The sequence below is a fragment of the Drosophila subobscura genome, chromosome J (genome assembly GCF_008121235.1).
Source record: "Drosophila subobscura isolate 14011-0131.10 chromosome J, UCBerk_Dsub_1.0, whole genome shotgun sequence".
NCBI classification, from domain to species: domain Eukaryota; kingdom Metazoa; phylum Arthropoda; class Insecta; order Diptera; family Drosophilidae; genus Drosophila; species Drosophila subobscura.
Window position 1 is genome coordinate 19,278,588 of NC_048532.1, and position 70,651 is coordinate 19,349,238.

At 46.1% G+C, this 70,651-nt stretch overlaps 4 protein-coding genes across 5 annotated transcripts in view; 2 read left to right on the plus strand and 2 right to left on the minus strand.

Moving 5' to 3' along the window:
- Positions 1 to 1,160: 1,160 nt before the first annotated feature.
- LOC117894157 (glutamate receptor 1) lies at positions 1,161 to 25,077 on the minus strand. The gene is made up of 16 exons (XM_034801054.1): positions 24,789 to 25,077; positions 23,920 to 24,072; positions 23,634 to 23,761; positions 22,912 to 23,041; positions 12,756 to 13,009; positions 12,509 to 12,673; positions 11,086 to 11,436; positions 10,821 to 10,922; positions 10,088 to 10,328; positions 9,918 to 10,012; positions 9,636 to 9,803; positions 7,324 to 7,438; positions 5,955 to 6,445; positions 4,390 to 4,634; positions 3,772 to 4,240; positions 1,161 to 3,657 (listed from the first exon to the last, which is right to left on the minus strand). Exons 1-16 carry the CDS (start codon positions 24,973 to 24,975, stop codon positions 3,550 to 3,552), a joined length of 3,402 nt encoding a protein of 1,133 aa, XP_034656945.1. The 5' UTR covers positions 24,976 to 25,077; the 3' UTR covers positions 1,161 to 3,549.
- Positions 25,078 to 44,216: 19,139 nt separating this feature from the next.
- Positions 44,217 to 45,553, plus strand: LOC117893540 (palmitoyltransferase ZDHHC6). The gene has a single exon (XM_034800189.1). The coding sequence runs from the start codon at positions 44,276 to 44,278 to the stop codon at positions 45,536 to 45,538; it is 1,263 nt and encodes a 420-aa protein (XP_034656080.1). The 5' UTR covers positions 44,217 to 44,275; the 3' UTR covers positions 45,539 to 45,553.
- A 13,164-nt stretch (positions 45,554 to 58,717) lies between these two features.
- LOC117893735 (proton-associated sugar transporter A) overlaps positions 58,718 to 70,651 on the plus strand; it is a 19,362-nt gene continuing 7,428 nt past the window's right edge. The window contains exon 1 of the mRNA XM_034800461.1: positions 58,718 to 58,722. The gene's annotated coding sequence lies outside the window, so the exon portion shown is untranslated. The remainder of the gene's footprint in view (positions 58,723 to 70,651) is intronic.
- LOC117893734 (sodium-dependent nutrient amino acid transporter 1) lies at positions 67,349 to 70,360 on the minus strand. 2 transcript variants are annotated; one of them, XM_034800459.1, is made up of 6 exons: positions 69,913 to 70,360; positions 69,543 to 69,626; positions 69,142 to 69,475; positions 67,987 to 69,060; positions 67,756 to 67,932; positions 67,349 to 67,699 (listed from the first exon to the last, which is right to left on the minus strand). In XM_034800459.1, the coding sequence occupies exons 2-6, from the start codon at positions 69,612 to 69,614 to the stop codon at positions 67,434 to 67,436; spliced, it is 1,923 nt and encodes a 640-aa protein (XP_034656350.1). In that variant the 5' UTR covers positions 69,615 to 69,626; positions 69,913 to 70,360; the 3' UTR covers positions 67,349 to 67,433. The 2 variants fall into 2 exon arrangements, with proteins under 2 accessions (XP_034656350.1, XP_034656349.1); XM_034800458.1 differs by having other exon boundaries at positions 69,142 to 69,484.

Sequence of the window (70,651 nt, forward strand, 5' to 3'; positions counted from 1 at the left end):
CCTGGTAGTAGGTTTTGTGTGTTAATTACTGCGGCGTGTGCAGGCACTCATGAATCATGACTTCCGTCTTGGCAGGCGGCAGCAGCGTTCCCCGCTTTCTAATTATGTTGCAATGGAGTTGGTTGGTTGCTTGTGGCAGTGGTGTGGCAACAAAACAAACGGCACGGCAACAACAATTCAACCGCAAACGCATTTAGTTCATGTTGCACACGCAGCGCACCCCTTGGAGAGCGTCCCGTAAATAGTTTACCTCCCCCCTAAAATCAGCCTAGACGTGGCAGGATGGATGCGGATGTGGAGACTGCGAGTTGAAGTTGCAGAAAGCAGTGGGTGGATGGGTGGCTGGTTGGTCCATGGCCATGTCACTGCAGTGCCACACGGCAACCTCATAATAAAGGCATCTTTGCTGCTGCCCTGCTGCTCCTGCTGTGTCTGTGTGATTGTGTGCGTGTTTCTTGGCATCTCTTAGTTGCCGCATGTGGCAAATGCGGTTGACCGTCAATTTGTGCAAATGCTTTCAAGCCAAGTCAGTGTTGCCACTCGGACTATTTACTCAACCAAATTTGTCTTAATACATTCGGATTAACGAATAGAAACAGAGACATGACTGACTGAATGAATGAATGAATAAATAATGGAAATCATGGAAGTCCTACTGGCAAACCCACTTAAATGAAACAACGAGGCGTTTAAAATGTTTATTATATGCTAGTTTTATTTGCTTTTTGTGTGTTTTTGCTCTTTGTTTGCCTTCATTATGGCAGCACTCGCACTCGGAATAGTATGCCTGCCCGGCCGCCTCGTTTTTTGTGGCAGTTTAAATGCAATACGATAACAATATGTTTGCTAAATATTAATAAATATATCAAATGTCACATCAGCTGCTGCTGCTGCTGCTGCTGCTCATTTCCATGTGTTGCTGTTTGCTTTGGTTATATTTTACAAATAAAATTAAAATTTATACACACATCATAGCAGCAATCATCTCAATTAAAACGGAAAAAGTCTTCACGAATTTGTTGGTTTCTCATCTTACTTACGGCCTATGATTTTTTAATATTAATTGTTTTTTTATATTCTCATCTGTATTTTTGTGGGTGTTTTTTTTATGCAGAATGTATTCAAATTCGTGTCAATTGGTTTTTGGCTTTGATTTTTGTTTGGGGGATTGGATTTATTATCTGATTTGATTTCGTACTCAATTTCTATGACCAGCATCTATTTGTTTAGACACAGTTTTCACCATTTATATTTATAGTTATTTATTCTGTCACATATACAATACATACACATATATCTCTGGGTTGAGTGTGTGTTCTTTGGATATTAAATTTATTTATGCACTTTAGCGGCTTTGTTTGATTTGAGTTTTTGATTTTGTTGTTTGATTAAATAACTAAAATTGAGTTTAAATGCAATTTACCTGCAACGTTTCGTCTCGTCTGTTATTTTTACTTCTTCTTCTGCTTTTGGGCTCACAAAACATCTATGCTAGCCGGAAAAATATCCAGAAATACATAAGAAAACGGCATGGAGATGGGTTTTCCACCACAAATCATAGTACACATACAATAAGTAAATTTGAGCTAACAACAATATAAATTCATAAGTTCATAAATATTTTACAATAGTTTTTTGTTTAGTTATTCTTTTACTCCTTGTTTATGTTAGTTTTTTTTTCTGATAAACTTAGTACCATTTTTAATGTCTTTTGATATGACTTGATCATTTCTGTTTTTTTCTTTTTTGAATGGTAGCATCTCTGTCTTCCTCTTTCATGTTTTATTTACAGGCAAATCGTATGCTAAATGCTCTATAAAATTTAACTACATTTAGGGCTTGGTTTTTTACACTTACACTCTTGTGTGGTTCTACGGCTAAATGGCTCTATGGCTACGTTGTCTCCTGTTCGGATGCTCGACTCGGAAGTATGCGACTCTTGTTGTTTGTTTGATTTTCTTTTCTACAATTGTTAACATTATCCTCTAGCCTAAAACTAAACCTAATAGTTAGTACCTATTCCTGTTGCAAAGGGGGGTAGCTGTGCGGGCAGGGGAGTTAGTGAAATGTTTTAATCAAATTAAATCAAAAATAATGACAATTAATATACACAATTAAATTCAACAAATAGACAAAGCAGAGAATCAAATAAATTGAAACAAACTAACGCTCTCCTCTCCTTCCCTTCCTGCCAAGAAAATAATCAAACGGGAATGCTCGAATCCTTTTTGATTTGTGAAATAAAAACTGTCCACAAATCTCTGTGAAAAATAACTACTGGTCTCACTTTTCTCTGTGTGCAAATCAAATCAAAACAATTTCAATTAAAATAAAATTTAATTAAAAATTGTGCTGCCTGGCCAATTGCTGAAATATTTTTTTCCCTTTTTTTTTTTGTGTTCATTCATGGATCAGAGCTATGGGCTTAAACTATTTTCTTTATTTAGCGCTAATTAATTTATTACAATATTTATGTAGGATCCCCCGCAGCACCACGCCCCCCTTCGACACTTCTTGTTTTCATTAGTTTTTTTGTTGTGTGTGTGTGTGTGTGTGTGTGTGTGTGAGCGTCTGTGTTTTCTGTAATTTAATTATAAACAAATATGCGACAACAAATCCCCGGTATGGAACAAAAAAGAAATTGGATGGAAATCCCAACGTTATGAGCCACTTTATAACCCATTTTATAAACCAATTTTTTACCCCATTTTGAGTTGTTTTTTTTCCTGTTAGCTATGGAAAGTGTTACGTGTGTGTGTGTGTGTGTGTGTGGCGCATATTTGTTGTTATTGTTTATTAAAAATATTAATCAGTCATTTGAATGCAATGAATTGCATTGCATTATATATGTATGTATGTATGTCCTATATATCTATATGTATGTATGTGTGTTTATTTATGTGTGAGTATGTGTCACATCCCGCACACAGCTGAGAGCGTACAAATTTGTGAATATATTTATGGTTTTTGTTCTTGTTTGCACGTCTCTTGGCAGTGTTAACGGTAATGCAATAATTTATATGCCCAACATTGCCTTTTGCTGACAGGCTAAAAGAATTTGCCAAATGATTGCACACACACACACGCACAGGCACACACCGCACACACACCGCACAGCACACGCATACATAAATAAAGTGTTAGTGAAATTTATTGTGTAATGCGTTTTCGCACTTGTGCAAAGATTAATATCCGTAACGGACATTGAACCCCTGCATACCCCAACAACCCCCCCTGCATGTCACTTAATAGGTACAGGCGTAGTGGGGATCCTTACTTGCCATAGGGATGCTGCTGCTGCTGCTGCTGCTGCTGCTGTTGGTGCTGGTTAATGTCCGGTGAGTGGCGCATTAAAGTGGCGCTACCGCTGCCCGGCGATAGGCTACCTTCGTGGCTGCTATTGCAGCTGATTGCTGGAGGTGCCGCCACCACTCCCACTCCCGCTCCCCCCATCATCTTCTCCGTATCCTGGCGACTGTTGGCCATAATGCGGCGTATTGTGGGCGCGCAGGGTGTGCGTCAGAGGCGCGATTCCTGCGCGTGTTCGTGTCAGACCTGACCGTGGGCATTCATGTGCAGGGACTCAACGCCATCGGCACCAGGGTTCGATGACAGCTGAGCGGGTGGATAATACTGCAACGAGGCGCAATTGAGATACTGTGCGTGGATTAGTACATGGCTGGAACCCAGCACTGAATGTGCGTTAAAAATACATGCAGAAAGTGTCAGTTCTACATTCCCAATCCCTAGCTTTCCCCTAGTAGTACCTACCCCAACGCGTCCATTGTCATAGTCGCGGCTCGCTTGGATAGTCAATTTCGCCTTCGAATGCATTGTGTCCGTCAGGGAGCTCCTTTGATGTGTGGACGGTGGCATGACGCCCGGCACTCCCCCACTATTCTGTCCATGCAGCATCATTGAGCCATTGGCCTTGCCCAGGCTGCCGCCGCCCATGGCACCGCCCATGGCACCCATAGGACCATGCCCATTGGAGCCACCGCCCGCGCTCCGTCCATCCTTGCGACGGAAACAGAACTCGAGTATGGCCACCAGCACGGAGACGAGCAGGCCGCCAATCAATATGTAGAATATTCCGGCCACATTGCTCAGCGAGAGTTCATTGTGCGATGCCTCCTGGCCGTCCGTCTTGCATTCCGTTTTGTCGTACCACCATTTGTTGCGCAACTTGATCAGTTCGCCGTTCTCCTTGAGCGTGAGGACAGCCAGATTGATGGGATCCCTGTTGAATAGAGAGAGAATTTTCCATTCCTTTTGTTAGATATGTGCAGGGAAGCGAGAGTGTCTGTGTGCGTGGCCCCTTTTAGATGTGGCATCAATTTCTGAAGCAAAGCCAAAGCCATTTCCCCTAGCCCCCCACACAATACTCACTTGAGGGCCGAGCCGAGCGGCGTGGCAATGCCAAATCCTTTTGTATCCAGATTGCGGCCCACTTTCATTGTGTCGCATGGCTCCCTGGCGTTCACATATTCGTTTTTCGGTGACTCCACCAGCAGAGCGTACTTGCCCTTGGAGGTGCGCACGCGTCTAATGCCCTCATCGTACGTATGCACAAAGACATTCGGCCGGGAGTTCATATATTCCCACATTTTGTTGTGCAGTGCGATTTGGGAGCGCTGCAAAACCGAAAAAAACAGAGAACGAAACATGCAAAAATGTTAAGAAAAAGTGTGGGAAATCCAAGCAAAAATTGAAGCCAATTGGTCGCTATTCATTTGCCCATGACTGTAAAAATGTGTGTCTACTTTTTGTCTATCTGTGTTCATATGTGTGTTGTGGCGTCAGAGCGTAAGTGTGCTTAAAAGCATTCTCCAAATAAATGTTGCCATAAAAGACAGAACAAAAGTAGAAGAAAACGAGTAGGGACGTGTGAGACGCTTCTTACGAGTCACAACTTTTATACCCGGCACTCAGTACTACATCTGCACCTAAGCGGTGTTTTGTCAAATTTTAAATTTTTCCTTCGTCTGTCATCTACATCTACAACGCTTCTCACACCAACACGCTCGCTTAGCTCGCCCCCCTTCCCTAGACCCACACACTGCAGACTCGCGGCAGAGGCAGAGGCCGCATATTGCAGAAGCAGAGTGTGAATGAGAGAATGTGTAAGAAACAACAAAAGCTGCGTGACGTGGTGGGTTTAGCCACTGCAAATAAATGTCTTCATTGTGGCTATAATAATGGTCCAATCGGATCCAAATTTGGTGATCTGATAGATATGGTCATTCCCTACGGAATGGCGTTTTTAGTTTTCTTTTAACTTCAAAATTGTAGGGAGGTTTTCACACTTGTAACAGTGTGAGCATACAGAAGTATGGATGCAACATTTGGTGGTTCTAGCTTTTATAGTCTCTGAGATCCAGGCGCTCAACAAGACGGACGGACAGACGGACAGAAGGACAGACGGACAGACAGACATGGCTCAATCGACTCGGCTATTGATGCTGATCAAGAATATAAGTATATACTTTATTGGGTCGGAAAAGTTTCCTTCTGTGCGTTACATACAACCGTAATTCCCCACAAATAAAATATACCCTATTTACTCTTGGAGTGCCGGGTATAAAAAATAACAACATAAATGGAATTGCGATTTCTGAATTCATTTCGGAATTCATTTCTGACAGAGAGCGGTGGAGAGGGGCGAGTAAAGGTCGCAGACAAATTGCTTTTTATTTTCTTAGATTTTGTTTGTCTCTTGCTAAATTAATCCTTAACTCAAAAGGCAGCCCCAGAGAGCTCCAGCCAGCCACCAGCCGTCACAGATCACAAAATTTAATGGCTTTTATTGTCTTTTGATTCGTGCGTGTGTGTGTGTGTGTGTGTGTGTGTGTCTGCGAAATTAATTTCGACTTCTCTGCTGACTGCCACTCAATGAGGCATTCATTTGAAGTGGCAGCCTCAGGGCAATAGGGTCAAATGTCTGCTTCACTCACCCTAAAGAAATCCCAGGTGGAGCCATGCAACAGAGTGCCATATTGCACCTCGGTTTGCATGGCCAGGTCCTCGGCCGAATTGATCGGCGTCACCATGCGCTCGACGGTGAGGAATGCAGCCAGATTGGCCGTGTACGAGGAGATGAGTATCAGAGTGAAGAAGAACCAGGAGGCGGCCGCAATGCGACCCGAAACGGAACGGGGCGACAGATCACAGCCCTGCTGCATGAAGGCGGCCAATGAGAACCAGAAGCTGTTCCAAATGCTGAACTCATTCACTGCCGACGAGGAGGATGAGCCACTGGTTGCCGAAACGGATGCTGCTGCGGATGCGGAGAGTGCTGCCTGCAGGGCAGCGGCACCGGCTGCCGACTGGGCACCGGGTGTGGGCGGTCCGGGTGGCATTGCTGGCACTGGCATCGGTCCGGTTGCACCTCCAATGATGCCGGGCGGCTGCTGATTGGCAAGTTGTTCGTGATGTGCATGCGGATCTGTGTGTGGAGAGGAGTGAAGTGAAGAGAGAGCAGAGGTGAGGTGTGGTATGTACAAAATGAAACCGCAGCAGCAGGAAGGGGGCAAACCGGGTGCTTATCGGAGGCGGCGGTACGTGCCCATGTCGACTGTCCCAACTTTCAATCATTTCGTTTGGATTCTTGGCTTTTTGCGCCTCTGCTCTAATTGATATGCAATCAAACCCATAGCCAAGTCCCCAAGTACACCCTTAATGCCCCCTCCCGCCCAGTTCCTGTCTCTGTTCCTTCCACCATTTGCTTCAATTGCAAAGCCATTGAGTGCCACAGAAAGCAATGATGACATTCCTGCCTCGTCCTGTCTGGTTGCTGGCTGGATGCTGATTCTGCTGCTGCTGGCATGGCCATTCATGTAGTTCCATCCTGCCATGACAGGTTTTATTTTTCACTTGGTCCCTTCCCTCCGCTTGTCAATTCTCTCGCTTTTTACACTCTCTTTCTGTCTCTCTCTGTCTGTGTGTGTGTGTGTGAGTGAAACGCTGACTGCATACCAAATTTTGTTTACTTTTTCCCGCTAAAATTACATTAAGGATGTGTTTTGCCGGATATGTGTGGAGTAGATTGTTATGAGAGCACTCAACTGGGCTCTCCATCTGTCTGTCTGTCTCCCCCGTCCATTTGTGACTCCCGTTTGCTGTCCTTTGATTGCCAGCATGAAAATTCCATGGAAATAATTGAATTTCTAATGAAAATCAAATGAAAATTGAATGCAAAACAAGTGGCAAGTCGCAAGTCCAAAAGTTACACAAAATTCAAACATGAAGCATGAAATGTATACGAATTTATTCCTGTCGCCCAACATCCTTAGGCTACCCAGCAGGTGTCCTGAGCACACTCACCTGGCGACTGTGATTGTTGCGGCTGCTGTTGCACGAGACGCCATTCATGTGGCGAGAAGCGTGACACAAAGAACAGCACGATGCTCACTCCAATGTAGCTGAAGATGACGCTCACCTGTTGAAAAGAATTAAGCCGAGAACATGAGAGCCTTGTGGAAAGGAGGCAACATGCAAAGAGAGAGACTGCCTGCCTGCCTGCTGATGATTTTTTTCATTAAGTTTTCTTAACTAATTGAAGCGGAAGCGGAACGGGGCACGGGCTTGTTGCCTAGCAAATTAACGAAACATTAACCTAATGGTGCGACGACAATGCCCGTGCCCAAGGACATTGACGGCAGCAGACCAGGAGCCACCCAGCCACTGTCTGAAGCAACTGTTGCCACTGTGGGTTAAGGTGGTGGTGGTCTGGGGGTGGAGTGTCTGCCTGCTGTCAGCACCTGAATGGCTGCCATGGAGCCAGCGCGCCTTTCTTTTGTGCGCGCTTGAAGGCGAAAGGTGTGTCCTTGTCGCTGCTGCTGCTGCTTTCATATGCCTCAATGGCACACACACATCCTTGCGCCTACTCCTACTCCTAATGATTGTGCCTGCCTGCTTTTCAGCCTTGTTCGAGGATATGTAAAATGTACGGCGCTGCTTCTTTTCAGCTGCTTCATGTAGTATGTGGCAGCAGCTAAAATGCTTCATTTAATTTATGATACATTTTTGTAAAAGACTTTTTTATTAGCTTGTTAACTTTTGCGCCTTTTTTGCCCTTACCCTTACCCTTGCCCTCATCCCACCCTGGGTGTCTGCCTACTCTGATTTGCCCTTCTTGAAACTAATTTGCATTTGTAATTTTTTTTTTGAGCTCATGTCAAATTACGCATTAGCTTTCACTTTCACCCACACTCTCGCCCGCTCTCTCTCTCTCTCGCTCTGTGACTTTTATTAGCATTTAATTTTGCATTTGTCGCGCTGTCAACACTGTTTGAATCTTTTGAGATTTGTGACCCAACAAAAAATGTAAAAAAAACCCACCAACGCGGAAACCCAAAAGGAGAGTATTTTGGGGCATAACTAATTTATGTCGAATTGCAGAGCACTAAATAAACAGGGTATCTTAGTGTCCAGACATGTTTCAGCTGCCTTTTTTTTATGCATTTTTTTGTTGGTTTATTGTTGTGTAAATTTAACAACCAGCATCGTCATAACTGTGCATTAGGGAGCGCCGAACCCAAACCCAAACCCCATCCCCAACTCCTAATTTGTTTAATTGTCTATCCGCTTGTGCCCTCCAGCAGTTCCTGGGTATCGTGGCCTGCCACTATACTGTACTATCCTTGGAGCCTTGCTGCAACATAAACATCAACTAAATGCTCATACAAATTTGATGGGTTTGCCATTTGTTTAAACAGCTCCTTGGAGCCAAACAGCCAAAACTTTGGACACGGTGAGACTAGCGTAAAATTTAAAACTTGACGGCCACGTAATTTTCGTGCCCCCTCGCCACCACGGTGTAGGTCCTGCTTAGGTCCTGCCACTTTCCACTGTTTATACGAGTAATGTAAGAGCAAAAAAAAAATAAAAATAGAGAAAAAATGGCAGTGGTAGTGGCAGTGGCAAAAGCACAAAAACTTTGTCGTTTACTCTATTAAACTTTCGGGAGGCGCAGAGCAGTGGCAGAGCAGCTTACGTGGCGGCTGCTGAAGCCCAAGTTGAAGCCAGAAACCAGAAGAAATAAATATACAAGTCGCAAACTTTGCCGGCCGCAAACTTCGTCCGAGGAGCACGAGGAGAAAATCGAGGCAGAAAAAGAATTGGCGGCGGCGGTGCCAGGCGCAACGCAGAAATGAAAGAAGAAATTGTTTAAAAAACTTTACTCATTTGTATGCAGCGCAATTTTAGCAACATTTTGACTCGTTACGCGAGTAAAAATAAACACATTCCACGGCCTGGCGCTGTTTGGCACGTTTGCAGTTGCCACTGAACAGAACAGGACAGGAAATAATTAGAAATCCAAAGGCACAAACAAGATGCGAGTGGCGAGAGGCGCGACGATGTTTTACTTTCAAATATCAATAGTTGCAACTAAATCTTCATTAAATCGGATGGGTACTATGCTGCAGGGACACACGAAGTCCGTAAGGGACTGCCAGCACTATCTGTGGAGACCATCCTTTGGAGATGCCTTTGCCTGTGTGCAATGCTCCGCTGAGCGCCAATGAAGCAGAGTGCAACAGGGGGGAACGGCGGGACACAGACTAAAGGAAGTTGTAGGAGCAGCCTCTCTCTCGCTCTCTCTCTCTCTCTCTTGGTCTCTGCCATATACGCACCCAAATTTCCTGTGATAAAGGATTCATGAAGCTGAACACTCCGGGCGTTTGCTTCACTGGCTTCTTAATCATGATGGAAATGCCCAGCGACATGAACGGCTTGCTAAAGTCGATGACACGTTCGCGTTCGGCGGTAATCGTCATGGCGGCAATCGCAATATCCGCTTCCTGCAACAGAACAGAGCAGAAGGGAAGAGATGGTTGGAGTATGGAGGTTGGAGAGTCTGCAGCTATCCAGGGAGATAGCGTGCCGCAGTGGCATCGTGTGGAGGAGGCACTTACCTTTCGCACCAACTCCCCCACCATGCCATCCCATCCGCCGTGGGTCTTTGACTTCTCGGAACCGTAATTGCCATCCTTGACCAAACGGAGTTCATCTGAGGAGTGGAAACAGAGAGGGCGTGGGTGATTAAGCAGCTAAAGAGCCTCCCTTGTCTCGTGAATTCACTTACAATTAATGCCCAATTCCTTGGAGAGCAACTCCGCGAGATCCTTGCAATAGCCCTCGAAGCGCTCATTGCCGTGCAACTTCTCGCCAAAGGCCGCCTGCTTCAGCATTATGTACGGCTCCTCCAGCACAGTGGTCACTATGTATGTGCGATTCTTCTCAAACTCCACATGCGGACGCAAGCGCACATACTTGGCATTCAGCGGCTGCAGGCCGGCGTCGTCATTCCACTCGGCGACTTTTACCTGTGGAAGAAAAAAAAACTGTAGCTGAAGCTGGAGGGGCCATAAATATAGCGGAGTTGAGCCTCTCTCGGTTTTTGCAGTGTTTGTTTTCTGTCTACACTCTAGGTACGCGTTGCGTGCAGTCGCAATTGTCTTATCTCTTGAACTGCTAGCTTTGCTTTGCTTCTCGCAGGCCACGAGCGCACTCACTCTCTCGCAGTTGTTAAAAGCTCCCTCCGCAAAAACAACAAAAACGCAAGCAACACTCGGCTGACTTCGATTCCAAGCTGCTGCGTTGTTGTTGCATTTGCTTGTTTCTCGATCGTTTGCGACTGAACCTTTTTTAGCGCCTACCTGCAGTCAACACAAAATCTCTTGCAATTCTTGCTATTCTTCTTTTGCTCATTCGGCAAGAACAACGCCGAATATTGCGGGACACTGTCAGCACATATGAATGCGCTTTCTTGTGTCGTGCAAATACAAAGTGAGAGAGAGATAGATATATGTACATACCATGGCACTGTTTACAGTCATCTCAACAACATGCAGCGTGTAATTGATGCGTCTGCCGTCATCATTGAATTTGATGTCACCCGTAAGGCCCTCGATTTCCACCTGCGGATAAAACAAGCAAAATATACCGAGAGATTACAACAGGTTACATAAACTCTCCCACAGTGTGGGTGCGTGGCGTGTCTTTAATTGCTTTCGGTATCGATGTCACATCATCATCCACCTCATCATCATCAGGCTCTCCCTCTCTCTCTCTAACACTCACCTTTCTCAAATAACGCGATATTTTATCGCCATGTTCCCAGGCATTCACCCAGCCCTTGGCCGTATTACAGTCCAATGCTCGCGACGACGAGGAGGCGCCATTGGATCCAGAATCGATGCCACCACCAGCACCGCCACCGCTGTGGGCACTGGCATTGGCATTATTGTTGTTGTTGCTGTTGTAGTTGCCGTGACCATCGCTGGATGTCGAAGCAGCCGCCTGGGCCACCATTAGATTCTGGCTGCGACGTTGCTGCACATTGTTCCTGAATTGATCCGGTTTCTTGCGCAGGATTTTATTGAACGCCTCGACCAGAACGAACACAGCATCGTACATGAGAGCTGCCTGGGCCTAGAGTGGAATAGGAATGGGCGGTAGGGATAAGGGTGGGTTTTGTGGGGTTTAATGAGTGCATTACACGGTGTTATTCACAATTTTCCCAACCATTGCCCTCTGGGGAGCAGCCAGCCCCAGCCCCAACCCAAACCCATCATCCACCTTGTTTATTCCATGAGAAAAAAAGGAGCAGGGTGGGGGACACCTAGATACTGGGTCTCCCAGCGGGTGTTAGGGTTTAGCGTTGATCTAAGAAACGTGTCGCATATTAAACCCCGACTTTGATTTAATATTTAATCGCTGGCAGAGTTCTTAAAGCGAATGCTCGGTAAACAGAAAATGAGACTACGAAAAATGGCGGAGAATGGCAAAATGAGAGAAAGGGAATGCGGCAACACACAAAGGCTTTAATGTGAATTTCCCCCCCCCTAAGCACACAGTCAAGTCAAATAAACATGGTCAAAAGAGAGCAGCAGCAGTTGGAGCTGGCGCAGTGGCTCTGAAGCGTGAGACAGCGTTGGTGATGGAGAGACTGTGTCGTCCGGTGGCTGACTGCTCTGCCCCATGCGGCTGTCCGTGTAGCGTAGCAGACGACCAACATTTAAGCGCCACAAAGTGAAATCTTTGTCAACAAGGATAATGCCAAGGAAATACAAATATAAACAGCCAGCGCAAACGCAAACTAAACCAAAACGCAGCCTCTTCTCTGCTGCTCTCTAACTGTGTGCGGCTGTCCGTGCGTGTATCTGTGTGAGTGTGCCAACAATGACAAGGACAACGGAACAGCAAGGACACATGTGCCTTTGACTGCAAGTCCTGCCCCTCCACTAAAAGTGAAATCTGCTGCTATTTGACTACAGCACAGAGAGAGCAAGCGGGAGAGGGAGAGCAGAGAAGAAAACACAAACAGACAGCTCGCAGAGCAAGCGACAAAGCGCCGCAAACTAGATGCTACATGGCTGTGCCCCTTCCGGATGCAAACATTAAATCCCCCAGCAAATATTTAACAAACCCAACTGTTCTGTAGTACTCCCCACCATGGTCATATGGGTGTGGCTGTGTGTGGCGGTGTGTGTGTTTCCCTTACCGAAATCGATTCACGGCCAGCCCCAACACTCATCTGTGGGTCCAGTCGCTTCCAACTGTCGTAGAATTCGCGCACCAACCGCCGATTGGTGTCCACAATGCGAAAGCCTGTAATGTTAATGGCCCCAAATTCGATTATCTCGCTCTCCCAGCGATCGTCCATGACCTGCAAAATGCAAAGACAATAGAAATAAGTTTCGGCTTTTTGGGGGCGCGATGCGATGTGGTGGCGGTGGCCTGCAACTTACCAAACCACTCAGCAAATAGTGATAGGTGCGACGTCCCAGTCGCAAATCGCGCACATGCTGGATGAGTATTTGTTTGGCCATTTCCGTGGGACAGTCGAGGACGATGTGCTTGCTGGTGAAGCGTCCGATTTGCTCCAGCGTGTGCAGGAACTCGATGGCCATGCTGACATTGGAGATGCGCTTGACCAGCTCGACTTGAAAGGACTCGTTGCCGGGTTTCAGCCCCTGATAGATTTGCTGCAGGCGCAATAGACCTACATAACAAAAGGGGTACACAGAGGGGTAGCGGGTGTGTGTGAGTGCAAGTGTGATCCTGTTAATTAACTGAGTTTTCGGGGAGCGGTCGTGTCGGGCACAGAGAGGCACACAGATCCGATTCGATGCATATATACATTAGGAAGGGCACACAAATTACAACCATCAACAGTTTTGCGAGTCGTTAGCCACTGCTGAAAAGGAATAAGCCCCATGGCCCCTTGGGTCAGGCCCGGCCCCGCCCGGCCCGGCCTCTCGTTCGTCCGGAGAGTATCCCTTATCAACAAGACGAACATTTGCAACTCTCACAGACAGGAAACCCTCAGGGGGGGATGGATGGATGGTCAGACAAGGGGTTATATGTAAACCCGAATCCACACGACAAACAATCAAATTCGCAACGAAATTAAATCTTCTTATTCATAGAAAATTCAAGCGTTTCAATGAATTGAGTTATTCTCAGGCTAAACCATAAGCAGCTTAAAAATCGATTTTTAACGAACAAAAAGACGATAACAAGGATCTTGATTTTTTTACAGAGTAGCTTAGCAGGCACTGAGAGAAAAATTGAAAAAATTGTAACAAAAATTCTGGGATAATTTCTTTGTTAACAAAATATTTAATTTAAAATATAAAATATATTTATTTGTATTGTGAAATATTTATATTTCAATAAAATATATAAAGCAACTTTTTGAGCATTTTTCTCCCCTTCTCTGCAAGAAAATACCTCAGAGAACGTTCTAGTTTTTCTTGTCGCCTGGGCCTTGACATTTGCTTTTGTCGAAAAATAGGCCATAGACAGACACACACAAAACAGACATATGCACAAGGGCTCAACCCATGCCAGCCCTCACCCCACGTACACCCTTTTGTAGTACAACAAAAGCCAAAGGAGCAAAATCAGTTTCAATTTGAAATTTACCGAAAACGGATACAAAGATACGGACGTACTCGTACATGCCCCTGCCTGCACATGGTCCAGCAGATACTCAGGGACGTGGCTTAGTTTCTGGGCTTCGGGCAGGGCCAAGTATCAGGCCCCAGCTCTCCCTTCAGCATCCCTTTTGGGCCATGGAATTATCAGCGCTGTTGTGCTGGCAGCCATCGTTTGTGCCACATCGTTGTGTGTGATATGCGCATGAGATTCCTCTGCGAGCGCAATTTGCATTTGTGTTTATTGAGTTATGGCTGCAACTAACTGCCGCTTCGCCCAAGCTCCAAGCTCCGAGTTCCAAGCTTCATGCTCCATGCCCTGTGCCACCCATGCAGCTTTCATTCGCACTTAAAACGAGATGGCAAAGACGCCCTAGGCCCTGCACGAGTCAAAACTCAACGATTCAATGCGCCTGGGACTGTGATGGAGATGGAAAGATGGAGACGCACACAAGCCCAACGGAGAGGACAGACAGATGATTTGTATTACGGCAGCTACGCAGCAAACAAAAGCAAAAGAAAAAGTGTAGTAAGAGAAAGGAAAAAGGAGAGCAAGAGGAGGAGCAGAAGCAGGAGCAGGGAAAACTGAGGAGCAGAAGACAGTAAAAATCTCTGACTTGCTCTCTCTCTGTCCTCAACTGAATGTCGCAGGAGACATGGCGCTGGCTGCAGCTTCGAATGCGCCTTCAATTTATGTTTGCGGATAAAATGGGATTTGCTTTTTGCTTCTGGGCTTCTGGCTGGATTTTTGATTTAGACATTGTCGGTGGCATGCCCCATGCTCGCTACGCACGCCACCAAAGTGACATAGAGAGAGAGAGGGAGGGAGAGAGATGTGTAGAGTACTCAATACATTTCCAATTTGTTGTTGCTTTGATTTGCACTATGTACGAAGGAGGGTTTTGTTCAAGTTTTATTCGTCTTGTTTTGGTGGAGAGTACATAGCGGTATATAGCCGAGGGTACGCCAAGGGTATTCCAGGCTATTTATACGAATTGTAAGAGGAAGAATATAGAAGAACAACAGCAGATCAACTGCGTAGTGAGCGCAGGTGGCGTAGCGACAGCAGGTAGCGAAACAGAAAGTGCAAAAAAGCTCACCCTCGTGAGAGGAACGGCCTGGCGGCCAGAACGAGATGGCTAGAGATCCACTGCACAGATCCAACCAGCTGGAATTCGCTCTCATCTGTTTTAGCCTATGCACGCGTGAGCTTACACACAAATTGGAGTGTTGAATGCGAGTATTTAGCACTTTACAACTCCAGAACCTAAGGAATTTCCACTCGCGCAGTGGGCCTTTGGGGTATCAAAAATGTCTTGAATAAAACATGGACCTTTGTTTCCGTATGTCTCTCTCCCCCTCTCTCTGTGTGTGTTTGTGTGAATGAGTGTGTGGCCATTTTTTGCTGTGTTGTGTGTTCTCGTTGTGCAATAAATTTTCTGCCTTGCCTTTTATACAATTTCATTTGCTGGCACTTCCTATTCCTCTACGCCGCTGCCACGCCCGCACTCCCCCACGCTCTTTTCCCATTCTGACATTCGCTTCCATTCGCTTGGCTTGTGTTTGGATTTGATTTTCGGGTGTTTTTTTCGATTTCGAGATTTGCCGCTTGGATTTGGAGTGGTATCCAATGTGCGTACGTGGGTTAGTCTCTGTGTGTGTGTGTGTGTGTGTTTGCATTAGTGTTGTGTATCTATGTGCATGAATCGGAAAATCGAAAGTGTAATTGAAGAGCATGCGGTGCTGCGGCGGCCGAGGATTTTGTTTTATTTCATTTTTGATATGAAAACATTTTTGTGGCTCACCCCGTGGCATATAATTCGAGTGCCACCGCAATTTCCCTCTCCCTTTTCTGCGAATCCACATCCGCTGTCTGTGTGTGTGTGTGTGTGTTTATTTCCGGTGATTTTTTTATTGTTTTATTTCCAAGCTGTGGCCGGGTAGGCTGCTGCGGGGACTTCTCTTTCATTTTCGTTTATGTAACGAATTTAATTTACAATTATATTTATTTTTTTTGTTGAGCGTTTTTCGTTTTTCGTTTTCTGTTTTTTGGCAGCCCAAATTCAATTTATTTTGAGCACAGAAAGGGAATTGAAAATTGAATTTAATCACAAATTGTCAAGAGACAGAGATGCAGCAGTGGGCCGAGTGCCACTATTCCAGCTATTATTTCTCCAGTGGCTATGCAAATCTGTCAACAGCCACGCCCACTGCCCACACACGTACACTCACTCGTCTGGATCGCCCTGGCTGATTGAGGCTCAACTTTCACTCGGCAACACACACAAATGCGTAAGGCAAACAAGACAATTTGTTATGTTAAACAAAAGTTAGTTTTGCGGAAATGAAGTTTTCCTGCCTTCGGTAGCGACACCATCAACCAGCAGATGCAAAAGATACAACAAAGAGGGAGAGAGCGAGCAAGAGATGTGGATTGTGGACATAGAGCCCATCACACATCAGATATGTACATACACTTATGTACATATACATACATACATATGTATGTACATATGTTGGTTAACAAGTAAGACATTTGCCAAGCATATTTTATGCAGAGAGTTGAGGGCGGTGGAAAAGAGAAGATAAACAAATGTAATTATTATAAGGAAGTTCCTTCTCTCCACAGTCTCTCCACCCCCACTCTCCCCCATTGATATTTCTGGACAAAGTATTAGAAGAAAATTATTTCCTGGCCAGGAAATTGATGTCCCTTCCTGGCTCCTCTCGCTCTACGAATAATTTTCCAAAATAAACCACCCATTAATTTATGCATTAAATCGCATCAACTTGATCTACTGCGCTGCCCACCGTAATTATGATACCAAGAAAATAGTCAAAAAAATATACAAAAAAAAACTTCTGGGCTTTAAGTGCCACGCCCTAATTTAGCAGCTTGTTAGGGCTCGAGTTTTTTATACTTGCTGCTGTCCTGGCTGCCTCAGCCTAGCTGCCTGCTGCTTGTTGTGCTATCAAAAACTTTGCCGCTTTAATTACTTACAAAACTGCGTCCTGTACGTCCTGCGTCCTCGCCGGCCTCATTCGGTTACTGGCAAAATTATGCTGACAAGCTCAAAGGCTTTGCGCATATGTTTTCAATGGCCTCGAAACAGGAACAGGAGACTGCGAGTGGGGGGCCACAGGCAGCATTAAAAGTATCAAATAACATGAAAGTGAAAGCGCAGTAAACCCCATAATGGTTAAATTAATGGCAGTCCTACCGGAATGGCAGCAGCAGCGGAAGTAGGGGGCATGGAGCAGTAGCAGGACTCCGCCAGGAGAAGCCTCGCAGCAGCCACATTCTGGCATCCTTTTCGGCTGTTGTCTTTAAGCAATTTGCGCTGCCATTTGACGCAGTTTATGCAAATTTTTCAGCCTGTGATTTAAATTATGTAGCAAAGCACATTCCCATTCCCATCTGCTGCTGCTCCCCCGCTCTCTACGTGGCCAAAGTGCCATGAACCATCAACGTTTGCTTATTATTCATGATGTTCCGCCCCCGGTCTCTATTTACAGATTCCTTTCAGATTTTTATATGCACCCACAAACGGCTCAAATCGAAAATACATATTTGATTGTCTTTTTGGGATGGGTTTTTGGTAGAAGACAATCAAATCTTTCATCTATAAACGAAACCATTTACATAATTCTGCAGTTAAGGATTTTTTGGGGGTCGCTCGCCTTTGGGTCATTGATTAGTAGCAGGAGGGTACCTGTTGGCGGTCGGGGGTGTCTCTTTAATAAACCATATTGAGTCTGGGCCACCGAACTGCTGACGTATTCATTGCAACATGAGCAAGCAGATTTTCACACGTCCTTAACATCCCAGCGACAGCGGCAAACAGCAATCTCACGCACAATTCTGTAGCTGAATCTGTAGTTGTATCTGTAACTGTAACTGTATCTGTAACTGTGTGTGGAATGTTTATTTTTTGTTCTTTCTTGCCCAGCCCCCCAGTAATAAATTTCATTTCACAGGCAAGTCAATGTGCTGTTAACACGGCAATGGGGAAGGCACACGCCTACATACACATTCCGATTTTTTCTTCCCATTTTCTTCCCTTTTATTTCCTCTTCATTTTCGCCATCTGCCAGAACGCACACACACACACGTGCCGTGCGTGTGAGTGAAAGTATGTGTAAGTAAGACATTTACTTTCATTGCAGACTGTTGATTGTATGGTTTTTCCATATTGAAAGGACCAGAGGAGCCGCGTGGGCTGGCTGGAAATTGTGCGTTTCCCCAGCGGAAATAATATGCGCATGCATAAATAGAAATAAAAGGCCACAAAAAGTAATCATTTAATGCTCAACAAACCACAAAATAAAGCAACAAAAATAAAGAGTGTAAATCTAGCTGGAAACTGGCCAACTGAGCATCGCTAGCTGTCACTTTACCCAAACTCCCACCTCGCCCCCGATATACGTACAGTGGCTCCATCGCATAATCGGACAGCGATATCCTCTTTACGAATGTGCTCAAAAAGTATATAGAAATGCGTTAGACCAACCGTTTTTTCACTTTTTATACAACTTAATAGTATTACCTATCCAAATCATAAACAAAAAGTCATACTTTTTAGTGAGAACAGTTAGTTTTAATCGAAAAACCAAAAAAAGTCATGTTTTGAGACTCAACGCATAATCGGACAGGGCAAAAATGCCAAAGGAAAATCCCGTTTTTTTTCCAAAATTCTTTTCATAGTCCCGGTTTTTCTTATCGAATGTTTGCCATGGATGCCTGGATATATACCAGACAAAACAAAAACATTTTGTATGCCCCCCCCCCAGGAGAGCAATCCTTTTTCGAAATTTCGCTTGCTATAGACATAGAACACGGAAGGAAAACTGCTCGGAAAACCGCCAAATGGATTGGAAAAGGCTAAACTATGGTTCACTAAATAAATATAAGGATCCATAATAAGTTTAGGCTGGTCAAAATTGTTCGGGAAGGCCACGGCTAACTTTTATATGAGCCAAAAGAGCATTCGATATTAAAAAAAATTAGTAAAAATAACTTTAAAAATTCATAAAAATTAGAACCTACTTCAAAATCGATCGGGAAAAGTAGTTTTCCCAAAAAGGGGGGTCTTATACATTGAAAAAGTACCATTTGTATGAGAGATTTCCCCGACCTAGTACATTTGTGGGCTCTAACATTGAAATAATTGAGTCGAGAACTTGTACTGAGAAAATTAATTTATCGAATAAGGCATTTTGATGCTATATCCTCTAAAATTCCAATTTTTTTGGTAGCATTCATTCAATAATATCTTTTAATAATAAACACTATCAAAAAAATTGGAATTTTAGAGGATATAGCATCAAAATGCCTTATTCGATAAATTAATTTTCTCAGTACAAGTTCTCGACTCAATTATTTCAATGTTAGAGCCCACAAATGTACTAGGTCGGGGAAATCTCTCATACAAATGGTACTTTTTCAATGTATAAGACCCCCCTTTTTGGGAAAACTACTTTTCCCGATCGATTTTGAAGTAGGTTCTAATTTTTATGAATTTTTAAAGTTATTTTTACTAATTTTTTTTAATATCGAATGCTCTTTTGGCTCATATAAAAGTTAGCCGTGGCCTTCCCGAACAATTTTGACCAGCCTAAACTTATTATGGATCCTTATATTTATTTAGTGAACCATAGTTTAGCCTTTTCCAATCCATTTGGCGGTTTTCCGAGCAGTTTTCCTTCCGTGTTCTATGTCTATAGCAAGCGAAATTTCGAAAAAGGATTGCTCTCCTGGGGGGGGGGCATACAAAATGTTTTTGTTTTGTCTGGTATATATCCAGGCATCCATGGCAAACATTCGATAAGAAAAACCGGGACTATGAAAAGAATTTTGGAAAAAAAACGGGATTTTCCTTTGGCATTTTTGCCCTGTCCGATTATGCGTTGAGTCTCAAAACATGACTTTTTTTGGTTTTTCGATTAAAACTAACTGTTCTCACTAAAAAGTATGACTTTTTGTTTATGATTTGGATAGGTAATACTATTAAGTTGTATAAAAAGTGAAAAAACGGTTGGTCTAACGCATTTCTATATACTTTTTGAGCACATTCGTAAAGAGGAAACCGCTGTCCGATTATGCGATGGAGCCACTGTACGTCATTTGTTCTTGTGCTGCTGGAACGTGCAAATACTTTGCAATTCATGTGGCACTGCTTTCGCAACGATACGCCGTCAATGTCTATGTACGAGTGTGTCTATGGGAAAATTTGCTTATACTTTGGGCTCATTTGACATTTGATTGGAGGCGAGACAGCTGCTGCTACGAACAGTTAAACATGCCAAGCGCTTCATTTCCATACGCCACGAAAATATATCATGCAGAAAATGTTATGGATCTAATAAATTATATACATATGAATGTATTCATTCATATGTATGTACATATATAGATATGTATGTATGTATGTACGAACATCCCATTGCTTCCTACAGTTTTTACATATTTTGTTTTTATATTTTTCTGTAGGCGCAGTGCAGTTGCTTTTGTCTTCTCTCTCAATCTTCATTTGATTTACGAGCTTTGCTTCTCTCAAGCTATGCACACGCTCTCTCAGCAAGTGCTTATCGCTCTCTCAGCGATTTGTGCATGCTCGATCGTGTCCGGTACTGCAAAGCTTTCTACCTGCGCCACCTACTTGCACGCAATCCAAAGTCCCGCAATTTTGGCTCTCTCAGCAACAACAAACGCAGGCCCTCGCTCTCAGCAGAAATTTGCTGCGTTGCTTTTGTATTTATTTTGATATTCTTATTGCATTTAAACGGCAGCTTAAAAGAGGGAGAAGTGAAAGAGGGACACTCGACTCTGGTCTCTGTCTTTATTTTGATGTTATAATTGCAGCATAAATTTAACGACTGCGCAAATACCGTAAACTTATTGTGGCTGTCTATGTTTACAAATCATTGCAGAATCATTTCAGAATGGTCATAAATACATTCCCAATAAAATCCATTAAAGTTTACCATACAAAGATTACTTCCTAATCCTCGCACTTTTAAAGCCATCGCTCCTCATAGATTTCTTTGATGATCTGTGTATAGGGAAAGGAATCGGAAGCAGGAGTGGGCTTCACCCGTATGGAGGGAAAAATCCAATAACCGCAGGCGGCACAAGTGTTTTTTAGTGAACACACACACATAAGACATACCACACTCATACATATGTATAGATATATGTAGATACATACATATGTACATATGTACAATATATTATAATGTACCCATAGCTGGAGGCTGGCACATGTTGGAATTCATTTTTTGGGTGTCGGGCATCGAGCATCCGGGGCAAATACAATAATTTCACAGCTAAAAGGAAAATGTGTGTGTAAGCAGCAGCCAATTTCTTGGCCAAGTCGTAAATACAAGTCCGGGAATAAACTTATAAGCTGCTACCCCCACTGCCATAGAGCAAAGCTGGCCCCAAAAACCCATAACAAAATATTGTTTGTGTTTTTGCATCGATTTGTTGTTTCTGTTGTGATTGCCTCTGCCACCGACCGACCGAGCCGACAGACCGACCGCTGCCACAGTTGTACAAACCACTCGAAAAATTGTATCTAAAGCTTTGGCTCGGCCATTTGGCCATAAATAGTTCTTTTAGCCTATTTCTTTGTAATAAACTCGTTGCCGCTTCGAATAAACAAAAGTAGAAGCCATGGCGAGCCAAGCGCCCACATGCGTTGCTTTGTTTTTTTTTTTTGGATGGCCGACAAAACAAAAGGCCGTTAACTGGCAAAGGCGTTGGTCGTAGGGCGGCGTTACGTGCCAGACTTTGCGCCCAGAAGTTGCCTTCTGCCAATCCATTCCATTCGATTCTGTTTAGGCCATGCCCTCCCTGACCCTAGCCGCCACCCTCCCTTGGGGGCGGACGTGTAAACATGGCCATAAACTAAGTAGAAAAATGAAAAACGGCCCCACATAGCCATGGGCTTGCGGGCCTGGGAAATTCGCTTGAATTGTCAAATATTAATTGAGAAATCGGGCGAGAGTAGGGGCTGAGCCGAATCAAAATTGATTTGCCATCAAGAAGTCGGAGAATTATTAGAATTATGCGACTGCGGAATGTCGAATTGATTGAGTGGCAGTAGACACAAACACTTGGCCAGAGACACGGCCACACACAGACTCGAGGGTGGATGAGAGATTAACACAAACAGAGAGACACAGATACACACACCTACAACTACAGATACAGTCAGAAATGGAGATGCGGTTGGGTGAGACGACTCTGCTGTGGCCTGTCTGTCGCTTCAATTGATTGAGTGCTGGCCTGTTGGCGCGACCGCAAAAAAGATTTTCACGTGGCATTCATTAATAATAATAATGCAAGCAGCCCAGACACTAACAGTTTGTCCGGACGGATGGCGTGTGCCCTAGCTGTCTGTCCCTCGCAGCATTTTCTGTCTGTCTCTACCAGTTCTTTCTCTCTGTCTCTCTCTGTTCCTATTCATCCTTTGGCTGCCTCCAGTTGCCACATAAACCAATTGTCTGACTGCCAATGGCGCATCATGTCAGCAGAGTCGACAGCACGGGGGGCCGCAGTTCAGGGGTCGGGTCGGGTGTCTGCTGTGTCATTAAACTTTATTTATGCAGCGACCAAATGAAAAATGCTTGCAGAAACTTATAACAAAAGTAAATTTACAAAACAGGGGGAAAAATCCAGAGGTAGAGGGCGAGAGAGAGAGGAAGGACACAATCTGTATGGAGAGCGAGAGAGTTGCTGCCATAAGTAGTTTGCATAGAATGAGGGTAAAATTATTATTATTGACTCCGTTGGGGGTACGTTTCCGCTCTCGTTTCCCTTCTAAACACATTTATTTATACCCAGCAGCAGGCAAAGGGTATTCAGGGGTATACTTGATCCCCTGGCATACGTTTTAACAGCCAAAAGGAGTCGCATAGGGTATCTTATGGTCGCTACAATTGTGCCGCTTCTTCTACTTACCATCGTGTGAATCGTATAGATAAATTATCTTGCGCCAGCCATAAAATTGTATGGTATCAATGATTGCCTGATGATAATCCGGTCGCATGCTGAGGGCAAAGTCGAGAAATCCAGACGATGGCGTAAGCACCTAAAAACGCGAAAATTATGGAAAGCAGCACACAGGCGGGAAGAAAGCAAAGAATAGAGGAGAGAAAAGAGAGGAGAAAAGAGAGGAAGAGAGGAGAGAAAGAGAGTTAGTAAACATGAATCATTATTGAGTGCTCATTGTGTTCGTTCGTTCGTTCGTTCGTTTCTCGGCTGCTTTAGGGGCATTTGCCTGCCTGATTTATAGGCACTGGGCCTCCCGTCCTGTTGGCCCTTAACATGGGGCCAAAAGCTGTACGTGTGTGTCTGTGGTGTGTGTATTTCATAAATTTTTTAAAGCGCACACGGCCGCTAGGACATCATTAGAAACAAGTGGGACGGACTATGGCTATGAACGGCGGCGCTGCAGTGGCTCCCACAATGATTTGTACCGGTGAGGCTCATAAATTTAAGACCAGGCAGCCGTGTGACCCAGCTGTGTGCCGCCCCTCCCTGTCGTGTGTGTTTTCAAGGTTAGCTAAATTTATTTTGCAAGACTCAACCGTGCGTATGATTAATATTTCATATTTAAATAGGCAAACGACCTTCGAACTCTCTCCCATTCGCTTTCTCTTTAATATTTATGAATGTCTCACCTTCTCGGGAAACCAGGGCGTCACGAAGGGCATCTGAAAGGTATTCGAATAGGAGTGCAGGGTATCAAAGGAGTCGGGGGAAACGGCGCCCAGCATGGAGTAGACTCCCCTCGAGAATTGATTGCAAACTGCAAAGAGAGACAAAGAAAATGAAAGAAAATTGCTATAAAAATGCGCATAATTCAACCAAAATGTGAACGCGTAACGAGATCTTTCTCTGGATTCGTTTTACATTCTTTTACAATCATTAATATTCATGGGTGAATGATTCATTTGAAATACTCACTTAAGCGGGATAGCTTGAAGGCATCCGCTGTATTAATCACATCCACATAGGCCTGCAGCTCAAACCTTCGGGAGGAGACATTCAGATTGTGATTGAGCATCGCATACTTGAAGGCCGACTGCACCTCATCCGTGCCCTGCTCAAAGATGGCACCTGTGCAAAGAGAGAGAGAGAGAGAAACATGCAAAAAGATGGTTGTTAAAATTTTTGTGTATTTTTCGGCGGATGGCAAAGTTTTTTTGGGTGGCAAAGCATCGAAATTGTCAATTAAGTTCAAAGCAAAAAGGCACTTTAAACTTTTGTAATTGCTTTTGCGAGAGATGCGATGCGAAGTTTGTTGCTGCCGTTGCCTGCTGCCGCCTGCTGTTGCTGCCTGCCACAATCTCCAGTGACTGTTGCTGCTGCCTGCCGCCTGCCTCAATCTCCACTAACTGCCGCTGTCGTGAAGCCAATTGTTAAGTGGCAGGCAAGCGGCTTTCTGCGTTCTGCAGCTAAACGCTAATAAGCGTAGCCGTTTCAGTTTACAAAAGAAATGCCAAAAGATTTGCCTCAAATGAAACTGAATCTGGAGGCACAAAGAGAGCGAGGGGCAGGGATCGTTGAAACTTAAATTTGATGCCACATAAGGGGCGAGCCTTGAGGATTTTTTTGCAGCCGTACCTACAGCTGGCACTGGCGCTGTTGAGGGTTTTCAAAATAAACGAGATCCAGGACTAGCACTAGGACTAGAAGCAGGAGGACTAAACACAGAGGCACAGCGCAGTGCAGGGCTGTGGCTGGGGCAGCTTCGTGGAGTCTCCTGTCAAATGCATCGCATCGTAGTTGGTGTAGGGCTTAGGGGGGGGAGGGCATATGGTTTACACTCTCACCTAATGGGATTTTCTCGGTTAATGATGGCTGTGCGCTGGCTCCTCCAATTCCACCTCCACCGCCCATTCCTCCTCCTCCTCTGCTGTTGCTGCTGCTGCTGTGGCTGCTGCTGCTGCTGCTTTGGCTCCATGTTAGCCATAATAAAAAGCTTGGCCAAAGGCAGCTCAACTCTAAGCCGTGGCGCATTTTGCAGCCGCCTGTTCAATGTTGCTTGCCACCCTCCCGCTGTTGTTGTTGTTGTTGCTTGCTGTTGCCTCTTGTTGTTGCCTGGCCAGAGAGAGAGAGTCTTCTGCTGCTGCTGCTGCTGCTGCTGCTTCTACGGTTTCTACTTGCTGTTTGCCTAATTTCTGTTGTTGTTGCACTTAGTTGCCGTTGCCGTTGCCGTTGCCGTTGCTGGCATTTGTGCGCCTGCCGCTGCACTTAGTGCCGCTGCCGCTGCTGCTGCTGCTGTGGCATCTGTAGAGGTTCAGTTTTCTAGAGTGCAGAAAATAGAGAGAGAAATGTTTATTTTGGAATTGTTTGCAAGGGGTTAATCATGGAAGTTATGTGTCCAAAAGTAGGTGCTCTTTCAGGCTTGCGAGTGTCCCTGTTTATTGGTTCAAATTAGGGGCACGACAGACAGCACACGCGTTGACTTGCACGTGTCTTTGCCACCTGCCACAATGGCACAAAACTTGGGTAGACAGTGTCACACGACACCCGACACCACCCACCACCCCCACTCGCATACACTTTCTGCTGATGCGAGCATCATTTATGTTGCTGCTGCCACACTGCCACACTGACACCCACCGTGTGACTGTTTCAGTGTGTGTGTTCGGTGAACTGTATGCAAATATGTCTCCCTGCCCCTGCCCCTGCCCCTGCCCCAGCCTATTTGCAGGTGTGTTTGTCTGTGTGCGGCATTCAACTCGCGGCATCTTTCTCTGTCTCTTTCTTTGTCTCTGTTTCTGTTTCTGTTTTTGTGTGTGCGTCGCGTGTGTGGAGTGTGTCACTGTGCCACCAGCCGAGGCAGCAGCAGCAGCAGCAGCAGCAGCAGCAGCAGCAGCAGCAGCAGCAGCTTGTGTCCCTTATTGTTGCCCCGTGTGCAACGTGTGTGTTCCCCCCTCTGCGTCGTTATCCTTTCGCTTCGCTGAATGTTTTTTTTTCTGCTGATTTTGCGCTTATTTTAAATGTCTTTTATGCTTTTGTTTTTTTGTCTTTGTCTTTGCTTTTGTTTTTCCTTTTGCTTTTGTTGCTGCTGCTGCTGTTTGTTTGCTTTACTTTTGTGTTTTGTTTTATGCCTTTTATTGTTAATTATTTAAAATTGCAAAAGCTCAGAGGTCCCGCGATTGACTGAATGGCTGGCTGACTGGTTGGCTGCCAGCACCCCTGACCCCCGCCCCGTGTACCAGTTGTCTCTCAAAAATGTCCGTTTCCCTTGTATATTCATCCGGTTACCCGGTCTCCCCTTTCTCCTTTGTCCCTCCCACGCCCATCGTTTATTGGAATTTTATTTTTGGTATTTCTGGTTTGCTTTTTCCTCCCTTTTGGGCTTTACATTCGCTTGGGCATGGGTCTTTGGAGAGTGGTTTAATTTTTGAAATTGTTTTTAAAATCGGCTTATTTGGGGCATGCCACACACACACACACACACACACATACACAAGACAGTGCGCAGAGGGCAAATTTGTAAGGGAGTTTGGCATGTTAAACAGGAAAAAGCGATTGGATTTTTCAATGCAAATTAAAAGTTTCGCATTTAATTGTGGCAAATGCAAATTGTGGGGCAAAAAATCAAACGATTTTTGTTCAAAAAGGTGGACTTTTGGGACTGTAAAAGCAGCTAGAAAATTTCAAAATTCAGTTGAAGTTTAGATTCATTTAAAATCAAATCAATAAGCTAGGCAGAAATAAACCAAATATATTAATACAAAACTTAAGAATTTTAAAACGCAACATGAATTTTTCCTTGTCCCTAATCATTGTTGAATCATATTTTTATTACTGGGAACTAAATCCATGACAAAAGCTGCCCAAGAGCACCCCTTTCTTTGGCGAGTATCCCCCCCGTTTCGTGCATTCATTTGTTCGTTTATTCGTTGGCTCATTCATTAACCACACATAAAACCACTTGAGTGAAAAGTTGCAGCGTCTGTTGGGTGTCTATTTTAGCAGAGAGCCCGTCGCGGGGGATTCAAGTGGAAGGTGGAACAGTAGCTTAGCCATTGGGGACTGCCACTGGGAGCGGGCAGGCAAACAGGCGACATTGCCATAAAATGAGCTTACTCATCATCGGTGACGGCATCGGACAGGAACAGGAGCGGGAGCGGGAACGGGAACGGATGGGGGTGTGGATTATTTAACAGGCACTGGGGGAAAATAGGTTAACAGGCGCTTAATATTCATTGTAGACCAGGAGCAGGCAGCAGGCCTCGCTCCTTTCTGCACTCTTTTTGGGCCGCCGCCACTTGAAAGTTTATTCGTTATAATGACGATGGCAAAAAACTAATGCAAAGTGCGGTAGCCAGAAAAGGGAACGAGTAGAGTAGAGTAGAGTGGAGTGGAGAGCCTGGAGCAGGCCATTTTCCACATTAAACGAATGATCCCCACTTAATTAAATTTAAATTAGAAGCCTAAAACTTGAACGTCACGAACGTTTAAGTGGCAGCCGAGAGAGAGTCCTCTTTCAGCTGGGTTCCTGCTTGGATTGGATTATTTAGAAGCCTAAACAAAAAACGAATGAATGGGCATTTAGACCGGAAAAGGAAGAAGACTTCGGACTAGTCTGCCGCTGCTTTTGTTGCTGCTTCTGCTGGAGGTAGGCTGGCTGCACTTTCGTTAATTAAATAATTATTTTGTTGCCACTTGCTGATTACATTTTACCCTCGGACTCTCCGCTATTCATTCGCAACTTAACACGATGCCTCTGCAGATACAAATTCCGAGAAGGAAAATAAGTCCGAGCCTCCTCCTGACCTTTCTGACTGCTACTGCGGCAGATAGGCATCGGGTATGCGGATTGCCCCGTACACAAAAATTTCCCTTTTGAAGCAAACAAAAAAGTACTGAGGGCGAAAAATTATATTCTTCGTTGACTTTTGTGGCACGTGCCCCCGGCAAGGACACAAACAAAAAACAAAAAGCTATGACGGCCAGGTATTTAGCGAGTCCCGACGAGAGATAAAAATGTAACAGGAAAATTATTAGGCCGCAGATAAAATCCATAATATATAGGGGCTCTGTGCCTTTCTGCTGCCTCATTTGCATTTCAATGAGGTGATTAGTATGCCAATGTCATGCCGCAAAGAATAGCGAACGGACGGACGGGCTGAGCGGATATCGGGGCCAATAATTGAAAGTGGCTTCCAGGTGGCAGATTGGTATATTAAATTTTGTGGTTTTTTTAAAGGTTTCAAACAAAAACTTTAAAGAAAAACGACCAGATCGCAGGGTAAGACTCATTTGGGGTAATTAAAGCTGATGGATTGCAAAATCTGATTGAAAATGCTACACAATTGTAAACAAAATAAGTTTTGAATGAAAAAAAAATGTTACTCCCACTACAATGAGCCGTGCAACAATAATAATAATAACAAACGTTCCGGCTGCTCTAAGCAAACAAAAAATATCCATTGTTTCATGTTCCTCAAATGTTTTCGACTGTTCATTGTTAGTCTTCCAAACGATTTCATTTGAAAAGTACATTCAATGAGAACAAATCTTTGTTGCCTTTTTAATTGCCATAATTTGGAAATATTCCGTCTAAGAACTTGCTGCAATCAGTGGGCCCGGGACAGCGCTGTCTCGATAATTGATAATTTGTAGTGCGGCATGTGGCATGTGGAGGATCCAACTTGCTCCTGGACTGGAGTGCCCATGCCAACAAATGCCAAAGTCACAAATAATGAGCACAAATTCCGCTGTTTATAGAATTAATGCTCATCAATACACGAGTACAAGGAACAGCGACAGGCACCCCAGGACCCCCTGCTACTAAGTCATTTCTGTCTGTCTTTTTGGGGGCAGGCTTTGATGGGTCTGGTGGCCGGGGGGCACCTCAACAAATTGCGACAACTTACAAAAAAGCAGGCCATGTTGCCGCTGTTGCTGCTGCTGCCATTCGCTGTTGTCGCTGTTCATTTGCGGAAGATTTGCTCCTTAAGATGATTCTTTTTTTTGGCTTGGCTTTTCCTTGGGTTTTTTCGTTAGTTTTCTTTGGGTTTACTGCCCTTGTTTGTTGGTCACACACAACGTTACACTTAAGTGGCGGCTTTGGCGGCCCAACTTTTCTTCTTTTTTTTTCTGTGGTTTTGGGGCCAGAGAGAATTATTTGAGAATTGGCTCTTAGGAGACTTTTTTGTTGTTGTAAATTTGCATAAGCCGGTGGCACACAATTTTCAAACTGATTGCCGCTACTTTATTATCACGTAATGCCAGAGAAAGCGGAAGGAGCAAGGGGCAAGCGGTTGCCAGTACCCGGGTTTTTCTGCCTTTTCTTTTATCACTCGCCTCTCGGCTTCAGATTCGGACGAGAACGCGGACGCGGACTTGGACCCGTCGTCGTCGGCGTCGTCTTTTCTTCCGTGTCTCCGTTTCGGGGTATCGCTATCTTCGGTATCTTCGGTGTCTCGGTGTCAGTGTCGGTAACGGTGTCGCTTTGCGTTTTCCATTTTCCGTTTATCTTCCCCCCCGGGTGACGAGAGCAAACAAACTCACACAGAAGGCGCAGTATCCGCCGTATTCGTCCAGTTTGACGCGCGCACGACTGAGTACTGAGGCAAGGAGCAGCAGCAGCAGCATCAGCAGCAGCATCCAAGCTACAGCCGTAAGCCACGCGGGCGACAAAGCTACAAAATAGACGACGCTCTCGCTGTGCTTCGTGGCATCGCATCTCTCGTATGTGTACTAAAAAAGGGCGGCCACTGAGAGAGAGCACGAAACGTCTGCAAAACGACCCGAAGCATGGAGCAGAGCAGAGCAGCGCAAAGTGTTACTGACCTAGTAACCGTTTTATGTTCAAGTTTACTCTTTGGACAAGAGAGCAGCAGCCAGCAGCAGCAGAAGGAGGAACTGCAGAAATAGCAACAACAACAGCAACAAGAGAAGGTGGAACAGCAGCAACAACAGGAACAACAGAGGGAGAAACAACAGCAAGAACAGAGCGAGGAACAGCAGCAACAACAGGAACAACAGAGGAAGAAACAGCCGCAACAACAAGAGGAACAGCAGAAAGAGGAACAACAGCAACGGCAGACAACAGTGGTGGGAGCAGCAGCACCCAAAGAGTGGTAACCGCTTGTCTGGTTTGGCCTGTGCCTGCCTTTGCTGCTGCTGCTTACAAAGAAAAGCTTAGACGGAAGCTCCAAGCATATGAGACGAGAGAGAGTGGACTCTTATTTAAGCGATGCGTTAATCGCCTAACAATTATTGTATTGCAAATATAGGTCTGGGTGGTCAGAGATAGTTTACAGTGAGACCTGCACTGTAACTGCCATGTACGAGTCTCCACGTAAAACTAGACAGCGGTTGGCTGCTGCAATTTTTGGGCACAAATTGATTTTTGGAGAGCGGATTCATCCGATAACGCACCAAACGCAACACAGAGCGCGCCACTCACCTGCATTAAGAGTGGCTTTTATTGGACACCGTCCCCTCCCCTCCCCTTCAACCGAAGGCTGTCAAACGTTATTGTCTGTGAGATTTGGGAGGCTAACCGAATTCGAATCCGTTTTCGCAGCTATTCGTTTATCCCGCTGATTGTTTTTCATAGCTGGCAGCGCTCTCTGGCAGTGCAACAATTGTTATTAGAATTTTTCTGCTTTTTTTGGTGGCACTTATGTTTTTCCAGTGAAATGGCAGACGACGACCTCTGGCATACATCTGACTGCCTGCCTGGAGCACCCACGCATCCTGATGCCCGTGCTGCTGCTTGCTCCTTGCTTATCCTTGCCTGAAATTCCGCATCATGCAGTGCAAACACTTGTTAATTACTTTTATTATATCCACAGATCCGCAGCTTCAGTTGCACAGTCACGCAATTCATCCGGCTGATGGTGGTGGTGCCAGCCCAACCCGATCCGACCCCAAGCGCCCCACCCCTGATGGCAGGTGGCAGTTGGCAGTTGGCTGGTGGCTGGTGGCTGATGGCAGCAGCGCGAATGGCATTATTGCCTGTTGCTTTTGCTTTTAACGGAGTGCCAGTGCCAGTGCCCCCTGCCCCCTGCCCCCTGCCCACAGCTCCATGTGCTTGCCACAGCTGATGTGGTCGGCCGTAAACATGCGGCAGACAGAGGCAGCGTCTCCCCCACACTCGCACTCTCTCTTTGGTTGGGGCACACGGAAGTAATTGCAATCAGCACCTTGGCAACCGGCAGGCCAAAAAAAAGAAGAGAGAGAGAGGAAAGAGGAAAGTCGGCAACCGTATCCATTCCTCTGCTACAGATGTATTTATTTATAAAAGGCGGAGGCAACGCCACTCTGCCACACGTTGCTGCTGCTGCTGTGTAACACGCGGTGCGTGCTTCCGTATATCTTAACACCCCGACTGCCGCATGCAGGGTGCTACCTGTCCGCGGGGCAGGCACCCCAGCCCACAGATCAGGCGAATGGATTTTATTTGATTGCGGCATAATGAGAGATCAGCCTGCCACAAGTGGCACAGGATAAAAATGCTATACAAAGTGGAGGCTTTCTAGTGCTAAACGCTTTGGTGTGGCATGTGGCAGGTGGCATGTGGCAAGTGCCTGACCAGCCTGCAATTTATATGCTAATTAAGAATTCTTAATTATAATTTCTTTTTTGCCAAAAGAGGAGGCGGCATGGAGGCCTGCCTACTACTTCGTTAAGCCGCAGAAACTGTCGCCTTTGCTGCGTGTACTGGTACGTGTGTGTGTGCCCCTGCCACACAATTACAGCTACACTCCTGTGCCCCTGCCACACACCTCAATTCAATCCGAATCAAACACCTCTTGGCCGCGTCTAAAGCCAATTTTCAGGCATTACGTTTTGCGGCACAAATTATGCGGCAGTGTGGCGGCGTTGGGTGTGTGTGGCATGGGGCATGTGGCTTATTCCATGTGGAAATTAACGCGAATTGTGGCACTAACCAAATGATTGGCATTGTTTTCGTCGCGTGTCACGAACTGAGAGTCCAATTGAAATAAAATATGCAACAATTCACAGCGAGTGACAGGCAGAGAGAGGGGGTAGATGGGGTGTCACACAGGTCACATCGATTGGCTGTCACTTGAGATGCGTTTCGTGTCAGAGTCCATGTCCATCCAGCCGCAGAGTGCGCCAGAGAGCGGCAGCGAGGAGAGTGTGGTAATAATTTAGCAACTAATTAAGCGACGGAAATGAAACAGGAATCAACACAGATACAACACAGATACAGTTACAGTTGCAGATTCTTTACAGAGAGAGAGAGAGAGAGTGAGATGGATGGAGCGACGCTTTTCCAATTAAATTTATAACTTATTTATGCCTCAGTGTGTGTGCTTGTGTGTGGCAGCCGCAAGTAATCTTCTTAGGCGCTGTAATAAAAATGATTGAAATATAATTGAGAATTGACATAAAAGTCAACACAAACACACACAGGGAGAAGTCTCTGCCACACACATTCGTTTCGTTTCGTTCTATTTCGTTGCTTCTAAAATCCGAGGCAATCCTGGGCTTTTGGGGGCAGCAGCAAGCAGCAAGCGGCAGCCAGTGGCAGCGTCTGTGGCACTTACAATCAACGATTACCTTTCACACCTGCCATTGTGAAAATAAGCCATAAGCGGAAATTACATCAAAAGGATATTGTTATATCGATGAGGCAAGCAGCAGCAGCAGCAGCAGCCAAGAAGGATAAAGCTGGTGAAGCAGCAGCGGCAGGGGGGGAAGCAGCAGCAGCAGCAGCAGCTGTGGCCCAAAGAGGGGCCGAGAGAGAGGGAAGTAAAGTATGTAGCAAAAGGTGCCATAAAATAAATAACACGAAAAAAGAAACCAAATAAACATTTTTGGCAAAAGGCAAAAGTCGATCCACAAAAGGGTGGGGCGGAGGGAGGCTATCTTTCAGGGGGGGAAGCTATCTTTGTGGAGGGTCTGGGCTTGGTTGGCTGGCATAAAATAGACTTATCCTAATGAAAAAAGTCTCGCAGGCACATGTTAAGTAAGATATGTGCCAAGCCGGAGGGGCAGGCAGAGGCAGGCAGCTGCCAAGGCTGAAAACTGGCACAAATGTTTGCCCCGCAGGCAAACGTCTGAAGTGTCTTGGGGGGAGGCAGCGGGGCTAAGTAGCAACTGGAAGGCATTGAAACGCGTTAAAAGTTAAAGCCAATGGCAAATAGTGAGCGTAAGCAGCTTATGGGCCGGAATGGCAATGGCATGCCGCAGACATCAAGCACGGAGCAGCAGCCCTACGCCCGAGGGTGCAGATTTCTAGGATACGCCTTGCAAGCCCTGCCCTGCCATCCCCTGATATGATAAGAATTTAAATTGAAATAGTTTTTACCTCTCTTGTTGATGACTAATTTTGTAATTTATGCAGAAGGAGCCTCGTGGGCTCCAGCCTCCTGGTTTTCACAATTTACATAAGCAAACGAATGCCTTGCCCCAAAACGGAGAGAGAGATACGTGCAACAGACCCACACACAAAAACTTGAAGCAGGTAAGCGGGCGGGGGGTTGGGGCATAAAGAATTCACAACCGTGTGCCGTTCCTTGCATTCCTTTTATTTTTTTGGGTCAATTGTTGGTGGGGAGCCAACCTATGGCCATTTCGGGCTTGAGCAAAACCCACTCGAGAAACCTCTCGAAGTGCTCGCGGGCAGTCCTTTTGGTGCTTTTGTCTTAGCCTGTGGTTGGGCTGAAATGTTTGCACTGAGCCTTGGCCATTGTGTCGCTGACAGTCCGAGCGACAGGCAAAAGCCAAAAGGGAGTCAAGTGTTCATTATGCTTGAAGATGCAGCGCGCTGCCTCAGCCACTTGAGCTGTGTGAAAAAGTGTAGCAGCAGCCACCAGCAAGGGAAAAGCGAGGCAGTCTGTGGTGTTGCTAGTGGCAGCTGCTGCTGCTCCTTGTGGCAGTTGCAGCTTGCCATTCCATTGTTATTATTGTGGCCTCTGGCTTGGCCTCTTGCGGTGCTCCGCCTGTCGCCTGTCCCTTAGCACTGGCGCCCCCTCTGGCGTCTGCTGATCTGTCGGTTTTGATTATTTTCGAGCACAATTTAATTAGCAATTGAAGGCAGTTACAGTTACAGTTACAGTTACAGTTACAGTTACTCACAGACAATTACAATTACCAAATTTAATGCATAAATCAAATGACAGTGGGACAGTTTTGTCGTTGCTTTTTTTGGGCAAAGGAAGTGCCCGCAGGCAGGGCAGGAGCTCCTGCAAACGACCTAATTGCCAAATGACCTGCATTTTTGTTGCTCAAGATACGACGATGAAGCCCAGCGAGCGGGGGAGGAGCCAGGCGGAAGCAACGGCTGGGAAACAGAAAAACAAAAAGCAAACAAAACGCCATCGCGAAAACTGTTATGTCGCGTACCCATTGTTAATCAGTGTGGCATAACTGGGGGTATGATGAGCTGTAGGGTGGCAGAGGTGGCTGCATGGGAGTGCTCGGAGGATTCCAGATTCGAGTGCAGCTGCTCCAACTATCGATCCTCCAAGTGGCACCACTTCGAGCTGCTCTCTTTGTTCCTTAAATATTCCATTTTGCCCACCTATGCAGCTGCCTTTTGGCTGCATTTTTCTTCACCATTTCTTTGCTCTTTCCATGGAGCATTCCGCCAGTCGTTTACTTTCCTTTTCTGGCCATTTCCCGCACCTTTTTCATTTCTTGTTTCAGTGGCGGCTCGCGGCATGTTTTTCATTTTCCTTTTCAATTACAGCACCGCGAAACGGACGAGCCATTCGCTCCGTTGGCGCATTTCTCATGCTACATATAGATGTATCCCGGATTGTTTGCCTAAGGGCGGGGTGCGGGAGGGGGCAGTGCGTGGAGTTCCAGGTCGTGGAGCCTGCCGCGGCTTCTTGCACGGCTCCCTGCATTTAAGTCTAATTGCGAAGGGCTGGGCAGCGGCTCCTCCTGCATTGTGTGTGCGATATGATATTTCGCTTCGTTTTGGACTTCAGCTGCAGCTTAGGGCAAAGCGCCTCAGTGCCTCAGCTTAAGCCTTTTTTTGTTCCACTGCCAGCTGGAGGGATTGCAGCCGGCTAAGAGGATAACGAGAAGGAGCAGAAACGGGAGAGGAGAGTAATAAGGAAATCAAAAGTGGCACGCAAATATTGAGGCTAGGAAATGTCCAACAAATGGCAACGCCGATCGGCCAACGGATGTCGTCCAAAGTGCTCCACTTCCGTTGGGTCGTTAAGGCTAAGAAAGAGAGAGAGAGAGAGAGAGAGAGAGAGAGAGAGAGAGAGAAAGAGTGGCAGAGAGAGAGAAATGGCCCTGTCTGCGACACCATCTGCACTTCATCTCCATCTGTATCGGCCCCATTCTGCCGCGTGGCTCCATCTAATAAACCAAATTTTCGTTAGCTCATTAAAATTGCAGTCGTGCCAAAAGTCCTTGCTGCTGCTGTTGCTCCTTCTTGTGTGCGTGAACATTTTCGTATTGCGGATGCAATAAAGTGCAGGATTTATGTGCACACAGCCCCTGCCCGGCTGCCTCCTGCCCGTCCTGCCGCCTGGCAATTGAATTAAATTTCCACATTGCAGCCGCAATCGCGTGGCGTCTTGAGGTGGTGCATGCTGGGGGGTGTGGGTGTGTGTGTGGCTGGACGACGTCTGTCTGCAGTAATAACTGTAATTTTTGGCAAAATGTTCCATCAGCCGGAGGATCCTTTTGTGTGTGTCTGTGCAGTCACATTACGATATGTTCGTCCAGAGTTCTGTGCTTGATATTTATGTCTTAATATATGCACACACGTCTCTCCCCCAAAAATCTGTGCCTGTACTTTCTGCTCCTGCTGCTAACATTTCAAAGGTCCTTGCCTTTCCTTTCGTTGCTGTGTCTGGTCTTGTCATGAATTACTTAGCAGCAGGACTGTGACAATTTATTGTTGCATGCATTGGCATTAGTTATTACGATTAAATGTAATTATTTCGCTGCCAAGGCAGCAGACACTGAGACTGGAAATTATAGTGCCAGCCCAATGATTCCTTTATGTGCGAAGAATATTTACCTGCTTTAAGGTACATTTAAGCTCTGCAATTTTAGAAATGTACACACAAAAAATTCACTAATTAAATATGCCAAATAAGTGACAATGTTGCTGCTAGTTATTAAAATCCAAATTGTTGCGCGCAAATTAATTTACAATTTTCACTCGAGGGATTTTTGCCAGGCAGGCAGATCAAAACAGAGAAGACAAAAAAATAGAAAAGAATTAAATAAATAAACAGGCGAATACTCAGTAATAGACATGACTAAGGGTATGAGCTTTAATAGTGTTCAAAATTATTCAAAAAATATTAAAAAAAGATCCATTTTGTTTATTTTGGCTGTAAAAATGTTCCGATTGACATCAAATTCTGGCAACTGCCACTTATGATTATTCCCCTAAATATACCCCTCTCTACCACACCTTTTATTACAGGGTATCTGCCATATAGCCTGCCTGCAAATCAGCTTATGTCCGTGCGCAATATTTTAATTTTAGTAATTTTTATTTCTATAATTTTTTGAGCATAGACCTTCAATAATTCATGGGGTAAAATATTCATCATTCCTCTGTGGCTCTAAATTTCTACGGCAATTCTTTAAATTTTGGAACACTTTTTGGCGGGTTGGGGGGCATTACTGTTGGTGCGTTGGCTGCTGCCGGCGGCGGAAGCTTCAGCTGATTTTTGGCAAGCAAATTCCATTGAATTTTGCTTTCGAAATTTATGGGTTAGAAAAATGTTGCCAAAAACTAGCACGGAATGGGCACGGGGGCACGGGGAATGGCAAAGATAATAGCTTTTGATTACAGTTTATGGATGTCGCCTTTAGCCTTTTTGGGTGGAGCCACCCAAAAACTTCCACACACACACACACACCCTCTGGTGTCGGGTGGGTGGGCGACACAATGGCGACAACAAAACAGGACTTGCCACTAGAAGCAGGACTACGCCTAGGACTAAGAGACTGGCTCTGTGTGTTTGGCTCTGGCTTTGGCCGCTGCTGCTGCTGCTGCTGCTGCTGCTGGGGCTTAGGTTTTTGTGTGTAGGGGAAAATGTATGGCAGGCGTTTGCAATTATTGAAATTGTCCCATGGCCCAGACCCGGACTAGACCAGGACACAGCCCCGAATCCAATTGACTTTTATGCAAATGAAATTACGCGATTGCCTCTCGTTTGGCTCTGCCATTCCCTAACGGAGTTCGCTTTCGCTTCTGCATTGATTTTTATTTACCGCTCGCTGGAAAATTAAGTGCAACAACAGCGGGGAGCGGGGGGAGGGTGAGGGAAAAAACACGGCGGGGCCACATTTTCATAACGTAAGTGAATAGAAAATTGAATCAAATCTAATAATAAATGCTTTTATGCAGCCCTTAAGCACTCTGAAAAGATGACGACAATGCAGACGAGGACGACTACAAGGAGCAGGATGCGAAGGATGTTGGCGGATGGCGAGGGGAATGCTGATGCTGATGCTGCTGCGGATGGTTGCTGCTGCTCTATTTTTCCCTTTAGCCCAGAGATTGGTGTCGCTTCGACATGCTCCAATGGCCAAAGCAATGTGCAATGTCGTTGGCTTGGGCTTTGGCTTCGTTCGTTCGCTTTTGCCCGCTGGCAGAGCAGCATGCATGAGCAGAGTGTATTAGTGTAAGTGTGTGTGTGGCATGCCCCATTTGGCTGTTTGCTGTTGTGTCTGTGTCTCTCAGCAGTTACTTAAGCATGTGGAGCGCGCTGCAAAAGGTTTCTTTCTTTTTTGTTTGCATGTCCTTTGGCCCCGACAGTCTTGCAATTTGATTTGGTCCCAGGTTCAGTGCTTAAACAGTCCTTAAATGAGTTTGCATTTTGCTGTCTTTGTTGTCTGCCCGTCTGGCTGTCTGTCTGCCCTGTCTATCTGCCCTGTCTGCCTGCTGTCTCTGTCCATCTTTTAACTACTACTTTGACTTGCAATTCATTTAGCTTTTGCATTGCAAATGAAACACACCAACACACCTGATGCAGGCTGTCCCTTGTCCCTGACCAAGATAAAGTGCCCTCGCAGTGAATTGTTGCCTGCTGGCATAGTTCTCCATTTCATATGGCATGCGCCAGGCTCCTGCCTCCTGCTTCAATTTTAATATTGCAGACACAGAGGCAAACAAAAGCCATTTGCTTGGGCCATAAAATGAGCTACGTATTGATGCCTTTTGCTTGGGCTCTGTGAACACCTGGCTTTTGCGAGCACAATTTCCACAAATTTAAGAGCTTTCAAAGCAAGAACTCTCCGCCACGCATCGTAAATGCTGCCGCTGCCGCTGCCATAAACAACTGATGAGTGTCTAGGCGAAATTTAAAGAGCTTTGCGTTTCCTAATGAAACGTTGGAATATACAACTCCATGAAACATCCATCAATTCTCATTTCATTTCATATTTTGCCACTTTATTGATATGAACTGAACTTTAGCAGCACATAAATTGGCCGAGCAGAGCCAGTCAGCAGACAGCCAGCCAGCAGTCATCGTTTATCAGTCGCGAGAGGAAAAAAAAGGAACTTACAGCTGCTGCTCCGGCAACTTCTTTATGGCCAGCCACTTGGCAGTGGCATCCCAGGGTCTTTATTTATTAGTTGGACTTTTGAAAATATCGCATATTTATATTGTATTTATTGTGGCTACAGCTACAGCCACAGCCACAGAGCTTCTGCTTCAGCGTCGCAGCTTTAATATTTATTTCCGCCATCGCTGTCTCCCTCTTCCTCTCTGCCAGTGGCTGTAGTTTTGTTTGTGCAACTCAAGCTCTCTCCTCTCTCACTGCAGCTGTGTACTCATTACTTCACTTGCGGCGTACGTAATTCAAGTTGGGGGATACGGAAGCGAAAGCACACACACCGAGAGAGACAAGCACAAACAGGGCGACAATTGAGAATGACACAGTTTGGTCGCGCTCGCTCGCTCTCGCACTCTCTCACTCTCTCTGTGTTTGTGTTTTTGCATGGCTTTTGCATGTTATTTTGTGCATACCCTGTAGTCAAGGAGTTGCTCAAGACTGTTGAAAACGTGGGGATAGGTAGGAATTCTTATAATTGGAATTGGAAACTGATTATAGCTGAAATATCTATAAATGGCCTTTGGATCGTTGAACACCTGAACTTTTGATCGCTATTTAATGCGCCTCTGCAGTGCCTATTTTAAGGCATACAAAATTAATTATTACTGGGTATTACAGTGGTTATTCACACACTTACTACTTATTTCGTATTCTTTTTCTTTTTTTTTCTCGCATTATATTATATTATTTTCTCACTGGCACTGGTCCTCGTCGTCTGCAGCAGTGTTGTGTCCCGCTACTAAAGATTTATGTGCAAGTTGCTGCCGCTGCCGCTGCTGCTGCTGCCTTCGCTGGCACTGCCTCCGCCGCTGCTTCAAATGTAATTTACAGACAGAGGCTGTGTGAATTTATGCCGGCCCCAAAACCCGAACCGTATCTCCAGACGCTGTCTGAGCGTTTTTTAAAAACTCTCTCTCTGGCGATAACAAAAATCAAATAAACTTGCATATGATATTCGCATAAATAATGTTTTCCAGCGGAAAATGCTTTCAAATTGATGCAATTACGGGTGGGTGCAGGGGGTGAGGGTCGCAAACTGATTACTAAAACATGTTGGCGGCGCCGAAAATTGTCTAGTATTCAGTGTCTGGTGTGTCTTTCTGTCAAATGTCATGAACCGAGTCGCAGTGCGTTGAGCCTCTCAGACTTCACTCAGGCTTCACTTGATGCCCCAGACATGCCAGACATGCGCTCGCACTTCAAAACTGACATTTGGACTTTTTTCCCAGGGCCCCACGCCACACCACACACAGGCCATGGCCGTGCCCACCCACCCCACTCAAGCAACCTCTGGCATGCCGCTGCCGCTGGGTCGCTCTACGTTTTCGTTCTCTTTTTTTTCGGTGCGCCTTGACTCCATTTTCGTTATCCTTTTTAGATATTCATATTTTGCCATTGATGATATTTTCACTACTTTCGTATGCATTACACGTACGGCATCCGCACACACACACACACACACACACACAGCCATGCCCTATGTCTGTATCTGCCGTGCAGATGTGTGTGTGTGTGTTGGGTCCTAAGGGGTGTGCTGGCGCGTATTAACTCTACCCGGCCGTGTGCGTTCGTCCTGTGTCTGTGTCTCTCTGACTATGTGTGTGCGTGAAATTTGCATATTTTTTGACTTAACACATCCTTCAAAAATTGCGAAACGCGTTTTGCGATAGCTTTGGCATTTCCTTGACGTCTTTCCGCTTCTCTTCCAGCATTTCTGCCTTTATTTTTGTGTCGGTGTGGGTTTTTTTTTCTTTCTCTCTTTTCTGTGCTATCTTTTCCATTCGCTCTGGGGTAACTCTGCAAATAGTTCAAAAGTTAAATACATTAAAGGGAAAGTGAAAGAGATGCTTTAAAATGTATTCAAGCCTCCCTCTCTGTCTCTTTTTTCGCTCTGTCTCTATCTCTCTTTTGATGGGACTCTGGTGTATGAGGGGCAAGAAATTGAATTGGAATGCTTATCCCCAATGGCCTGCACTGACTGGACATCTGTGTGTGTGTGCGTCTCTCATGTGAATTGATTTTTCAGTCACTTTAAATATGGTTTCGCTCGCGCGGTATTTAAATTTCATTTCGAGTCGAGAATGCAGCCGCAGCATGTGAAGCCTTGTCGGTGGCTGCTAGATGCTCTCAAGACAAGTGGCGCTAATCCTTGACTTTGCTGCTAATGCACGTCGTATGTCAAACACCAAAAACGTTTACTCCTCACACCCACCCCCCCCAACTGCTCATCCCAATCCACACCACCCCACCACGCTGCCAACCCGCACAAGTAACGCAATTTATATGCCTTTTTCAGTGGCTGATGCTGCTGCTACTGCTGCTGGCTCAGCCTCTGTTTGTCTTGGCAGAGCGTCTTGTTCGTCGTCGTCTCCCCTTCGCTGCCATCCTCTCTGCCGCTTTGTATGCCATGCATTTTTCTGCACTTTTGACTTTTAAGCGTGCACTTGGCCAAGGCTCTGCCTGCTTGCCTGCCTGCTCCTGCCTGCCTGCTGCTGCTGCATCTCCATGGCAGAGCTCGTTTTCTGTACGCGTTGTTTGTCTTAAGGGATATGTATGCTTCCCTGCATCCCAGACTCACTCTCTCTCTCTCTCTCTCTCACACTCTCTTCTCGCTGCTGCTGCACTCTGCCGCAGGCATTTTGATAAGAAAAACAAACAGGAAAAACACACACATACTCGCACTCGCACTCGTACTCTCCGCATAGTAGAGCTCAGGCTCTCTCAAGTGTCATTTATGCGTTTTAATGCTGGGGGAATTTAATTTTCAAATTAAGTAAATAAGTTTGTGTAAAAACTTGTGTGTGGATCTTCTTCGTATGATGCACAAAAGCCCCTTTCCGCACCATCCCCTTGGCTGCTCATTTAGGTTGCAGCAGTAATAAACTTTTAGCATTGACGACAGTTTTCGCTGGGAAATAAGGCACATAGAGAGTGGGATAAGCTGTAGCATACTTAACGGCATAAGAGACACTTGGTACATATATAAGAAAAAACGGTTTGCATATAAATATGTGCTCGAAGCAAGGTTACCCTTTTGTACGGAATATTCTTTACATTTGCATTGCCCACCCCCGTGTCTCTCCTATTTTTATTTGATTTAAAATTGATTCTCTGAGCAGAGCTCCTTCACAGTTTCTTTTCAGTTACACAGAGAGAGACAAAGAGAGAGATTCTTGATTCCAGCTTTGGCTCTCAGATGCTCATCTAGCTGCACATAATGGCCGAAATACGATGGCGACGCGTCCTTGCTTTGAAGTAATTTCGATACGTTTATAGATTGCTTTTTCGTTCTCCACACCCCCGTAGGAGCAGCATCAACAGCAGCGGAGGAGCCATTCGGCTTTTGGCATTTCCGGGCAATTTTCTTGAGCTCCCATTGGCTATTGTATCCAATTTGCAATTATGTTTCAATCAATTTTATTGCCATCTAATCTGCGGAACAAAATAGATTGCTTTTTTTCCCGGGGATCATAGCAAAACCATCACCTGCTCCCGGAGCAACCCAAGACAACGAGACTACAAATCCACGTACAAGTGTAAGAGGATACGATTTTAAATTCCAATTGCCAGAGCATTGGACCAGCGACTATTTATGCTACTTGGCTTGTCTCCTCTCTGCACTCTGAACTCCGCACTCTGCACTCTGGGCCCCGGTCAATTGTCACTTTGTCTTGTTAGGCTCAAGTGCGGAATAAATTGGAATATATACCACCCGTAAATGGCGTTGCTTGTTAGCCGTTTCCGTTTGCCACGTATGCCGTGTGCTGCGTGCCGTGTGCAGTGCTAACAAGACTTAAAAGTCACACAAATCCCCGCTTGGAGACTCATTACGGAGGCATTCGTGCGCCATGTGTTTGTGTGTGTTTGTGCATCCAACCGGGAGGAATGCCAGTCGGGAGGCGTAGAGCCGTCGCCTGCATTGCATGCGGGTAATTGGCTCTGGACCCGGGGACACTCTCGGTCCAGCTGCCACCGCAACTATTTTCGCAACAAAATGAAAGCACCCAGCTGGTGAAATGGTCCAAAAAATAATTTCCAGACTAAATTTGGCTCTCGCATTGGCTTTGCTTTATTGCTCTCCCAGCAACAACTACAAAAAAAAGTCACTACTCCCTGTTTCCGATTTTAAGCAGCACTTACCAGGGGAGTAGTTCCATCTTCGTTATCTCTCTCCCTGTCGATCATGTCCGATCATGTTCATTTGCTTTGCGAGCTGCGCTGCAAAATTGCTCTCTCAGCAACAACAATCCGCCACAATAAACTGCGATGAGTACGCTCTCTCTCTGCCCGCGCTCTCAGCAAATGCAAAAGACTTGCATTGAGCTTGAGCAACAATCCGACTAACCAACGGGACTTTACCATTCCGCTACCTGCGTACCTTCGCTGCGAATTTATTGCACCCTCAACAGCAACAACAATGACGCTAGCTTTACGGCTGCGCTGCCCGCACTTATCGCTCCATCTCTCTCTGCCTGTCTGCTTCTAGCTTGTGCTGCTGATCCGATTTACTTGGCAAAAGATCGCATTGAACGGCAGTCTGAAAACAAGAGAGTGAGAGAGTAAGTAAGAAATTAACTTTCTGCAAATCATACCCAAATATTTATTCACCGTGTAAAGTCTTCCTTTGGTTTATTGATTGTGGTACCATAAATAATTGCAATAATGCCCAACAATTGCTAACAAGCACTAGCTACAATATACAATAAATAGATAGTTAAATATTTTCGCTCCCACTTAAACCGAAGCTCGAAACTGCGTGCCCATTGTGAGGCCAGGCATCGATTACATACCGCGTCTGGTCGGCGGCAGGGACCCAAATTGCATTTGGCAAAACATTTATCATCAATTAATGGCATTAGTAAATGTTTGCCCTGAAATTTCACGCTACCGAAAAATATTATTGTTTATAAATGCAATGCCATAAATAATACCTAAAAATACTACCGTTCATTGTGTGCACACACAAGCACAAAAACACACACACACACACACACCATTGCAATGGTGCGCGTGCGAATGCGAATGGAGAGAAGAGCATTGAATGGTGTGGAATTTATGGCGCATTTTAAATTCAATTGGAAATTGTGCGTCCTGGTGCTTGTGCGGGATATTTATTTTTTAAGCCATGGCCAGAGCGTCAGCAAATATTGCTATTAATTCTTAATAATAATAGTAATAAAAGCGAAATTCCCAGTGCCCCAGTGTCTGTCGGATGATGACTGCAGCGCTCCACTAAGGGCTGCATTTTATTTATGGCATTGCATTTTGCACTATTATTGTTTTTAAATTTATTTATTAAAATATTTTTCATTTTGCGGCTTAAGAGAAAATTTATACATGCATATGTAAAGCCTTGCCGTCCATTCCGTTTCCGCCAATGCCTTGGAATACGTTTTATAAATAATTGTAGAGAGTGCCACACAGTGGGTGGGTGGGCCGGCTTGGGTGGTGTTGTGGCAGCATTTAAATAGTTGCGTGCTTTATTTAATTACACACAAACGCCGCAGGCAACAGCAGCAGCAAGCAGCATGTGGCGTCCAGGGTATTTTAATTAATTTGCAATCATGAAAATGAGGCAGGAATGGCAGCTGATTAACTGCAGGGTATCCCAGCTATCAAGTGAGCCTTGACAAAAAGTTCTGAAGTGTCTAAGGAGCACCCCCCAAATACCATTTCATTAGTCAACTAGAACCACACCCGACTTGAATCAGCTTTAAATCGAAATTTTAACAAAAATATTTTGTTTTATTTTTTTCCAAAAACTTCAATCATGTTCTGCGATTGGTTGTTTGAACTGCGGCGATTCCTGCACTGGGGACCCGTGATTGTGTTCAGTTTGATGGCCGGTGTGACGGGGACAACCGTCTATTTGAACGAAATGTGGTGGCCCCCCCAGGAGTCGTTCTACGCGGCCATCAACTTTGTTTCGATTGTGTTCTTGAATCTGATCACCCTGTATCACTTTGGCATGTCGATTGTGGTGGGACCCGGCCTGCTGCCAAAACACTGGCGCCCCAATTACCCCGAGGAGGAGCAGTTTCTGCAGTACTGCAAGGTGTGCGAGGGATACAAGGCGCCGCGGGCTCATCACTGCCGCCGCTGCAATCGATGTGTGCTGCGGATGGACCATCACTGTCCGTGGATCAACAACTGCATCGGATGGGCCAATCAGGCGAATTTCTTCTACTTCCTGTTCTTCTTCATGCTCGGCAGCATTCAGTCGGCCGTGATCATTGGCAGCTCCTTCTACGATGGCATCTATCGCCGGGCATATCTGCAGCAGGGGGACATTCGAGTCATCTTTACCCTCCGCAGTGCCGTGGCATGTGTCTACAGCCTGGGCGTTATTGTGGGCGTATTCCTGGCCACGTTGAAGCTCATGCAAATGCAGATCAAGACGATAATGTGGAACTGCAACGAGATCGAGTGCTGGATTGTGAAGAAGGCCGAGTTTCGTCGCTACATGAATGGCTCGAATGGCAGGCCCATTCCCACATTCGACTACCCATACGATCTGGGTGTGTGGCGGAACATTTTGGAGTTTTTCAATCCCAGCAGCGATGGCATCAACTGGCCCGTTCGCCCTGGCTCCGATCAGTACACCATGACACGCGAGCAGCTGGCCCAAAAGCTGGAGAAGCGGGCACGCACCCGCACCTACAAGTGCGTCGCACCGGCCACTGGGTACTGGCTGCCCATTCTCTCCCAAGGCCTGATGGTCACCGTGTGCCTGCCGTGTGCCGACGATCCACGCATTGTCCTGAAGATTGGAGATCTCGTGCACGTGACACGCATTCAGGACTACTGGCTGTACGGCGAACGTGTGCTGTCCAAGAAGGAGCAGAAGCTGCAGAAGAAGCACCAGCTCAAAGGGCACATACGCGGCTGGTTTCCGCGCTGCTGTGCCGTCGAGTCGCTTGATGATGAGGAGGTTGACCTGACTGTCGGAGACACTGGGCAAGTCCATGAGCAGAAGAAGACCCAGGTAGGATCCAAGGCCAAGAAGCGCTGTCGCAAGTGCTGCCACAACTAAAGTGTATTTGGAGGTGCGACCAGCGGCCAAGACATTAATCTCTTAATACTTAATAATATTTATTGAATGAATTCGATGAATAAATACTTGCCACAGGGATGTGGCATGCCAACAAGCCAAAAATGCATAAGCCATCGATTGGTTTGGAATCGATTTCCATTCGTATTCCAGTCCACGTATTCTATGCCAAAAGCAGACTCGATTTCATGCCACATTTGCTTAAATATGACAGCGAGCAGCTGCTTTGCAAACGGCAGCCCTGGCTGTGGCGGCTTTCGCTCGTGCCAAGTGTGTAATTTGCAATGCTAAAGGGAGGCATACCCTAGCTTCTGTGTAGCAAACTCCAACCCATAGCACCGGCTTTCAGGGTATTTTTAGCTCCTGCCAATGTTGCATTTTGTCTTCTTTTTTAGTTAGGCAAAAGGCATGGCATATCCGTGACAGGAAACAGGAAAACACACACACAGCCATGCGAAATGAAAAGCAAAGTTGCAGCAAGGACGAACACACACACACAGAGTGCCGTTTGCCTGACTACGAGAATCAATTGAAATGCACGACAAACGACCCTGCAAAAGTTGAGCCGGAGTGGCGCGCTCGCGGATTTACCATAAACATGGAGCATCCAGTGCAAATCAATACAGACTTCCACCCTGTATCTGTGCATCTGTGCATCTATGGGTGTGTGTGTGTGTAATTCAGGTGTACGCTTAAATACACGTTTTTGTGTTGAATGTTATTCATGGTGTAAGGCCAAAGGCAAACAGAGGATGAATGCACTCCTCGGCAGCTGCCAAAGCGAAATGAATCATTAGTGCGCGCGGATGGGGCTTTCCCCATTTAATTGAAAGCCTGTCCCAGTCCGAATCCCAAATGATCAATGGGTGTGTAAAGAGTGTAATGAACACTTGGCTAATGGATAGAGAGAGACATTCCATTCATTTATTCATTTAATCAATTGACAGACATTTCTGAGCTCGTTGTCTTTGAGTAATAAGATCAACAAACAATGAATGTTGGTCATCGCTTGGGGAAATTACACTTGCAGACACTCCAAGCAGAGAGAGAGAGAGAGAGAGAGAGAGAGAGAGCGAAACTTGAGGCCCATGTCCTGCTTGTCCTCTGCGTCTGCGTGTTTAGCTCAAAATTAGATAAATGCAATTTGGCCAGCTGTGTGTGTTGTAGGAAATATGCCGCTGGGAAATCAGTTGTCGTTGTGTCATGAGTTAATAGGCGCTGGGAATTGTCGAGTGAGTGGGCGGCGGGGCCGACACCCCTCCTTATGACAGTCAGGAGCTGCCATGATGATGATAATTCAATGCAAAAGAGCGCACGAGTCAATAAATATTTGCACAAAGTGGCGTTGAGGCGCATGGGAGCGTGAAACAGGGACAGTGACAGACACAGAGCTTTAAAGCCGTCCCATGTCCTGGCTGGGATTTGTGTGTGTTTCTAGCCACTCTGCTCCGTTACTTTACAGCTCTCTGGGTCGCCTGCCCCTTCTCGTTCTGTATTTGGGAGTCATTTGGGTGACGGCGTGGAAAATGCAAAACAAATAATCGCTGCCGGCCAAAAAAGGGCCAAATCAATAGAACAAAAAAGGGATTTTTTAGCCGGACACTGTCTCTCTCTCTCTCTAGTCTACTCTGTCTCTCTCTGGGGGAATTGAGGTTACTGCAAACGAAAAGTATGCAGCATAAAAATAGCCATAAATAAATCTGCGTAAAAATAAAACATGTGCCAACAGCAGCACAGAGCCATAAACATAAACAATGCAACTTTCTTTCTTTCTTGCTTACTGTGTCCTGTGCTGTGCTGTCCTGTCTGCTGCTTCCACAGCTAGAAGATACCCACTAAATAGATGGATAGCTAAGGGTATGCTTGGAACAATAGAAAGAATATTTTCTCTCTTAAATTACAGATTTTCTTTGCCTTTACAGGGCATTTTTCTTGTCTTTATCCTTCACCTCTCCTGCACTCGAAACTTGTTTTCTTCTGTTGGCGTTTTATAAGGCGGAAACCGAAATAAATTTTACATAAACATTTGCCACATAACAAAAGGCACAAACTTTAATGACTTTTGTCGTTGCAAAATAATTGTGCGTGAATTTTTTTTTCGCTGTTGTTGTCCCGCGGGGGAGCCAACAAATCCGCTGTAGGAGAGAGAAACGGAACGGAATGGAAGGGAACGGAACGGAACGGCATGGCATGGCATAGATGGTTTGGTTGGGACAGTTGCCAGGAGTGCTCGCTTTCAGGGTCCTGCTGGCATTTAATTTCACGGACTGTCGTCCATTTTATGCTTTGGCAACACTTTCTGATAATCCGCTGCCACCCCCACAACGTCCTTCGGTTGGTCCTTTTGGTTTTTTCGTGATTGGAAGTTGATACTCTCGTCTCTCGTTTAATCAGAAGGCTGGCAGAAATCGCTTTAAGGATGCTGCTGCTGCTCCTCCTTTGTCCCTACTGGCAATTATGTGCACTATATACAGCATTTATCTGCTCCAACAATGAGACAAGCACTGAGAGGTAATCTCTCTCCCCCAGCTCTCTCTTTCGTACTCGTACGAGTATCGCTTACAGTCTGGCAAGCAGAACAAAGGCAATTATGGCATCATTAGAACGAGCCGAGAGGTATGTAGGCTGTGGCAGAGCACAGCAATTGCATTGGCAGGAAGCACTTATCCCATATCGGTAGCAGAGTGTTCCTCAAGTGCATAAAAGCTGCAGCAGCAGCACCACAGGATAGTACTCTTTAGATTCCTGCTGGTAAGCTGTGAGGCTTTCTGCCTGGCTTTAAAGTGCCGAAGATCCAATCAGAAACTTGTGCAAATGATCGCTGAAGCGTGGCTGGGATTTTGACAATTTACTGGCCCCCGCCCACGTTTCGTTTTGGCATGCTATAAATTCTTGGAAAATTCATATTGAATGCTGGCTCTTGCTCTCGTTCCTCCATTGATGTTGCGCTTCATGCTCATCGCTCACTCGTCCAGCGTCCATCGTCCATCGTTCATCGTTCATCGTCCAACGCGCGCATTCAATCAATGCAAATGCCAAAACGTGCAACAAATTGTACGATTTTCGCTGACTTGCCGCTAGGCCTGGACTTTTATTAATTTGTGCCCTGCACTCTCGATCATTGAATGCCTCGGCCCCCAACTAAATTTCAAGTTGATGAAAGTGCAGCTGCCACTTCACGCTCTTCCCGCTCTTGTGTACAAGTTTCTTTGGACGTTCTTTGAGGCTTCTGTTTATTTATGACTCTCTTTTGCTGGCCAAAGCGAAAGCAAAGTCATTTTTTATTATTTAAAATGAAGTGAATTGCAGTCGGTCGCCGTCCGTTAGTTTCTATTTCTGTTGCCTTGGTGGCCTTGCCGTGCATTGCCTTGCCTTTGCCCAGTCATTCTTCATAAATAATTTATTAATTATAAAAGTTTTTGGCACTCTCTCTGGGCGCATGCAAATGCTCTCTCTCTCCGGCTCTCCATCTTGCAGTGTGGCAACAGTTGCAAGTGAAAGTTGCAGCCCAAATATAGCCCCCAAAAATATTACTTGCAATGTCCCAAATTTTACGACTTGTGCCAGCAAAACTTTTTATTAGTTTGGACGCTGCTGCTGCTGCTGCTCGGACTGGACTGTTTGTCCATCTCCAACTTCATTTTCAACTCCATCTCTGTCTGACTATCGCTCCTCTGTCTCTCTCTCTCTCTCTCTCTCTCTGTGTGGGATATTTCTCATATTTTAATTGACAAAACTTTTGGCCAACTGCACAGCGAACTGATGGGTTTTTGGCTTAGTTTTCTGTTATTCTACACTAATCAAACATTGGCTGCTGGCAGGCAGGAAAGATGCATTCATTTCAGGTTTTCCCATTTCAAGTTTTAACATTTAATTGAGAGAATGAAAAACGGAGCAAAATACACATAAATATATGTAAGGACATACTTTAAGTGGCAAGCCAATTTGATGGCGTGGCAGGGAGGAGCGGCAGGCAGAGTGCACTTCGTGGAGTCATGTTTGATGCATGTGGCAAGAAGCGAACCAAAAACATTGCCATCAACACAGCAACACAGAATCGGAGCGCCAGAGACAGAGACTGCCTTGTGGCAGTCGCGCACTCAAATTGTCGCAGGAAATTTGTAGACGGCTGGCTGGCTGCCTTCGCACTCTGCACTCGTGTGTATCCGTGTCTCTATAGTTGTGTGTGTGCCACCCAGGGTTTATGTCTAAATATGCAAATAACTGTAACAGCAAACGGGGCGCTGTGTGGGGCAAGTGCCGCACCCGGCTGATGTCTCTGAATGTCTCATAAATTCGTGATTAATGTCGCCCCATTCCCATTCCCATTCCCATGCCTTTGCCACTGCTTTGATGCCGCATGCGAAATCAGGGTTTTAATGCAGCTGCCACTTAAGCGTTGCATTTAGTTGTCTAGATCCCATGCAGCATTAATGACTCGAAGATGGAAGATGTCTGCCATTATTGGCTTAGACACGGGTACACCCCAAAACCCATGCCCACAGCCACTCCCTCATATTTCGTCTTTCGTTAATGTGTCAGACTAACGAAATTAACATTAAATTTAAGCAGTGTCTAACTCAATTTGCTGCAAGGCAGAGCCTGCTGCTCCGATGCGTGTGTGTGATGCCAGAGAACAAAAGACACTGATTGCCGTCGACAGACACCTAATGATGCTCACACAAAAGCTATTTACTGTGACACAATGTCCGCCCCCTTGCCGCCTACCCCTGCTGCCTGCACCTCATTCAGATCTTGGTTGTGTTCCATTCGCCTATCATTTACCTCATTAAGCGGCAAGTAATTAAAGTGCTTTTGCATGTGGACTGCCTGCTGCCTGCTGCCTGCTGGCCCATCGATAATTAGTTGCTCTGTGCGCCAAAAAAAAAAGAAACAAACACCAACATAAAATGAATAATAATAGTAGTAATAACAATAATGATAAATATTAATGCAGCCGCAGTGGAGCTTTGGTCTCGCATTGAATTCCATTTCCATTTGATTGAAAACAACACTGAAATCGATTAAATTAACTGCTCTATCAAATTACGTATACGCAGTGGACCGACCCACCGTATGGGGCCGGCCTCGGCTTCGCGTTCATTAAATTGCATTTAATAGCCCCAACTGAGTGGCGAGTCAATATTTATTAACAACATAATCAATAATTTTTTCCCATATTTTTTGTGTGCCATTTTTCCCACTTTAATGAGATTAAAGTACAGACCAAAAAAAAAGTCAAAGAAAAAAATGTTAATGCATTTAGTCATGTCAAGCCCTGAACTCTTTTTTTGTTGTGTTTTTTTTTAACACACATTTTTATTAATTACGGAAAGTGCACGGGGGGTCGTAGTGCTTCGAGCTTACAAACAGAAAACATTTTAAAGCGAAGAATAAGCCACAAATTAAGATGCCCAAAGAATAATTTTAATCAAAATTTATGAAAAATAAAGTAAAGTTTGGTTCCTTGAACACCTGGCCGGAGCAATTTTTAAGACCAGATCCCTGCACACTTTTGGGGCTGTATAAGCCGATCAAGAGCCGGGGTATCCCTGTGTCGCGACACGTGTGCCTCGGTTTTTTGCTTCTGCCGATTTCTCTTACTTTTTCTGCGCTTTGCCACTCAGAAGTTTTCTGCACGATTGCGCCAACTTTCATTTCCTGCAGAACTTTTGAATTTTCAAGTAAACCATAAACTGTGGCTAAGAAAAAATATAAAAAATAGGAAAGAAAATTGTATGTGTGTGTGTGTGTGTGTGCGTGTTCAGGGTGTGTGCGTTTGTGTGTGTGACACTGCATAATTAAGCCGCAGAGCAGCAGCGTCTTGTCTGGTGACATTAAGCGACATTGAAGCGACAAACGCCGCTGGCAAAGAGGCTTTCGGAAAGCATTTTCTTTTTCTGCCAACTTTTCGCCAATTGTTTTTGTAGTTTTGTTTGTTTGTTGGCTCAAAACTTAAGCTCTTTGCTGGCTGTGTGTGTGTGTGTGTGTGTGTGTGAGTGTGTGTTTGTGGAGGGTAAACTTTTGCGCGACTTAATAAATTAATAAGCCCAGCCAAGAAAAATATGCTCTGAGCCACAGCCCCCTAGTCTCTGGTGTGTCGTGACTCTCCCTCAGGCAAAAGGGTGAAGTTCATCATCGTCGTGGCATCAGCATCAGCATCTGGCTCTGGCTAATTTGTCGGTTTGCCTTCGGATAACCATCAGAAGCTGAAGCTTTCACTGCGGCAGCTGTTTGTGTTTGCTTCTGTGTTTGTATATAATTAACGCGAATGGCATGCGTGTGTGAGATGCCTGGTGCTAAGCGACAAATGATATGCCTGCAAAAGTATTTATAATTTCTCCCTCCCCTTGGCCATGTTTTGCTGCCGCCGCAGACGTTTTTATGGCTTTCTTTCCAAATCATTTAAGTCTTAAAGACGGGTACGCCCCATGCCAATTTGCGGCTTTGGCCATTGAAAACTAACTGACAGGAGGTGGGGAGGGGGCAAACGAAAACGCCGATGAGTTGACTGACAGACAGACCAAAGCATGAGACGGAGAGCCATGGCATTCAAGCTCTGATTTGACTGCGGCTGTTGTGGCAAGGAGACGGAGCAGCAGCAGCAGCTGAAGCCGGAGCGTGCCTCCGTCTGTTGGCCGCAGCTGCGGTTCCTGAGGTCAATCACTGCAATTACTTTTCGAGAATTTCGGTTGAGTCGATAATGCGAGAGAAGTTAATTTCTAAACGGGCTTCAAGCCCATCCAGAATGGCAACTAAATTAATAATATTTGTTCAAAGATTTACGAGAGATTCCGTCACCTGGGGGATGGGCGGGTAGCCACAACTTTTACACTCAAGTTGCTGTCAGGCGACTTTGTTTGCGCATTAAAAACTTTGTTTATTTTAAATGTACAACAATATTCAATGAATTCCAGCACAAATGTGTCAAAAAGTTTTTTGGCAATGTGCACAATTTATGGGCCAGCAGCAGCTTCCAAAACTATCGCACAACAATGTGTGAAATGTATGACAAACCAAATGAGCACAAGTTCTAGTCCTCCCCCGCACTCCATACGGCATATACAATAAATAAATAATCCCCAACATGGGTAACACATTTGCCTGGCAGTCGGGCAGTCTGGCAAGCCGTTGGCTAGCCCACCCACCGAAAGGACAGACAATCGAAGCGACTCCTGAAAGCCTCAAACATTCTGTCTTTTGGTGTCCCTCTGGCACTCGTACATGGCCGCAATTGTTTGCACGTTACGTGGTCATGTAGCCCGGGTCAATAATTGGTTTTTTTTTCCGTTTCGATTGCAAACAAGTTGATTGTGATTGCCAAATGATTACACGAATCACACGGACCAGGCTAAGGGCTGCTGCTGGTACTACTCCTGCTGCTGCTGGCTGCTGGCCAAAACCACAGCCTGAAAATTGGCTTTGGCTCACAGCTGTGCTGGCCGGCCCCCAAAGAGAAATCTTAATCTTTACAGAGTGCCTGCAAATTTGCTGGTTGCTGTAATTATGTTTGTTGCCATTTACCTTTGTTCAATATTGCGACTTTTTGATAAATGTTAGACTGTAGGATTGGTCGAGGGAAAAGTTACTCATCCATATGAGTAACTAATGAACTTCTTTTTTGGGTCCAAGGTCTGTGTGTGGAGCCGAGAATTGCATTCAGTGCATTGCTCTTTCGTTGTGTTTATATTTTGTGTCTTTTCTCTTGTTATTCATTTGATTTACTCGAGCTTGGCTTTCTCTCAAGCAATGCACAAACTCTCTCTCGAAATCGCTCTCTCAGCAGCAATGAGACCAAAGCGACCCACTCGACTGTTTTCGATTCCGAGCTGCTGCGCTTTGTTGTTCTTTTTATGTGCATGTTCGATCATGTCTGCACCCCTTTTTCGTTGCGTCTACCTGCACGCAAAACAAAGTCCCGCAATTTCGACGCATTGCTAGCCCGCTCAGCAACAACAACAGCCACTTCTCCCTCTCGAGCTTTGCTACTCTCTCTCGCAATCGCTAGCGCTCTCTCGGCTGCTTGCGGTTCCGCGCTGCTGCGTTTGTTGTTGCTGCGCTTTGCATGCTCGTGTCTGCGACTGCAATTCTTTCTACCTGCGCCACCAGCTCTCTCACGCAATACGAACTCCCGCGACTCAGCAACAACAAAACCTAGCGCTTGTTCTCGTGCATGTTCGATCGTGTTCAGATTCTAAACCAACAACAATCATGCTGTGAGCTTGCACGTTCGCTTCTTCTCTGCACTAGATCGTCTCTGGCATGGATGGTGCGTTCGCTTTGGCGCAATGAAAATAATGGCAAAAAAATCACTAAAATTTCAATGGCAATCGGATTGGAATGCTTTATGGCAACTACATTTCAATCATTGGCAAACAATTCTGCAGCACTAAACGGAAACGAAGCGGCATAAAAGAAATGTTTCGGCAGATACGCTGATGATGATGGGGTTAACTATGCTCGGAAAAGAGTTTCACTTTTCGACTTGACGGTGGAATGCCCCTGCCTCCCTCCCACCCCAACCCCTATCAAAATGAAATCGTTTCGGCTGCACACACACATTTTGACTATGTAATTCGGTTGACGTTCTTTTATGGGCATCGCAACTTGAGCGACTTTAAACGACATCAATAAAACCTGCAAGGCATTCAATAAAAATTTCTAGGCCGTAGCACATTTTGCTGCTACTACCCGTTTCCTAACCCACCTCCTGCTGGCATTCAAAAAGCTGAGAAGAAAAAAGTAGAAGCGGAGAATAAGAAAACGGGTACAAGAAAACGGGGCTGGGCTGAGAGCCTGCTCTGGCTTTTCCTTTTTTTTTTTGCGTCGACTAACGTGAAAATGCTTTTTAGCCCGAGAGCAAACAAACTGAAAGTTTTTCTTCGATATGTGTGATGTGATGTGTGTGTCGCACACCACCGGAGACTCGAGCCAGAACTTAAAGTGTCGATGGCTTTTGGCTTGCTTTCTTTTATTATCCGACTCCGGCGGCAGAAAGGTGTCAAAGTGCGTCGTGTTGGGTGACATTTTCATTTGGAGCGCGTGTCTTTGAGATTTTATTGCTGCTGCTGCTGAAATCGGAGCAGAGTCATAAATAGAACTCCAGCGACACTGTGGCCACACACACACCCACACACACAGATCTTTGTCAAAGGCTCATTATGCAAATTGTAGCACGAACCCATGCGCCGCAGCTAATTTGTCACTGTCTTCAGTTGTCAAGCGGCAAAACACTTTCCCCACTGCTACTCCTACACCTACTCTGCCTGATTCGGAACCAAAGTGTGGCATCCATTGGCCAGAGCGGCACCAGCTCGCTCGACCGGTGGCTGCCTGCTGCTGCCTGCTTTCAGCTCTATCACTTTCATTTCCTTGGCCATAAATTAGCAACACGATGAGACCAGTGGCACGCCCACGCTCCCCCCGGCCACAAAAAGGTAGAATCTTCCACTCACAACTCTCTCTGGCTCTCTGGCTCTCTCACTGACTAACTGACTGACTGACACACTGTGCAAAATGTTATTCCGTTTTGTCCGTGCGCCCCTTCCGTATGTTGGATGCGTGCGGAATTTATGATTACTTCCGGGTATAATGAAGCCAGCCACGTGCGAGTAGGGCCCACATCTCTCATCTTTCTGCAGTCTCTGGACTGTGTGCTGTCCCGTCCAGACAACGCGTCTAAACAACTAATACGAGTAGTCCTCATGGCTGCTGCTGCTGCTCCAGCCACTGGTAGTTCTCTCAAGAACTCTCCACTTCGTTTGTGTTCTGCGTTGAAAAAGTGCAGCTGCAGCTGCAGTCGTAGCAGCAGCATCTCCAGTCCCATGCACTGCACTTGAGATGCCTTCAGTCTGCTTCAGGCCCAGGCCCAGGCCCTTCTGCTTTTCTTTGGCCCTTTCTCTGGTTGGTTCCTACTCGGCTGCGCCTCCTCCCGTTGGTCCTGCTGCTGCTGCTGCTGCTGCTGCTGACAGCGGAGACAATTTTCAATTAAATAAATGGCTCGTTTTTTATATGCCAGACGCACAATGGGACCAACTGCAGCAGATTGCGGATAAAAAGGAGTGGGTTTCAGTGGATTTTTAGATGGATATCCAAAGCAAAAAGGAGACGCTCTCCCCCCTGCACCCTTGGGAGGGCCCATTGCCGGGCGAATTATGATTATTAAATATTTCTTGCAGCTGGAATGTTTTTGTATGGAATTCCTTTGGCGCTCCCAATGCGCTCCACTTTTGTTGAAGACTCAATTAAAATTTGGGGTTTAATTGGGTCCCTGGGTGCTGGGTGCTGGCTGCTGGCTGCTGTTGGCTGCTGGAACTGAAGCTGCTGCTTGGGTTAAGGTCATGCTTGAGCGAATACAAAATAATTAAAGTGCAGCAGAAGCTTCTCCTTAACTCAAAGTTATGGCACACACACACTAGTGCCACTTCCACTCCCACTCCCACCCATGGATGGCCAACAGGAACTTACATGAGTTGGCCATTTACCGGGTACCGTTCATAAGCCGCATAATCTATGAAATCGTGTCTGAAGAGAGAAGGAGAAGCAGCAGCAGCAGCAGCAGGGCAGGCAGCAGGCAGCGAGGGGCATCCGCATCCGGCTTAAACCTAAGCGAACGCTCCTGGGCCCCGTTGCTAAGTTAAAATTATTGTACATTGGCTTAAGCCCTTCGCCGGGCAGTTGGCTTCTCAATTTAATTGGGAGTACAGTAAGGCAAACCTATAGATAAAGGCTGAGAGAGGGAGATGGAGGCAGAGGCATTATTCTGATGAAGAGCTAAAGAGCAAGGCATTCTCCACATGTAGACGGGGGAGCGTGCTGTGGGTGGGGTAAACCTCTCGTCAGCTGGAACTGAAATGCTTTTAGCGCGCTCCATTAAAGCCTCCACTGCATATGCCGTGATTTGCTGGAAGTCCAAAGACAGAGACTGAAATGAGAATGAGATAATGATATATGGGATAGCAGCAGCAGCAGCAGCAGCACCGGCAGCATGCTACACGACTAATGAGCCAAAATGAATTGTTGCCACATCAAAAATCAACGCAATTCCGTAGTGGGGGAGAGCCTCTGGCAATATGTAAAGGCCACAACGAGAATCCAAGTCGAAGATGGAGCACGAAAGCGAAGACGCAGAACGCACAAGTCGGGCGGCAGGACGCAGAGGGACCCAAAGACGAAGAACGACGAAAGTTAATTTCATTAAGGAAATGAAAAAGTCATATATCATTTTTGGCCATCGTCTAACATGTCCATTACAAAAGGCAAACGCCCGACAACCCACACCACCCGACATCGACTCTCCACTGGATTTTTGCTGGGCATCTTCTGGGGCAGAAGGAAGTGCACTGCCCCACACAAAAACTTCTATTAAAGTGTTGAAAATAGCCAAAAAAAAGAGAGCAGAAAGCTGTGTAATAAATGTTCCATGCCGTTGGCTTTGACGTCCAGGGCGTCCCAAAATTAAAATGCATAATTCAATGCGATGCCCCCCGAACCCCAGGCTGGAGGCGCCTAAAGAATGGCAGAACCCATCGGCTTAGCCCCGCATTAGCAGCCATTTACATGTGAGTTTTTCAAAAGAGGCAGCCAAAAGAACTGCTGCTCGAAGACCGTGGGACCAACCCTGACTACCGGCAGATAGAAGCTAAAAGTGTTTCACGTTTCACGTTTCACGGACCATTAAACGCCCCAACTCGGGAGTTCGTCGAGTCATTTTGAGCGACTTATCGCCTCTCGGTGGCCCTGCCGCCGCCGCCCGCCTGCATTGTGCCGCCTGATTGATTTCTTTATGCGTGCCATATCGAAAAGTGAGGGTGCCCCTGCCCCTGCCCCATGGCTGGGTGGGGTGTGCTGCCACTGACAGGGCCAAAGAATTTTTTAATAAGGCACAAAAGGAATTTTTATATGGGTCTACTATGAGTGTGTGGATTATTTAAAGGAGGGCCACGAAAACATAAGCAGAATAATAATAACCAGAGGAAGACACAAACACGTGTTGCGACATTCAGATACCCGTTAAAGCGAGGTTAAAGACATTTGTTTTAATGTCTGAATAGTCTTAAAGTCAGTTGTTCAAAGAACCAAATGGAGACTTTTATTTGTTGGCTAAAATAATGATCCGATTGAAAGGCTTTGCTGCCATTAACTAACTACAGAGTATACTAAGAAATCCTCTTTCATAATTATACCCAACTCAAATGGCACAACTCCAGATTGCCTCTCGATAATTCTTGAATTTTTGAGTTATGAAACGAATGCGAATGCCTTTCCCGACTCGCCCACAATGCTGTGTGAGGAGGGGACTTGCTCTCTATGTCTCTCTCTCTGCGGGCATTCGACTATTCGGCATTTTCTGCATTTATTCAGCGTAATTAACAAAATTCCCAGGTGTATATCCTGCTGCTGCTGGTGCTGCTGTGTGCCATTTCGGATACGGCTAGATTCCTGCCAGTTGGAGTTCAAGTTTTTGGGGCATTTAAAATTCAGGCTGCGTAAATCTTTTATTGGCACGAAATACGCCGGGCAAAAGGTTCGCCAAAACACAGAGTTGCATAATAAATTATCGATGCGCCGTTCGGAATTTTAAGTGGCGGTCGCTAATCAGCGCCAGCACCAGATAGAGATGAGTGCTTGATAGAGTGAGTGAGAGAGAGAGAGAGAGAGACATCTAGGCTGAGTGCTGACATCCTTTGACTGCTCATCCCCCAACCGAAGAGAGCGAGAGAGTGAGCGGCGAGACCCCACTTGTCGCTTGTCAATAATACCCGCAGACAAATAAATTCTCTGCTTATCGCTCCAGAAAGAAAGAGAGCGAAATGAAACGAAACGAAACCCTTTCTGCACTTTCTTTTATGCTCTTTCTACTCCAGCCTCTCACACAAAGTGCACTTGGCGGGCACCTTTTGTGTGTGTGTGCGTGCGCCCACCCCCACAGCCCCTGCCCTACTCGGTCTCATCGCATGCTTATCCCCTCTTCAGGTTCAGCTTTAGCGCCGGCTTCAGCTGCTGCTCCTTTTGATGTTTTCTTCCTGCTGCTGGTCACAGTTTACTGTTGGAAGCAGACAAAAAAAAAAGGTTAAAGGAAAGGCAAAAAGAAGCCAACGAGAGGAGATAAAACTTTGGCACACCTTGGCAGGAGCAGCCGTAGCAGCAGCCAAAGCATAAGCATCGTCCTGGAGCGGGGCATTTACTTTGAGTTTTCATTACGAGTATTTTTTCCCCTGCTTTCTTCTCTTTTTTTATTCTCTTTTATGGTGTCATGGCAGTTTATTGTTTTTATTGTTTGATAATTATCGCAGAGAATGCGAAATGCTTTTTACCTTTCTCGGCAAATAAAAGTGGAATGGCATGGAATTCGCTCCATAAAGGCCGGCACAAAGGACCATTGTCTGCGCGGGAGAGAGAGAGAGAGAGAGAGAGGGAGAGTTTCAACAGCAGCCATCAGCATCAGCATCAGCATCAGCATCCAACACCTAAGTAAAATGTTGTTTAATCTCTCTGCTGAAATCTCAGTAGTCTCAGGGCAAAGTGAAACAAATATCAAGACCCATTGCTAGGGCTGCTCCAATTTGTGGCATGTGTGTGTTGTCTCCTCCAGTTGACAGTTAATGAATGTGTCGCCATGCCAATGGAGGCACACACGTGCCTGCCGCAGCGAACTTTTCGCTTTTGATCTGCACACAATTCCCGTGGGAACGGGACATGCAAATCCATTTGCCTAAACATGTGTCTCATTCCGTATTTAAAGCCCCTCGATTGGCGTTCGGGTTTTTCGCTTGTGCCTGATTGATGGCTGGAACTTATGATGAATATTTGATTGTGTGGCAGCCCAAAACATAGTTGACATTTGCTGCCAGAGCAGAGCTGGGAAATAGCTCTCCAACAAATGACATAATTAGCCACAAAAGGCGCCAGGACATGGGATAAATCTTGAGTTATTTTGGCAGTCACAAACCTACGAGAATCCTGCCTGCCTGTCTGTCTGTCGGTCTGTCTGGCTGGCAGGTACGTAGGTTGGCAGACAGCTTTCAATTTGCGCAAAATGCACTCAAGTTGCTTGTCTGAAGACAAGAAATTGGAACAGACTGGAGACACAGCAGCTAGCACAGACGACAGCCAAGTGTATTGTCGTCTTAGCCATATTGACTAGCTGTCTCTGCTTCGACTGTTGCCACTGTGTGAAGCTGTTTGAATCAGTTTTCTTATTAGACAGCAGCAGCCCCACCACCGCTCTCCCTTGGCTCTGCTCTGCTCTTTATGTATTCAGGATGGATGGTTGGGTGGGGCTGGGGCTGGGGCTGCTGCAATCCTTTTGCTAATCATTATATCATGGATTTCAATTTGATTAAGTGCTCGGGCAGACAGGCTGGATATCAATGCCTGGCATTATGCATGCATTTTGTAGCTAATTTATTGATAATGATTATAACCAAAGCTGCTGCTACTCTCTCGCTCTCTGTCGTAATGAGTTCTGGCAATTGTCAAGCACGTGCTGGAGGTGCCATAACATTTTTTTCTCTGCGCTCTCCAATTAGCCGCAGATGCAGAGAGCCTGAGCCGCAGAGCTGCAATCCTTGCGGCGTTTCTTGTTCTTCGTTTCGTCCTACTTACAGACGTGACACTGGGATTTGGCAGTCGCTTGTACGCTGATTGCCATATGAGCACTGGGGACACAGAGAGAGCAGAGCATGGGAATGGGCATGAGATCAGAATGTGCTTATGCTGGCTCATTTTCACGGAGCGAGAGAAGATGGCAGCGATAAGCATATCCGCTTCTTGCATCAACTTTTGGCAACTAAAACTGGAAATTAGTTGGGGAAACTCTACAGCTCGCTCGCTGTAAACCAAATTTTAAATTGCACTCGATGCTGTGCACTAATCCAATCTATTCATTTATTTTAACGACAGCGCTTTATGGGTCTCATAATGGAACACACACGTGACGCGGCGCGAAGATACCCTGCAGCAAGAAAGTGGCCCGCCAGCCAGGTGTTACAAGAGCCCAAAGGGAGTTTCCTTTTAAGTTTATTATGACTTGCATAGTGAACCGATTGGATTGAGCTTTTGGAATCTGGTAGATATTATTATTAGCTATGTTTCTGCTAAAAATTGTGAGTGCCGAACTACTTCCTTCTGCCTGTTGATGGGTAATTAAAACTACAACAATTGGCAGCCGTGGGAATACATTTATGCATAATTCCGCCACAATTCTGGCACACTGATATCGCTGTGGACATTTTGTTAATATTTTGTATTATTTATGGCGACAATTTGCCAAGCGGTTAGTCGCGTCCAACGATAAGAATCGAAACGAAACGAAAGAGTGGCCATAAAAAGAATCACGACGCAGGGGCAGAGTGTCATGCGGCACTTGTGACTCGCAGGGCAAGTTTGTACTTGCAACTAGAAGTAGAAAAAAAAGATGAACTTTAAACAATTTCACGCCCATAGATGGCGACCATAAAAGTGCAGCGACAGCAGCAGCAGCAGCAGCAAAGACATGGCGCAAGGACAAACTTTAAGCATTCCCTTTTCGCAGTTTTTGCAGAGTTTTGCAGGCTGCATTAAGTGCAGCTGGCTACAGTCCTTAGCCCAGGAGTAGTCGCAGTCTCCATCAAAGCGGGGCAGTGCATAAAAGGCAATAAAATGCAATTATCTCAAACGGCATAACTGTCCCGCTTTTGGCAACGCTTTGCAGGCCCATAAATTGTCAAAGCGGCGGTTGCCAAAAAAAAACAGAAAAGCAAGAAAAACCGAAACCTGAGCCGGAAAAGCGGGCGCCAGGAGATAGAGTGGAGAGTGGAAATCCGAATTTGATCTAATTTGTTTGACTGCCGCTTTAAAGGGGTGGTGGCCAAGGGAAAAACATTTTAAAGCGCCGACTGAACGCTGGCCAAAGTTCCACTGACGAGACTCTTGCCCCCCTTTGGCAATGTTTGCAAATGAGCATGCCGCCATTTTGCACGTTGCACGCTGCACGCTGCACGGTGCACGTTGCACACTTTATTAGTTTTCATACGCGCTCATCGTTGCTCCTCCCCCGCTGCCCGCTACCCGCTACCCGCTGCTCTGCCACGGCCGTCGGCAAAAGGCTGCTAAAGTTTTACGCCCGCCCCCCGCAACGACCCTCGTGTCAACCTGCGCGCAAGTCAAATGCAAAACATGCAACTTTGGGCCCATGAAACTTTTGCAACAAAAGATGCAAATTTGCGTTGCAGCCAAAACGTGAGTACACAGAGGGCGGTGACGGGGGCGGGGGCGGGGCAGAGAGCTGTTTAACGGTTTAATTTTCCATGCAAATAATTAATGCACATTTCGGAAAATGCCCCCCACACAGAGGAAGGAGAAACTTGCAAGCAGACCAGAAAGAAATGAAATTTGAATATTTAAATTTAGATTTGGAACTAGATTTGAGCGGAGAGCGTGGAAAGTGTAAAAATAATTGCAATTTGAGCTTAAATTTGGGCGCTTACATTAAAATGTTTACAGGAAATAAGTTTGAAATGAAAAATAAATATTTCTGATGTGCAAAGTAAATATATTTGATATTTAAAATAAATATATTTAATGTTTAAATGGGATTTGCATTCATTTATTCGTTTAATTACAACAAATTGAATAATTTTTATGTATTTTAAGGTGGCTTCTGTTTATTTTAAAGTGATTGATATTGAATTTAAACATGGAACGCATTAAAAGGGCTGTTTAATTTTATATAAAAAATATATGTAAATGTAAGTACGAGAAGAGCGTTGCCTTGTCCTTGCGGAGATTTGGTTGGACTGTTCCTGGGTGTTGCCTTAATTTAAAGAAAAATATTGCAGGGAATATCTGCTCCCACTGCTTATCCCCCATGAACCCCTGTGTGAACTTTCTGCATCATTTGGCAGCTGTTGAAAGCGAGCGCTTGAAATAATCAAAGGAAGTTGTTTATGGAACGGCAAAGGGCTACAACACCGAGAGCCGGAGGCCAGAGACCAGAGGAGGCTGATGCTGGCGGCTGGCGGCTGGCGGCATGTAATGTTAGTTTTATGAGCACGTGTTGCCATTTTTATGGCTTCGCCCACGAAAATCCCACTATAACTCTGCAGGAAGAACCAACAATGTGTTTTGGGGTAAGACCAAAGCCACAACAAAGTCGTCGCATCGGAGGCCAAGACTCATTGGCTCATTCAATTAGAAGAAGAAGGCGGCAGGCGGAAGGCGGAAGGAAGGCTTGGAGCAAAAGTTGCACAAAATTTAAACATTCCCACAGACCGCAGACAGGAGGCAGGCAGTCAGACCATAAGGAAATTCTTTAATATTTTGATTAGAAGTGCTTGCGGTTAGCCGCCAAATGCACTGAGAAGGCACAACCCCCCGCCCGCTCCTTTCCCCGCTCTCTAAGCTCTTCCTGCCACTCCTCTGTATCACTTCTCTGCCCTTCGTACCCTGCCCTTGGCATATGCTCTTCTATTTGTGCTGTTTGCAATGCAAAATGATTTTATTTGACAGCCATTGTGCGGTGGCAGGAGCTTCACAGTATCCCCCAAATGTATGCGCCCCCATGTGAGTGTGTGTGTGTGTGTGTGTAGGGGTTAAAATATAATTTTGTGCTCTCTTTTTCGCTGCTGCTGTTGACTGTGTGGCAAAGCGGAAACGTCTGTGCCACATCCGTTTCCGCCTTGATGGTTATAACTTCTTTTTCCGGCGCTGGCCAATCAACGCTGCTGCTGATGCTGCTGCTGCTGCTGCTGCCGCTCTGTGGCCGGGATCACAAACAGCAGCAGGAACCAGGACGAGAACCAGCTGTTGCAGCCATGGTCCCAGGTCCTTTTGTGCCACTCTGTGCCTGTTATTGTTGCCAGTTCTTAGCAGTGCGTTTAGAGCTTTTCGAATGGTAAATTTCTCTCCACTCTTCGCCATATTTTTTGACAGCTGCTGCAGGTCCTGCCGGGGCTTAGCCTCTCTGAGACTTTTCAGAGTGTCACAAACAATAACAAGAAGCTCAGAAAAACCCCAAAGGTGGAAACAAACAGCAAATGGGAGAAGCAGAAACAAAACAACAAGTAAACAATGCTGTGACTGTGCTCCTGTGACTCCTCTGGCGACAAAGATTGAGTGGAGAGACGGGATATGGCACACGTATTAAGCGATTGATGGAGGCTTTAAAGCAGGCTTTTCCTTGGTTGAGTAATCTGCTCAAAGAGAGAGAGAAATGCAGAGAGAAATCCTGTCTCTCTGTGTGTGTGGATTAATTATGTTTTTAAAGCTCATTCCTGCTGGACAGGCATATAGATGCTTGAATGGATAACTTAATCGCTCAGACTCTCGCCTCTCCACTCTCCACTCTCTCTCTCTCAATTGGGAATTGTGTATAAATATTTCGGCACTTGCTTTTAAATGCCATGCCAAACAATCAGCAATTCGCTGCCGTGTCCTGTGTGTCCTGCGTCCTCTGTTTGATCTATCCATTTGCATTTGCATACCGGGTTTTCCGTGACGCCATCACCTTTGCTCTTCGCTTGATGTTTGCGCTGCCACAGCCCCAGCATTCGGCCGGGCCAATTCATAACAATTGCATTTCTGGGCGTGCCCCGTGCAACTTGACACTCAAGTGCGCGGCCTGCCAACATATTTGCACTTGAATTGGCAGTAGCAAGAGCGCGGGCCAGCGAGAGAGAGAGAGTGAGTCAGTCAGCTGCCTGCCTGCCTGTAGTTTATATGGAAATTTTTTACGTTTATTCACCAAAAAAAAAAATGCACACACACACACACACACACACACACACAGTAGATATGCATTGTATAAAAATTGCATGCCACTGGAGAAGAAGGAGGAGGAGGAGCAGCAGGAAGAGGAGCAGCAGTCAGGGCCATCGGAGTTACGGCCCCACAGATGGCAATCAATTTGCCCGGATGCCGAAAGTAATTCCCTCTTTGGAGTCGCTACAAAAGAAATATTCAGAATTACAGTTTGACGAGCGCCGTGCAGGGGAAGGTTAAACTAGTTTTAAAGTTCGCTCCAGCCCTTTGGCAAGAACTCCTTTGATGGCTGTGGGGCATCCGGCAGGGGCTGGCGGGCTTTTACCTCTTATCTGCTAGCCATAAGCGTAACCGAAAAATAAAATTGTCTGGCAATTGCCGGCGATGAAAATTCGTTGAGGAAATTCAACGGCAAGCGGCAAACGGCAAACGGCAATCGCGTCAAAAAGTTGCATATTAGCATTTCAAACGAGCGGCAGTTAGCCGAAAAATTGCTACCCCAACGTCGAATGGTCGTCGCCAAGAAAAGTGCGCCAAATTGGCCAAAGGTGTGCCACCAAAAAAGAGGTAGAAACTGCTGGGAAAATAGGTGTAAAAAATGGCATGTCGATGGGAAGGGGAATGGAGCGTAGAATCCCCCAACGACACACGTTTGCTGGCGGGCTGCTGGCTGGCTGGCAGCACAAAAGAAAAGCCACTTAAATGCAGATTACAATAAAAGAACGAAGATTTCTCGCAGCTTCTCCCTCTCTCTATCTCTATCTCTATCTCTATCTCTCTCTCTATCTCTGTCTTTGCTGGCGCACTGTGTGTGTGTTTTCTGGCTTTTTTTTGGGCCAACAAATCAAATCGTCAGCTGCAGCTTCAGCCGCCGTGGCAAGTCCTTTAATGGCCACCACATGGGGCCGGTGTGGGGTCTCTAAAATAATTCCCTAATGCTTGTCGCAGCCATTACCAACAGCTAGCCAAAAACTTCAACCTGTGTCTCTATCAGATGGAGGCTACAGCCAGCAGCAGCTCCAACTTCAGCTTCAGCGTCAGCGTCGCATGCAAAATGCAAATGTCGTCGTCATCGTCGAGCAGGTGAATCACTCAAGCGGGGCACGTAGCAAGGGCAGACGCAGACGCAGACTCCAACTACATGGAGATGGAGATGCAGATGCCAAAATGCAAAACACAAAAATGTCTCTGTGTGTGTGTGTGTGCGGGGTTGGGGAAAACGTCACAAAACGATTCCCGCTGCCATCACGCATCACGAGCAGCTTTTTTCCGCCCCTCCCCAGCCAGCCAGTCTGCATCGTTTGTCGCTGTCGCTGTCGCTGTCTCCATGGCAGCATCAACACAAAATTTGTTAATTCACACACATAGAAAACTCTTGCTCTGAGCGCTTAAACGTTAATAAACTTTAAAAAATAATTGGCGTGCTCACAAAATGCAATTTGATTGCTGTAAAAAAATGCCTGAAAACTCGAAAAGTTGCAAGAATTTCCGGCTACATGCCAGGGCTCTCAGTTTATATTTTCTTTGGTTGCAGCATCTGCTGTCTGCCGCGTTTAATAAATTGCAACCCAAAATTGTTCCTGCCGCTTTTTGCGGGCCATTTCCGTTTATGGTAAATGATTTGAGCGCTTTAAGCGAAAGTTGATTTAAGCCTTTTGCCTGTTTAAATATTTCAAACGCTTTTGATTGCGCTGCCGTTTGCCATCTCGGCAATTTTATTTGCGCTTTAAGCAAAATTCCGGCCATGGCAAAAGTTGCCACAAAGTTATTTCATTAGCTGCAGCCGGAGCTGACACCCAAGGGGAAGGTGAAGCTGCACCCAAGGCAGGGCTGCCCGTCGACTCCCTCAAGCAGGATTTTTATTAAACTTCAATGCGCTTGTTAGTTGCTTTGCTTTGGCTGTTGTTGTTGTTGTTGTTTGCTGCTGGCTAAGTTTTTTGCCCAGTGTTGATATTGTTTCTTGCACCTTTTCTTGCGCGAGTGATATCCCGAGCGTAAGCCATTTAGAAATGGCAACTTTTTTAATTTCCTCTGATGTTGTCTTTGTGCAAAGGCAGTGCCCAGCCCTCACTGCCTCACTGCCTCACTTTTGAGTTGATGCCTCAGCCCTCTCCGCCACTTTTGAGTTGGCTCTCTGCCCCTTTCGACCCATTTGGAGTGCATTCTGCCGCGCTCGAGTGCCGTCAAGCGGCGTATACTTAATGCGTCCTGTGAGCGATGACAACAAATGAAATGTCAGGCAAGCAACCAAATGACTGACTGACTGAATGACTGGTCTAGCCTGTCCTTGACAACTAAAACGCAATTTGTTGCTTGAGTTCGTTGGTACCACTGCTGAACCCCTCGGCAGCCCCGAAACAACTTTTAATTAAGACATTTGCAGGTCCAGAGAACACAGAAACCCCCCGACATATTAATTTTCAACAACTGCCGCAAACACACACACACAGACACAACAAAAACACAAGTCGAGTGTGTGTGTGAGTGTGGGTGTGGGTGAAACTTGGGCAAACAAATTGAAACTCAAATAAATGTCTGGTCGAATGCAAAGTGCAGTGCCAGAGACGTAAACAAACGCTGCATTTGCTCAAAAAAAAAAGAGAGAAGAGAAGGAGCAGGCAGCAGGCAGCAAGGGGTGAAGAAGGAAGGGGAGAAGATGGAGGTAGAGTAGGAATTGCAATGCGAGTGGAAGTGGAGTGCATGCTAATTGTTAGTTTTAAATATTGAAAATGGCTTAGATAAACTTTTTTTGCTCTCTCTCTCTCGCTATCTTTCTCTCTCGGAGAAACTCGCATGGATTGTGTTACCTTTTGGCCATTAAAAGCAATTTGTTGATGTCAGGAGGAAACATACAAAAATTTGCACTGGAAAAATGAATGAAATGTGAAAGAATTTTGGCACTGGCAAAATGCAATGTGAAAAATGAAACTTTAAACTGGCTGGCAGTGGGAAAATGTTTAAAATTAATTCAAGATAAATACAATATCCATTTCGGACTCTCTCTCTCTCTTCCAGTGTGGCTTAGCCGAGTGGCAACATTTTAACAGCATAAAAAAGAAAAACATTTATTAAGTACCTACAAAAGATTGTTGGAATAATTGCTATATAGCTTGCTATATGCGATTCCTTTTAGGCTTCAGCCAAAGATGCGATCTCCCACGCTGTAGCACAGCCAGCGACGTTGCTTCAGGCCTGCACCGGAGGCAGCAACATCCTTTTGGTTGCGTCGAAACATTTGATAGTCGATCAGCTGCTTGGAGTCCAGTGGCCCCCAATCGGAATGGGGCTTCACCGAGTTGCTGATGCGACACTTGAGGGAGCCCTTGGGCTGCTTGTAGTTGGCATAACAGGCCCAATAGAACAGTTGGCCAATGATGAAGGCAGAGATGCACCAGCCAATGACTGAAATGAGGAGAGGATGAGCTGAGGAGTGAGTGCAGTTGGGGTGCCGCTCTTACCACGATAGGGCAGTGGAAATTGCTGTCCATTGTAGCTCAGGGGACGCATGGTGAACAGTGTGTACAGCAGGATGACAGTCATCACCAGCGGCGTGACAATGGACCAGCAGATGCGATAGTATTTCGATGTCTTGATGTTCAACATGTACTCCGCATCCTGGCAGAGTCTTTTGGTGCCTAAAATGTACAAGAAAAGTAAGTCAGTTAGTCGGCAAAAGAACCTCCACTCACCATATATCCAACCCACGGCCACAAGCTCAAAGATGGCCGACACCAGCGAGACAAAGGTCACGCCATGAAAGTCCAACAGCGTCACAATGTGCTGACCCCCGGGCGTGATGTAGATGAGACCCACGACGAAGCCAGTCAGCGAGAGACCAACGACTATCAGCCAGAGTTTGGCGTTCACAAATTTATCCTTCAGCACGGTCATGATGCAGCTGACCATGCCCACATTGCTGCCCACGCCCAGCATGAAGAGCATGCCGAAGAAGAGCAACGAGAAGATTTGCGGCATCATCTTGAACTTGGCAATGGCTTCGGGGTACGAGATGAAGGCGAGTCCGGGTCCCGCCCTGACCACACTGGCGATGTCCTTCGTGCCGGACTCGTAGGCCAGGTTGCCGAGGATGCCAAAGATAATCACGCCCGACAGCAGCGAGGTGAAGGTGTCCAGCGTGGTCACAATATTCGCGTCCCTGTAGACATTATGCCCGAAGCGGTTGTAGGAGGAGTACATGATGATCACGCCAAAGCAGACGGCCAGCGAGAAGAACACTTGGGTGACGGCATTGTACCACACCTCCGGCTCCAGCAGCTTGTCCCACTGCGGCGTGAGGAAGTACATGACGCCGTCGTAGGCGCCCGGCAGCGTGAGCGAACGCACGAGCAGGATGAACATAACGACATAAGGGAACAGCGCCAGGACATACGATGCCTTGCCGGAGCTCTTCACGCCGCGTATGATGATCAGGGTGACCGTCAGCCAGGAGAGGGCCAGCATCAGGGCCAGACTGGCACTGGGATAGCCAATGCCGTGCTCGGCCAGCGACTCAGTCTCGTTGAGGACAATGCGCTGCAGGTAGAGCTGCGATGAGGAGCTAAAGTTCCGCGACAGCTGTCCCACGAGCGGCTGGTGTCCATCGCTGGCGGCACTCACACACCCATCGCCCCATTCCGGGCGACAGTAGCTCCAGGGCAACACAGCCGCAAATGAGTCAAAGAAGTAGCGCAGCGTCAGGGCCATTACCGAGGCATAGTAGGTGGCCAAAACGCCCAAAGCCAACAGCTGAGCATAGCCCACACCTGCAAGAAAGTGCGAAGAAGTGTCAGAGAGGGTCGGGGCAGGGTAGGGTAAGGTAGAGGTGCGGAAGGTGCAGAACTTACCCCTCATGAGTGGTGCAAAGTCAAAGACCTGCACAATGCCGCGACTGGAGAACTGTCCCAGCAGCATTTCCATGTAGTAAATCGGTTTTCCCACCACAAAGAGCACCGTCAGATAGGGCACGAGGAAGGCGCCGCCACCATTCTCCAGAGCGGTAAACGGAAAGCGCCAGACATTGCCCAGGCCCACGCTCAGCGCGATGCACGACATGAGAAACTCCAGGGAGCTGCCCCAATTGTCGCGTGACTTCAGATCCAGATGCAGGGGCTCCTCCTCCTGCTCAGACGATGCCAATGCCTTGGGCACCATCGATGGCTTCAGCAGCGACTCGCCGCTCTGTGGGGGGAGTGGAGGAGCGGGTGGAATAAGAACCAAAATTCGGAAGGGGTAAAGCCGGACTAACCGTGCTGGACTCCGGCTTGGGCGCGCTGCGGCGGCTGCTCGGTGATGCGGTCTTCGCTTTCAAATCTTTCATCGTAATGCGTTGCTAGAGGAGAACATGAGAAACAAAAACCGAAACATAAACAAAAGCTACAGCTACAAGCAGGCAGAGACACCCTCAGCCAGTGCTCGAGTTCAGAATTGGCGTCAGGCTGCGGCACCAAATTATTGAAATTGAAAACTGGCACAGGCATTGACCACTGGCTACCCCGATGATAAATTTTCCAGCTGATGCAATCGCATATTATGATTTCAGCATGGAACAGCGATCCGATATCCACAATTGAAGAGGGGCCAGTGCCTTCCCCCACCAAACGAAGCGGCACACTAACCTTTCAAGTATTTCTTGACTTGTATAAGATAGATATGTTTTTGCAAGAGGTTATCAATCGGCACCATGGACACCAAACGCACAAAGAGGCCACGCAGGTAGACGAACGTATTGGGGCAGACACACAACAACAAAACAAAACGGCACTTTGAGACGCACAAATGAGTTGTGGGAGGGAGGGAAAAGAGAGTAGGCAATGTAATCCCTCTCTCGCACTGCACAAAAGTAAAAGCACTGCCCGATCAAGAACCGTTCTTTGCGCACATTCCGCTTTGTGCTCTCTCGCGTTTATCTAAATTTCGCTGCTGCTATTGCTGTTGGGCGGCGCTCGGGCTTATCTTTGCTTCAATCTGCTGAGGTGCACTTTAAGCTGAGTTTTTATTTAGATTTTACGATTCCACTTTGCATTTCTCTATCCCGGCAACGATCGATGGCATCTGACGAGACTCAAGGAACGCTGCTCGCCTTTTATGGGCAGTTCTGCTGCTCACTCAAAACTTTGAACCGGTGCTCAAGTTGCGCTCAAAAGAGAGTCGTCGGCGAGGAGCGATCAGCAGCTGGAGCGAGACAGAGCGAGCATTATTGGGTGGCAATTTAATTAATTGAAGGAAAGCCCCCAAACCAAAGCGGATTTTGTCGGTCTCAATTCTTGGCTGCGCTTTACTTTGATTTCTAAATTAAACTTAATTTTTGGCAATGTTGCCATTTGAATGGGAATTATTTATTAGACGGAAATATTG

Excerpts from the sequence above, each read along its gene's own strand:
- LOC117894157 (XM_034801054.1), bottom strand. The coding sequence starts at position 24,975 with ATGCGCCACGGCTTAGAGTTGAGCTGCCTTTGGCCAAGCTTTTTATTA. Across the intron at positions 7,439-9,635 it reads CTTTATCACAGGAAATTTGG|GTGAGCGTCATCTTCAGCTA; the intron begins GTGCGTATATGG and ends TCTTTTCAACAG. Across the intron at positions 6,446-7,323 it reads GCAACAATCACAGTCGCCAG|ATCCGCATGCACATCACGAA; the intron begins GTGAGTGTGCTC and ends CTCCACACACAG.
- LOC117893540 (XM_034800189.1), top strand. The coding sequence starts at position 44,276 with ATGTTCTGCGATTGGTTGTTTGAACTGCGGCGATTCCTGCACTGGGGA.
- LOC117893734 (XM_034800458.1), bottom strand. The coding sequence starts at position 69,614 with ATGAAAGATTTGAAAGCGAAGACCGCATCACCGAGCAGCCGCCGCAGC. Across the intron at positions 69,485-69,542 it reads CCAAGCCGGAGTCCAGCACG|CCCCCACAGAGCGGCGAGTC; the intron begins GTTAGTCCGGCT and ends GCTCCTCCACTC. Across the intron at positions 67,700-67,755 it reads ATTTCCACTGCCCTATCGTG|TCATTGGCTGGTGCATCTCT; the intron begins GTAAGAGCGGCA and ends TCCTCATTTCAG.